Source organism: Marmota monax, unplaced genomic scaffold (assembly GCF_021218885.2).
Source record: "Marmota monax isolate L192 unplaced genomic scaffold, Marmota_monax_Labrador192_F-V1.1 WCK01_AAM20220418_F8-fsc00086, whole genome shotgun sequence".
In the NCBI taxonomy this organism is placed as follows: domain Eukaryota; kingdom Metazoa; phylum Chordata; class Mammalia; order Rodentia; family Sciuridae; genus Marmota; species Marmota monax.
In genome coordinates, this window is record NW_026693086.1 from 4,937,147 (window position 1) to 5,006,935 (window position 69,789).

General features: G+C 54.5%; 1 protein-coding gene across 2 annotated transcripts; it reads left to right on the forward strand.

The window, feature by feature from the left end:
* Positions 1–5,897: 5,897 nt before the first annotated feature.
* Sbk1 (SH3 domain binding kinase 1) lies at positions 5,898–56,605 on the forward strand. Of its 2 annotated transcripts, none has more exons than XM_058582643.1 (4): positions 5,898–6,699; positions 50,602–50,834; positions 52,078–52,280; positions 53,027–56,605. In XM_058582643.1, the coding sequence occupies exons 2-4, from the start codon at positions 50,609–50,611 to the stop codon at positions 53,870–53,872; spliced, it is 1,275 nt and encodes a 424-aa protein (XP_058438626.1). In that variant the 5' UTR covers positions 5,898–6,699; positions 50,602–50,608; the 3' UTR covers positions 53,873–56,605. The 2 variants fall into 2 exon arrangements, with proteins under 2 accessions (XP_058438626.1, XP_046310586.1); XM_046454630.1 differs by lacking the exon at positions 5,898–6,699 and adding an exon at positions 32,782–33,520.
* Positions 56,606–69,789: the final 13,184 nt, after the last annotated feature.

Below are 69,789 nucleotides of genomic sequence, written 5' to 3' on the forward strand. Positions count from 1 at the left end.
ACATTACACCTTTGTAAGTGACCCACAGCTTGGGCACATAGGAGTCTATGATTACACATTCCCTTTCTTGTGTGACTCTTTGTTTTTCCTAAAGTTCATGATTGCTTCGTTTTTTTTCCTTTGTCTGTTTACCTTCATTATGCAAAATGAAAGTCAAAACCGTAAGTCTCTTCTCAAGAGATTCAAATACATCACATAATCTGTGTTTTTGAGCTTTTATCCTCCTGGTCCAATATAAACTCTTGCCTTTGTATATTTTCTCAATGAAAAAGACCAAGAGCCGGGTGCGGTGGTGCAAGCCTGTAATCCCAGCTGAGGCAGGGGGATCACAAGTCCAAAGCCAGCCTCAGCAACTTAGCAAGGCCCTCAGCAACTGAGCGAGACCCTGTCTCAAAATAAAATATTTTTAAAAAGGACTAGGGATGTGGCGCAGCAGTTAAGCGTCCCTGGGTTCAATCCCCAGTACCAAATATGAAAAATAAAGTAAATAAAAAACAAGAAATGAGTTCATGGGCTGGGGATGTGGCTCAAGCGGTAGCGCGCTCGCCTGGCATACGCGCGGCCTGAGTTCAATCCTCAGCACCACATACAAAGATGTTGTGTCTGCCGAAAACTAAAAAATAAATATTAAAAAATTCTTTAAAACAAACAAACAAAAAAGACATTAAGAAAAAAAAAAGAAATGAGTTCATGGCAGGAGGCAGAAAGGGGCCCAGAGCCTCAGTTGTGAATTAGGCTCTCCTCACCACTGTCTCCTATCCTCCCCTCCTGCTTTTAGTGTTACCCCACCTCTGCCCCAGATTTAGCACTGCCTGTGGCTGTGCAGCAGAAATGGAACCTCCTTGTCACCAGGGACCAGCTCTTGGTGATAGGAATGAGTGGGCATGGGCTGGGGTTGTGGCTCGGCGGTAGAGCACTTGTCTCATATGCGTGGGGCACTGGGTTTGATCCTCAGCACCACATAAATAAATAAAATAAAGGTATTGTGTCCATCTTCAGCTAAAAGAAAAAAAAGACTTAAAAAAAAAAAGAAATGAGTGGACGTGAGGGTCAGCACTTGGGCATCACTCCATCTTGCCTCCTCGAGGGCTTAAAGGAGAACGGGATGCTCTTAGGGCAGCTTCAGCCAAGAGGAATAATCACCTCGGGCTACTACCTGAGAAACAGATCCCACCTGGGATCAGGAAAAACAGTATCAAACCTGGTTAAGGACATCACTTTTTTTTTTTTTTCAAGATGGTTTAATTTCCAAAAATGCTTTCTGGGAAGACATTGGCATTCTTGACAAGATGCTTCAGAAACACTCTGATGAACTTGAAGTCAGGCTTCTAAGGAAACTAGTTTCCCATCCACTTCGCTGTCAGGAGGGCACTCTAATAACCTGGAATCAGACTTTCTTTCTTCTTGAGCCTGGTCAAACAGGGACTATCACTCTCCTATAAGGGAGAAAGGGCTCTTGGCACCAGCCAGGTTACAAGCCTTTTTCCTCATGCCAAACCTGAAATAAAACTTTGCCACGTGCTTCTGATTACTTTGTTAGAAGACTTGTTTGAGTCTGGGATGTGGGGCTTCTTTGTTACAGCAGCTCAGCAGTACCTTAATTAACAGAAAGAGAAATGTCATCTCTTACTCACATGGCGCTGAGGGTTCCCTATACTTGGGACCCTTTCCTCTGTGGAAATCTGGGCCCCCACATGTAGTGCCCAGCATCTCATCCAGTCTGGGGTGAGCATCCCGTCAGCACTGGATTTGAATTTGAAATGAGAGCCAGGGGTTGTGGCTCAGTGGCAGAGCACTTGCATAGCATGTGCAAAAAAATAAATAGAAAAGGAAGCCAAATAAATGAGAGCTGGTCATCTCAGTATGTGCTTCTCCCTCTATGGATGAGCAAGCTGGATTCTGTCCCAGGTGATCAATCGGTTCTTTAGTGAAGAATTTTGAAAAATACCAGCCATACTTGGGTGTGTCAAAGGGGAAAGTGTTTGATCCAAGCCTCAGAGGTCCCAGGGGGAAAGAGCCATTAAAGGAATGGGACCTTTAAGTTGTCAGTGGCTCTGTGCTCCACGCCATCCTGCCAAGTATTCCAGGGGGAAAAGGGGAATGGAGACTTGGACAAAAATAAGGGGCAGCCAGGAGCCATGGCGCACGCCTGTCATCCCGGGGACTCGGGAGGCTGAGGGAGGAGGCTCGAGAGTTCAAAGCCAGCCTCAGCAAAAGCGAGGCCCTAAGCAACTCAGTGAGACCCTGCCTCTAAGTAAAGTACAAAATAGGGCTGGGGATGGGGCTCAGGGGTCAAGTGCCCCTGAGTTCAATCCCTGGCACCCCCCCAAAAAATGATAAATTAAAAAATGAGGGAGGGACCCTACATGGACCAAGAATAACAGTGTGCCAGGAATTGGGGAGAAGGACAAAGTCAGCCTCTGCATGCCTGAGTCTGAGAGGGAGAATCCAAGGGTGTAAGAAGGGAGCACTTAGCCTAAGTGTGGGAGGGACTCCAGCCAGGTCTGCACCCCCAGAGCCTCTGGGCCTGGTGTCTGCTGGGGCCTGGGTAGGAGGGGTAGGGACCATTAGGGCCTAGGTGGAGAGGACCCCTGTGGCCTGATAGTCATCATCCTCTCAGTCCAGACTCTGGTTCCAGAGGACCGTGGTAGTAGGGTTGGGCCCCCATGGACAGCCCTTCTAGGTGGTCAGAACAATTTCAGGCCACCAAGGTGGGCTCCAGGCTATCAGGAAAATCCTGGGCCATCAGGAAGCGGGCACAACCTCACCTTTTATTTATTTATCTTTTTATTGAGGTTATGTTTTGGAAACATTGAGAAAAAAAAAACACACCCACACAAATAGCATTATCAAGAGAACCATGCATGTTACATGTTTCCCCTTGCCTAATTAACACTTTGAAAACACACACACCTGTTGTCATGGCGCACACCTGTGATCCCAGAAGAAGGACGGCAAGTTCAAGGCCAACCTCAACAACTTAGTAAGATCCTGTCTCAAAAATAAAATAATTAAAAAGGGCTGAGGACGTGCAGCTCAATGGTAAAGCAACTCTTGATTCCCTCCCCAGGTACCAGAAAATGAATAAATAAATAAATAATAACATGCACATGCAGTACAATAGAGTTGTTCCGTTCACAAGATAATTACAGGAATCTTAAAGGACACCAGCTCAGGAAGAGGATGTGGTTTTGAGATGAGATGAGCTCCTGAGGATGGTACTGAACCTCTCAGCTCTCGGTCCTGCAGAGAAACAGCCATGCCCAAATATATATATAACCGCCCATAAATGTCACGTCAGAAATCTACGTTTAAAACTCTGGAAATGTAGGGGCTCAGACTCCTCCCCATACGCACCCTAGGAGGTAGACCATAGCTGACCCTGAGTGGTGGGGAGGGGAAAGCCCCCCAGGTTCCAAAACCCCAGGGCCAAGGGCTATGGCCTGACTCCTGCCCCCACCCAAAGCTGGTTAGCTACCCCTGCCAACTGCACATCTGGCCCATGGGTCTGGCACGGAGGCTGGGGAAGCCCCCATCCCTCTTGGAGGGCAGCAAGTGGCTGAGATTCAAGGGCTCAGTCTCTCCATCGTGTTTGGGGCAGAGTTTGAAGTGGCCTTGGGACTCCAATTCTCCTTTCCCAGATTGGCGGCAGAGGAGAGTGGGGGTGGGGGTGGGAGAAGGAAGGAGGACCCCAGCCTCCTGGAGAGCTAGGCCCCTGCCACCCAAACAGGAGACAGACAGAGCTTCACAGCCACAAAGAATTAAAACCTATCGATTTTCCCCATTAGCTAGAGAACGCCATCAGAGTGCATTAAAACCCGGGAAAGCACAACCTCCTGAATAATTAAGATCTGCAAATGACCGTCCCATGGGGCCTGGGGGAGCAGGGAAGGGACACCTAGAGGCCAGGGCCGCCCTGGCCCCTTCTGACCTCCACCCCAAGGAGCCATAGCACGGTGGCCTTTCCCTTCCCCCTCCCCCTCCCTTTTCTCCCCTCTCATTCTCTGGCCTCCCCATAAGAAATACCAAGTCCCCGGTGTCCCACGCTGACGCTGGAGCAGGGCAGGTGGAGCGGTGAGACGGGGTGCCAGCCCTGTGTCACTGCGGACCTCAGGGAGGCCCTGTTTGGGCTCATTCTCCTCCTCTGTGCTGGTCAGGGAGTCTGTGGTTCCAGAGAGACACAGGGACTGATCCAAAGCCACAGAGCAGGTCCCCAGCACTAGAATCGGTGGCCTCTGGGTCTTCTCCCTCAGCCCAATTTATGGGGCCCCCTTTGAACCTGGCAGGAAGAAATCACCCCCTTTGGGGAGAACAATTCAAAAAAAGGTGCCCCTCTAAGAGGACCAACTATATAAAAAGAGCTCCCTAAACAGACCAATTAGAAAGAGGCACCCCTCTTGGTGAACCAACAGGAAAAGGCACCCTTCAAACTTATGTGTAAGAAAAAGGTAACTTTGGGGTGGACTATTAGTACAAGGCAAACTTCTACGCTGTCGCCATACCAAAGTACAAGGCTTGGCAAAGCAGAAGGAGAAAGGACATCAGCCCCCGCCTGTCTGCCAGCCTGGGCTGTACAGTGCACAGCCTAAACAACTGTACGTGGTGGCTCTGATTCCATCTCCCAGCGTTTCTTGGCCAAGGAAGCGCAGGCCTGCTCACCCAGCCAGTAGAATCCAGGTCAACAAATACAGATGGCTCCTTCCTAGCCTCTGCCTGCCGGTCTCCATAGCCTCAACTCTGACCCGAGTTTCCATTTCCATTTTCCTCCATCACCCTTCCACCTCAGAGAGGCAACTCTGGGACAAGAATCTCCTAAATCTCTCTCCCATCACTTCCACCTTCTGTCTTCTTTCTACTTTGCCATGTGCCATCCACCTCATCTCGCTGCGGGCTTCACCTGCTCTATTCTCTCAGCTGGTGACCCCCCACCCCTTGGGCCCCAGGAAACCCCTGCTCCCTCTGCAAGGCGCACCCCCAAAGATCTTCTTGGCTTCTCACATTCTCCCTCAAGTGCCAACGCGTTCTTGCCTCTGGATTTCAGAGGTCCCTCCTTCTGGAATGTTCTCCCTCCAGATCTCTGCCTGATTCCTTCTCATTCTCCTGCTGGTGGAAACTCTCTTCCCCGCAGCAGCACTTTTCACGGTCTGAATATCTGTTTCCTTTGTTTCCGGGGCTCCCAGGCCACTGTGAATGATCCTGCGTGTTGTAAATTGCAGCCGAGGTGAGCGGGGCTGAAGCCCGGCCTGGACCCTCACTGCAGGCTGGGGCACCTGGTCAAGGGCACCGTCAACCTCCTGCAGTGACTTGCTGACCTGCCAAGGGAACAAGAACACCTGCCCTCTCCCTTGCCGAGTGCCTGGCACAAAGCAGGTGCTCAGTAAACATTCTTCAGGCAAACTCGGTTTTGGCTCTGAATCCTCCCTAGGCTCTCCAGGCACGGTATCAGCTTCATCTCTGGTTCCCACAGAAGCTAGTGATGGATCTGGACCCAGGGCTGCCAGAGATGATTTTTAGGGGAATATGGAGGGACTCTGTGATTTGGGGACCCCTGTTCATCCCAGGGGTGCCACCCTGAGCCCACCGTCCTGTGCAGCCTCCTGAAGGTGCACACGAAGGATCCAGGTAGCCTGGGATGCTGACCAAGATCCAGGTGCCCGGGGCTGCGCAAGGGCTCGCGGGCAGGAGGCGGTAGTGAGGGTCCCGCTGCGGCACCGGCTCAGGGCGGGTGCAGGACTGAGGCACCGTCCCTGTCGCCTCGCCGTGGCCGGCGTGGCCGCGCCCGCCCGCCCGCCCGCCTGCCTTCGGTGCTCTGGCAGGGAAGGAGTTAACCTCCCGGCTTCGCAGCGTGAATGTGGAGCTATTAATACCCACAGCCCAGCCGGCCGCGGAGCCGCCACTGGAGCGCAGGGAGCAGGAGCACCGCGCGCCCGGGGAGCCTCGGTCCGGGGAGCCGGCCGCGGACTGCGGGGGCCAGAACTTTTCCTGGGGCCCAGCGTGGACATCGCGCCAGCCTCCCCTGGTCCTCACCCACCTTTCGCTTTGGAGGTCTCAGCCCGATCTCCTGGAGGCCACTGGTGCCACCCACCCCAACACGGGAGAGCAAACTTTCTTAGGGAAACCATCCCTGCGTGGGCTGCCTGGACAGGGAGGAGCACAGCTGGACAGACAGATGGACAGAAGGGCAGGTCCTCTGCAGGCCTGTCCTCCCAGGGTTGCCTCCCATCGACAGCTGCAGGGTGGACGGCTGAGGGGCTGAGGGCTCCAGAGGGGCAGGGAGGGGACCTGTGGCCACCTGCCAGCCACCCCAGAGCCCAGGCAGTGACAAGCTGCTTTCCAAGGCCCAGCACTGTGTCTGGAACCCTGTCAGGGGTCAGGACAGGCGCTCCTGAGGGACAGAGCCACAGGCTCTTCACCCACCGAGGCGACGGGCAACCTGAGCGAGAAGGCGCAGGTGGCGGGCAGGCAGGTGCGGGGCCCCGAGGCCGACAGGCTGCTGACCCTGGAGCATGCTGGCTCGGGGACCCCTGCCCTGGCCAGGGACGATGCTGCCGAGGCTGCCACCAGCCGCCCCTGCCCTGTCCTGGAGCTGCCTCCAGCCTGGCCCCTGGGCTGCGGAGCCGATGATGTGCCCGCCTTCTGCTTGGTCTGCTTCCACAGGAAGGAGGAAGAGGAGCTGCTGGAGGAGGTCCCCCTGCAGAGGTCAGTGTCTGCTGTGGGCAGCAGGTGGGTGGGGTGGGGGCAGAGCCCAGGGCCTGGAGGGGCTGCCTGCGAGTCCGCCGTCCCCCTCCACCATCCCGCTCAGACTCAGCCCCGTTGTCACCAAAGCCTTCTCCCCATCTCTCCCACCCTAGCCCCAGAGGGACCTCCCTGTCCCTCCCAGGTGGCTGCTCTGCTCGGAGCCTTCCATGGCTCTCTCGCTCCCACAGGATCAAGTCCAGCCTCGGCTGGGTGTTCCAGGCCTCTGGGACCCGGGAAGACACTGCCCATCTCCTCCCACTCCCTGGGTCCCAGGGAAACCCTGCCCAGGCTTCCCTTCCCCACCTCCCTGCACCAGGCCCCGCGCAGTGCCTCCTCCTCCAGGAAGGCCTTCTGGGAGCCCCAGGTCCACCCTGCCTGAGAGCCTCCCTCCCTTCCTACAGCCACTGGCACCGACCAGATATTCAGTCTTTGTTGAATTAATAAGTGAAAGTGTGTGTGTGTGTGTGTGTGTGTGTGTGTGGAAGACACGGCAGGCGCCTGCAATGATAGAAGTATGTGCGGCTGTGTGACTGGTGTTTGGGGGTGCATGTGTGTGGTTGTGAGTGCGTGTGCAGGTTTGTGGGCGCAGGTGTGAGCTCGACATACCTAAGTGGGGAGAGGGGCAGTGCGGGGGCGGTGGGGCTTCACAGCCCGAGGACTATAATTATCCCTTTGCCAGCTCTCCCCACCCCCACCTGCAGGGAAGCCCAGCCTCCAGCTGAGTGTGTTCCCCAGGCTATGCCCACGGACTCTGGGCATGGCTGGACAATGTGACAGGGGTCACCTCTGCCCAGGGAGCCCAGCCTCCATCACCGCCTGAGTCAGCACTGGCTTGGGTGGGGAGAAGGGCAGGTGCGGGGACAAGTCCGGTGCACCCCCCCCCCCAGGCCCCCAGCAGGACAGGGAGGCCTGGTGCAGGCTCCTGCAGCCTGCACCAGTTTCCTCCTCAACTCCCTGTGCGGGGCCTGGGTCCATGAGTTCCCCTCTGTGGGCCTTGGTCTTCTTATCTGTGCAATGGGAAGATCCTCCCTGGCCTGGTTGTTCATTTACTCTGTGATGGTGACTGGGCACCCAGAGCCCTGGGAGACTCAGCAGAGGACCGGAGCTCTTCACGGGGTGACAGCCTATGCACAGAGACAGAGATAGGCAGATAGGTTGGGCACAGCGTGACAGGCTCCCTGGTGGGAGTGGGCTTGCAGAGACAAGGGGTTCAGGAGGAAAGGCCGGAGCCTCGAGCCCCCTCCAGCTCTATCTCAAAGTGCGGATCTTGCTGGCCCATGCCTGTGGCCCCAGCCACTGGGGAGGCCGAGGCAGGAGGATGGCAGTTTCCAGGCCAGCGTGGGCTACTTAGCAAGACCCTGAGGAGGCTCAGCCATACAGCACCCCTGCGCCCAATCCCCAGGACCAAAGAAAAGTGCCGATGCTCTCCCAGGGGGTGACTGACCCCCGAGAAGGGACATCCACCCAGGAAGGTGGGAACTGCAAGAGCAACGGCTCAGGGGTTTGAAAAAGAAATTAGGCGGGGATGGTGGTGACAAGGACAGGGTGGGGGCACAGACCTCAAAGGACCTTGACAGCTGAGCAGAGGACCTGACCCAGGGACAGCCGAGCAAGCAATGAGAGGACGTGAAGGCTCACGGGGCGTGTTAGGGGCCCGAGGGAGTCAGCCGTGCATGCAGATGCACCCCCTGAACCCCGGGCACGACACTCGCGACAGTAGTGTGCAGACAGAAGCGTGCAGCCGGGGCCCTCTGAACGCCCGGGGAATGAATGAATGAGTCTCTGGACCTCCCGGGGCAGACGGCTATCAACACACACCCAGGCCCTGCCCTGCGTCTGGTGCCTCGGGTCTTGGAGGGGATGGATGTGGCATGTGAACCCGTCCGTCTGGTGAGCAACTGGCATTTGGGAAGCTCCAGAAAGGGACAGGCACAGGCCTAAGGGCCAGGCAGCGGTGAGATCCTGCCCCCCCTCTATTTCCCGCCTCCCACTTTGGGGACCTCTGTACCAGAGGCGCCTCTGCCTCCTGCTCTGGGGGTTCGGCAGCCTGTTTTGAGACACCGGTCTCCCTCCTAGCTGGCCGACTCTGGCCCTTTAAGGCTTAAAGAGGGGATACCGCCAGGCCAGGCTGGGCAGAGTCAGTGACCACAGGTGCCAGGTGGTGAAGCTAAAAATACTGAGTGATGTGGACGCCCAGGCTGCCAGGCAGAGCAGGCGGAGGCTGGAGGGACGGCTCTGGGACACTTCTCTGCTGCTGGAGGAAGGGCACGGGGCAGTGAGGCTGGTAGAGGTCACCTTGGGGGCTCAGGGGCATCTGTGGCTGCCCCCAAAGACCCCTTTTACCACCTCTCCTAGCCTTTCTCCAAGCCCAGGAGGGCACTAGGATTCACTCCTGAGTGGCAGCTGCCCAGTGAGCAGCCCTGGGCAGGCTGAGCCTGCCACGTCCTGCCTCTGTGTGACCCTGGGGACGGACGTCATTTCTTCCCTCAGGGCCTGAAAGAGTTGGATTTTCTTGGCCAGTTTTAGGGACAGAGAGGCCGTGAGGGGTGCAGATGTCCACTCTCCCCTGGACGGAATGAACTTGCCCTGGGATCTCGTAGGGACTGGCTGCTGAGGCCACCAAGATGAGGGCGACACAGACCCCTCTCCCGAGGGACTCACAGCCTCGTGGGGACAAAGCACGAGCATGAGCATGCGGCATGGTGTGTCATCAGGGAGGTGTGAGCACAGCGCCTCGGCTCGGCTGTGGGTCGGTGCAGAGGACACATCTGCACTCAGTGAACACTTGTGAGCGAAAGTGTCACCCAGGTGCTGCTCAGCAGCCACCGACGCGTGGTGTTTGGGTGTAAGGTGAAGCCAGCCTAGATGTCCACAGGAGCTTGGCGGGAGGGAGACGGCTCTGCCCCATGCAATCCTTCAGGGACCCAGGCTCCTCCTGTCTGGTGACTCTGTTGTCACCCAGCTCCTCGGACCTCACTGCTGGATCCTCTGCCTGCAGTTGAATAAGAGAGTGAGGTTCACGCTGAAGGTTTTTATGAGCCAAATCTGAAACCAGCTGCTTTCACGACCAGCTGCAAGCATTGGCCATAAAGGCTCATTGCAAGGGAAGATGGGAAATGTAGTCCAGTTTGACAACCTCAAAGGGTCTTTGTGAAAATGAAATCAGACACTGGCGCAGGCTAGGTTAGGGCTCATTCATTCACTCACTCAACAGAGTTCACTGTATCCTATAGAAACTGGACGGTGGAACTAGACCAGAAACTAGAAACTAGATGGTGAAAAACACCCTCCCTGCACCCCTGGGGCTTATCTCTAATGAGAGAGTCCAAATAAAACACAAGTAAACAGACAAATAGGACTGTCAAGTTCAAAACCCGCTGCTGAGGAAATCAACTCTGCGTGTCGGAAACAGGGAAGATAGGACCTGGGGAGTGGGAGGAGCTAACCATGGAAAGACTGGGGGAAACGGCACCCAGGCAAAGAGAACTGGGGGTGCAAAGGCCCAGAGGCTGCTACAGTTTGGTGACTGCAAGGAATAAGAGATCAGTTGTGGCTAGGACAGGGCAAAGAATAGGGACAATGACATGGGGTGAGTCATGGGGTGAGACAGGAATGGATCAGATCACTTAAGCCTCGTCAGCCCCACGGAGGAGAATGGATTTTATCCTAGATGGGATTGGGAAATCTTTGGAAGCTTTTAGTGGGGGAAGTGATATAATCTGATTGACATTTTAAATGATCCCTTGGGCTGCTCTGGGGAGAATCGATAGCACTGGGCCAGCATGGACACAAAACACCAGAGGGAGGTCACAGTGATGATGTGGGGGGTGGGGGGGTGTAGGCAGGGCCTGGACCCAGGGAGAAGAGATATCTTCTGCTATGGCTAGAACACGGTGAATTAAACCCCCTGAATTCATGTAGGGGTTTAATCCTGAAGTCTTATTAATATTAAGAGGAAAATTAATCTGATGATGGTGTTTAGAGGTAAAACCACTGGGAAGTAATTAGATTAGGTCATTGGGGCGGAGTGCCTGTGATTGGATCTTGATGACTTTATAAGAAGGAGAGAGAGACCATACAGATCCAAGGAGGTACACACATGCACACCCACCATGATGTAGTGCAGCCAGAGGGACCCTAATCAGGGCCTATGCAATGCTATCTGAACTTTTAGCCTCCAAAACTGTGAGCTAAAAAAAAAACCTTCCTTCTTAATCAAATAGTTTGCCTCAAGTCTTTCATTATAGCAACGAAAAGCTGACGAATTACATCTTCTAAACACTTAGGAGGCAAAGTCTACAGAATGTGCTGATTGGTTAGGTGAAGAAGAGAATCAAGGTGAACCTGGAGCTTGGGGATTGGATACATACGTGGATGATGGGAAAACTCAAGGGAGGGAAGAGATTTGGTGACAAACTCGAGAATTCTGCTACACAGACTGAGGGTATGGCTCAATGGTAGAGTGCTTGCCTAGCATGTGTGGGCCCCAGGTTCCATTCATGCCCAGCACCACAGAAATTTTTTACTTGAGGAGCATTTTATTCAGCTTTCCCTTGCTGTGGCCACCCAGGATAATAAATCTGTAAGGAAGAAAGGTTGAGTTTGGCTCACAGATCCAAAGTTTTCAGTCCATAGTTTGCTCCATTGCTTTTGGGCCTGTGGCAAGACAGAGCATCAGGAGGGGAGTATGTGGCGGGGCAAAGCTACTCACCTCATGATGATCGGAAAGCAAAGAAAGAGAGAGGAAGGGGCGTGGTCCAACATCACCTTCAAGGGCACGCCCCCAATAGCCTAACTTCCTCCCGCTTGGCCCTGCCTCTTAAAGGATTCCACCACCTTTGGCTGGTGCCCAAGCCTTCAGCCTATGGGCCTTTGGGGGAAATTCCAGATTCAAGAAACATGTGACAGGTTTGAGTGAAGATGTCCAGTGAGGACTTGATCGTGAGAGGCGGGAGCTGAGGAGGAGACTTGGCTGGTGATAGGCTATCACACCATGTGCATAAAGATGGCTTTGAAAATCATGAGATCACACTGGAGAGAGAGAAGGGACAGGAGAGGCCGCAGGACTGAGGAACACAACACTTTTGAGATCATGTGGAAGAGAATCCAGCAAGGCAGCCTAGAAGAGCAACTGGTGAAGTTGGAGGACACCAGGGGCACATGTAGCCAAGGGAGCCAGAGAATGTCTCAAGACTGAGACAGGGCGCTGTCAATTGGCTTAAAAGATGAACAGTCAAGGAAAACAGGAATAGGTTTAGTGACACAAAATTCAAAAGTGACTTGCATGAGAACATGTCATGAAGGGCTAGAGATGACCGCAGGTTTGAGTGGTGACTTCTGGTTAAAGAGGGTCTAACATCTGGGTTCTTGAGCTATATGCAAAGAATAGTGAGTGAATTTTTTTAAGGTATGTGTGATAGTCAGCTTTCCATTACTGTAATGAAATACCTGAGGTAATCCATTTACAGAGTGAAAAGGTAGCTGGGCTTGGTGATGCATGCTTATAATCCCAGCTCCTCAGGAGTGTGAGGCAGGAGGATCTCAAGTTCAAGGCCAGCCTGGGCAGTTCAGTGAGACCCTTTCTCATTATAAAAAATGAAAAGTGTTGGGGGTATAGCCCAGTGGTCCTGCGCTTGCCTGGAATGCACAAGGCCCTGAGTTTGATCCTGAGCATTACAAAAAGAGTGAGAACGGAATGGGGAGGAAGGGTTTCCTTCTAGGGTGTACACCCCCAGTGACCTAAAGACCTGCCACTGGGCCCCATCTCATAAAGGTCTCTCTGGCTCTCCGTGGCATCAGCTGAGGACCAAGGCTTTAAACCCACGGGTCTCAGGACATTCAACCTCCCAACTGTAGCAGTATGTTCATCAGCCTTCAATCGCTTCCATGACAAATCACCACAAAATTAGTTTTCTAAAACCAAACAAATTAGTTTTCATGTTTTTTGTTTGTTTGTTTTGGTACTGGGGATTGAATTCAGGGGCACTCAACCACTAAGCCACATCCCCAGCCCTACTTTGTATTTTATTTAGAGACAGGGTCTCACTGAGTTGCTTAGCACCTCACTTTTGCTGAGGCTGGCTTTGAACTCATGATCCTCCTGCCTCAGCCTCCCAAGCCACTGCACAAGTCTGTTTTCTTACAATTCTACATACCAGATCAAAAGTACTGAGCTAAAATCAAAGTATCAATAGGATATTGATAGCATACTATCAATAGGATATGTCTGTCAGGGAAAACTTTCTTGACTTTCCCAGATTCCAAAAGGCACCTGCATCCCTCGGTCCTCGACTCCCTGTGGACCCCGCGACAGGTAGCATCTCTTTGGCCCCTCCCACTGCATCATTCTCCCTGACCACAGCCAGAGAAGGTTTTAATGATTCATGGGATTAGATTGGTGTCTTAGTCCATTTTCTACTGCAATAACAAAATACTGGAAACTGGCTAATTTATAAAGAAGAGAGGTTTTTGGGGGGTCATGGTTTTAGAGGCTGGGAAGAGCCTCAGCTTCTGTGAGGGTCTCATGCTACTTCAGCCCATGATGGACAGCAGAGCGGAAGTGGGCACATGTGAAAGAGGCAAAACTCAGGGTGATTCACTTCTAACCACATGATCTCATGGTGGTTGTCCACACAGAGCAATAACTCAATGCAGGAGAGAAAGGCGTTCATTTATTGGTGACCCTCACATTTCCTGCTAGGCCCCACCTCCCAGTGGAGGAATTCAGGTTCCAGCACATGAATTGGGGGACACATCAAAGCATAGCAATAATCCAGAATATTCTCCGAAGCTCAAAATCCATCATCTTAACCACATTTGCAAAGTCTCTTTGCCACGTAAGGTCACAGGGTCACAGGTTCTGCAGACTCTGACCTGGACCTCTGGGGGTCTCAGATGCTGCCTCCCAGGGCACATCAGGGAGGACTGAGGAGGGGGACCCAGCGGCCAGCCGCATTTTGGAAGCTGGAAGACAGATGTCCTGTGGGAGCTGATTGAACAGACAGAGGAGGCTGCTCTGTAAGGGAACTTGACACTGAGCGTGAACAGCCCAAGGAGCCCGGCAAATCCCCCGGAAGGCACCGGTGTTGACGGAAATGAGAGTAAAGCTGGTGCTAAAAGCAGGCGGATTGGTTTAAGAAGGGCTTTAATACTCAGATGTCCTCTAGCAGAGCCACTGGGCGCTCGCTGCCCCTCCTCTGCTCTACAAAGCCTGGAGATTTAGTCCCCAGAGAGGACACACTGGGGCCTGACCCTGGGTCCTCTGGGCAGCAATGAGGGGAGGTCTGTACCACCAGAGGTGTGGCTGTTCCATCCTGAATCATCACCCTGGCCTTCATTTTGGGCCTCCAGAACTGTGGGGCCTGCCCTTGACTTTCTGAGGTCTCAGGAGGACCTAAGGTGGGCCCCTTTCCTCCTCTGAATGTTGAGTGATGAGTATTTGGTTAGAGTTATTCTCCCTGAGAAGTTTCTATAATACTCCAAATTGCCTTTTGGGTTTTTTTTAGCCTGTTTGTATTAGCTCTTTATTTTATTATTTTTTTGGTGCTGGGGATGGAACACAAATCCTCACATAGAGCTGTACCTTGGAACTACACCCCAGCCTTAGTGCTGTCTTTCATCTTACTGTCTGAGTTAACAGGGATTTCCCAAGGAAACAGCCCAGCCCAAACTCCCCATATTGAAACCCGAGTCAACAGGCTACCAATCCGTTTCTCATCAGCTTGCTTTTATAAATTGCATAAATTGTATTTTTTTTAAAAATATTTTTTTAGTCATACATGGACACAATATCTTTATTTTGTTTGTTTTTATGTGATGCTGAGGATCGAACCCAGTGCCTCACAGGTGCAAGGCAAGCACTTTGCCACTGAGCCCCAGCCCCAGCCCGCATAAATTGTATTTTTAAAAATTGAGGCAATGTTGCCGAAAGCTCTGTCCTTGTCCCCAATGCCAACCCAATAACAAGGATGCAGTTTTGAGAAAAAAAGAAAAAGAAGGTTTATTGCTTTGCTAGCAAAGGAGAAACACAGGGGACTCATGTCCCAAAGGCTGTGATTCTGCCCATCAGCAGGAACAGAGGGCTGTTAAAGAGGTGACTCAAAGGCTACATTCCACGGGTTCTCTGTTGAGTGGTCATTCACTTGTTAATTTGAGAGACAGTCATTTCTGAGATCTTCTGGTGCCATCCCCAAGTCTGGATGACTTCATTTCTATGGTGGGTGGGTGTGTACTCAAGGATGGATAAGTCTGCCTAAGATGGGGAAGAAAGGTGATCCTGTTTCCCCTGAGATTAGGAAGGAAGAGGGAGGAGGAGAAAGAAACAGGTCCGTTTTAAAAGTAAGTCGCAGACGCAGAGCAGCCAGGGCTGCATCCAGAGCATAAATGGACCCTGTTACAGGAGGGTTTACTTGAAGTGGAATGCAAAGGTCTTAAGTGATTGGTTTGATGAGTTCTGAAGGTGGGCACACCTGTGTCACCCACACCTGGATCCAGGTAGAGAACATGTCCATCTCCCAGAAAGTGACATCATGACCTGCTCAGTCCTGCCCCCACCCTGCCCACAGAGGCAGCCCCTGCTGTGATTTCTATTGGATTTTGAAACTTCTTAAGTCTGAGCGGATAACCAGAGATGCCCCCTTGAGAAACGCTTGTCTTAGAAGAGGCAGAACCAAGAGGAACAGAATTAGGAGGAAATGGACTATGCAGGAGAAAGAACAGTGAAAAACAAAACTATTATTAATATGTTCAGAGATTTAAGAAGAAATGTTGCAACTGTGAAACTAAAACTAGATGCTATGGGGTGGGAGGGGCGGGGGCAGGCACCTCCCAGAATGAGCAGAAAAAAAGAAAAATTGGGGCTGAGATCATGCACGTGCTCAGTGAAAGAAAGAGGAAGAAAGAAAGAGTGGAAATTAAGACTATCATAGCAGAAATGGTAAAGTGTTAGAACAGCGATTGGTGATTATAGTCTGTGGGCCAAGTCCAGTATGTCTGCTGGGTTTTGTTTTTTTTTTTTCTTTTTTTTTGGCGAGGAGGGGTTACCAGGGATTGAACTCAGGGGCACTTGACCACTGAGCCACACCCCCAGCCCTATTTTGTGTTTCATTTAGAGACAGGGTCTCACTGAGTTGCTTAGCACCTCGCTTTGGCTGAGGCTGGCTTTGAAATCACGATCCTCCTGCCTCAGCCTCCTGAGCTGCTGGGATGATAGACATGCTCCTCCGCACCCGGCTATTGAAACACAGCTACAGGTATCTCTCTAGAGCTTATCCATATTGTTTGACTGAAACTTTAGGCCCATTAATTAGTAGTTTCCTGTGTTCCTCCCCATCAACCCTGGCAATTATACAACCAACATCTGAAAATCTGGCCACACTTGTCTTTCTGTGCTGGTTGACATCACTCAGCATAATGTCCTCAGAATTTCCTTCCTTTTTCAAATATATGAATACATATTTTAGTTGTAGATGGACACAACACCTTCATTTGTTTTGATTTATTTATTTTTAATGTGGTTCCAGGGATCGAACCCTGGTGCCTCATGCATACTAGGCAAGCACTCTACCGCTGAGCCACAACCCCAGCCCCAAATTTCCTTTGAAAAGGCTTGAAGTATTCCATTGTATATACACACCATGTTTCCTCTATGTATTCATCTGTTGATAGACATCTGGGCTGGGCCTGGTGGCGCATGCCTGTGATCCCAATGATTTGGGAGACTGAGGTCGGAGGATCACAATTTCAAAGCCAGCCTCAGCAGTTTAGCAAAGACCTAAGTAACTTAGTGAGACCCTTTCTTGGAGGGGGGTCTGAGGATGTAACTCATGGGTAAAGCACACCTGGGTTAGATCCCTAGTTCCAAAAAAAAAGACATGTGAGTCACTCCTACATCATAGTTATTGTGAATAGTGTTGCTGTGAACAGAGGACCTCTACTATCCCTTTGAGATCTTGATTTCAATTTTTTCAGATAAATGCCCATCAGGGGGATCTAGATCCTGTGGTAGTTCTACTTTTAGTTTAGTTTTTTTATTTTTCTACTTTTAGTTTTTGAGGAACCGCCACGCTGGTTTCCACAGTGGCTGTACCACTTTGAATTCCCATCAACAACATGCAAGAGTTCCAATTCCGCAGTCATTGCCAACACTTATTTTTTTTTAAATAATAGCCATTCCAAGAGGTGTGGTGTTGATGCACATTTCCCTGATGGTTAGTGACACTGAGCATTTAAAAAATACCTATTGGTCATTTATATGTCTTCCTCGGAGAAATATCTATTTACATCTTTAACCTTTTTTTTTTAAGTACTGGGACCTTAACCCATTTTTTTTAATATTTATTTTTTAGTTTTAGGTGGACACAATGTCTTTATTTTACATTTATGTGGTGCTGAGGATCAAACCCAGTGCCTCATGCATGCTGGGCAAGCAAGCTACCACTGAGCCACAACTCCAGCCCCCCTTAACCCGTTTTTAATTGGGTTATTACGTTGCTGTTTTGTTTGTTTGGTATTGGGGGTTGACCCAGGGATACTTTACCACTGAGCCACACCCCAGTCTATTTTTTTTTTTTTTTGAGAAAAAGGAAAAAGAAGTCCATTGCTTTGCTAGCAAAGGAGAAACACAGGAGACTCCTGTCCCAGAGGCTGATTGTCTCCATCAGCAGGAGTAGGGGTCTTTTAAAGAGGTGATTCAAAGGCTCCATTCCTTATGTGCTCTGTTGGGAGCTGTAATTCACTTGTTAGTTTGGGAGACAGTCATTTCTGAGGTCATCTGGTGCCATCCCCAAAGTCTGGATGACTTCCTTCCTATGGGCGGGTGTGTACCGAGGGACAGATAACTCTGCCTAGGAGGGGGAAGATAGGTAATCCTGTTTTCCCTGAGATTAGGAATGGCCCCGCCCTTCTTATTTTTTATTTTGAGGCAGGGTCTTGCTACGCTGCTGAGGGTCTTACTAAGTTGCCCAGCTGACTTTGAACTTGGGATCCTCCTGCCTCAGCCTCCCCAGTTGCTGGGTGCGCAACCATGCCCAGCTAAGTTGGGTTTTTTGTTCTTTTCTTTTTGCCATGGAGTTATGTTTTGGGGGGATCAACCTCTTCATTAGATGTACGGTTTGCAAATATTTTCTCTTATTCTGTAGGTGACCTTTGTGCTCTGTTGATGGTTTCCTTTGCTGCATAGAAGGTTTTAGTTTCAAGTTTTGCTTTTGTTTTCTAATTCCAGTACTGGGAATCAAACCTAGGACCTCACTCATGCTGTAAGGGCTCTGCCACTGACTTAAGTCTCCAGCTCTTTCTATTTTATTTTAAGACGGGCTCTCACTAAATTGCCCAGGCTGGCCTCAAACTTGCAATCTTCCTACCTCAGTCTCCCGAGTAGCTGAGTAGCTAACAGGCATGCGCCCCTGCGCCCCGAATTCTATTTCTTATTTTGTTACTTGTTTTTAGTGTTCTGTCTGTGCAAGAGCTTTACTCAGAATTGCCAAAACTTGGAAGCAAACACAATGTCCTTCAATAGGTATCTCCATGTAATGGAATATTATTGAGCAATCAAAGAAATGAGCCATCGGGCCGCAAAATGCCATAGAGGAGCTCTAAGTGCATATTGCTAAGTGAAAGAAAGCCAGTCTGAAAAGTACTGTGTGACTCTAACATTATGACATTGTGGAATAAGCCAAACCCATAAAGACAGAAAAGATCAATTCACCAAGGACTTGAGGGGAGCCAGGGAGGTAGTGCACCCTGAATTTTTGGATGGTGATGTTATTCTTTTTTTTTTCCAGTACCAGGGATTGAACCCAAGAGTTCTTAACCACTGAGCCACATGCCCAGCCCTTTTTATTTTATTTTTTTTATTTTGAGACAGAGTCTCGCTAAGTTGCTGAGGCTGGCTTTGAACTTGCAATTCTCCAGCTTCAGCCTCCAGAGCCACTGGGATGACAGGCGTGCGTCACCGCAAACACACGGCCGGGATACTATTCTGTACAATGCCGTCAAGGTGAATCCATGACCTTATGCATTGTCAAGTCCCATACGAACTTGAATTGATGACAGTGCATCACTATTCGTTCGTTAATGGTAACAGGTGTGCCACGCTAATGCAAGATGTTAATAATAGGAACTGTGGGGGAAGGACTATGTGACAAAGCTGAAGAATCTCTTGGTAGATTCCACCACTCTCTGCTCAGTTGTTCTGTGAACTTGAAACTTCACTAAAAAAGAATGTCAATTACCAAAAGGGAAAGAAATCAAAGGATTCTACCCAGAGCTATAAATAATGTTTCCGCAAGATGTAAACATTACGCATCTGGCCAATATTAGGAAACCACTGTATTGTGGGGTAGGGGACAGGAAGTGGAAGTGGGTGGGAGGTGGAGGGGACATAAAGGAGCTAAATTCTCATATCCCAAAGTGGGAAGTTGACAGGTAACCCTCACAACTGGCAGGGAGCAATGTAAATATGTTCTGGAGAAAACATGGAGGTAGAAAAGTACTGACGATCAGTTAAAGGAGTTGGAATGATTAGAAGTGGGGAATGGCTGAGCTTGGTGGCAAATGCCTGTAATCCCAGCAGCTCTGGAGGCTGAGGCAGGAGGATCTCAAGTTCAAAGCCAGCCTCAGCAATGTAGTGAGGTCCTAAGCAACTCAGTGAGACCCTGTCTGTAAATAAATCATAAAAAAGGGATGGGGATGTGGCTTAGTTGTTAAGCGCCCCTGAGTTCAATCCCCAGTACAAAAAAAAAAAAAGTCGGAGAATGGCGGGGTGTGGTGGTGCACGCCTGTAAGCGGAGCTTCTCAGGAGGCTGAGACAGGAAGATCCTAAGTTCGAATCCAGCCTGGGCAAATTCCCAGACTCTGTCTCAGAATAAAAAGGGCAAGGAGTGGCTCAGTGGCAGAGCACTTGCCTGGCACGTGCAGAGTCCTGGGTTCAATCCCCAGTAAGGCATGGGCAGGTAAGGGTGGGCAGAGGACCCAAGAAATGGGAAGAGAGGTGGGTCAAGGAGGAGACCCCAGGGCTCAGGGCGGAGGTTCTGGGAAGGGAACAGGGTGGTGACTCCAGGAGAAAACAAAGTCCCTGCACCAGTGTGCAGTGGGGTCGGCCTACAAGAACCCCTCCCCCAGGGGCTGGGAAGAAGCCAGGGGCTGGGAGGAGTCCGTCGCGCTTGGGCTGATGGAGGGAGACGGTGGAGGAGAATCTGATCCATTTGTTTTCCTACTGGAGCCGGAGCCAAAGCTGGAGGAGAGAGGAGGTGGGGAAAGGTAGCACAGAGCGGGGTCTGCAGACCCACACTGGCATCCCCCAGGGCTGGTGCAGAGCCCCTAGCCCCTCCAAGATCCCCAGGAGAGTTATTTACAGGAGGAGGAGAATCTGGGAAGCAGATTCAGAGAGAGAGACCAGGAAAAAGCAGCCGCTGGCAGAGTGGGGCTCCCCGTGCCCCTGAACGAGAAGGGAAGCCACCACCAGCCCGGCGTGGGGCTCGCTCAGGGCAGACAGAGAGTGGGCGGGGCTGGCTGAACCCAGCAGGTCCTCAGCAGCCGCGGGGGCGTGTCCCCGACAGCAGTTCCAGCGAGGAGGCGGAGCCCAGGAAGGACAGGCTGGACACGGGTGGCAGGGGAGGGTGCCGGGTCGGGTCGTGAGAAGGTGGACTGGCAGTCTCTGAGCTCGGTCCCAGGGCAAGCGATGGGGAGGACAGAGGGATAGAACAGAGACGGGCGCCACCGAGATGGAGATGTCAGAGGGGTGGGCGATGACGAGGTCAGGGGTTTGAGCTTGGGAATGGTGGGCCAAGGAGTAGAGAGGTTGAAAGGGGACGCCAGGATGCCAGGGCACACCCCAAGATCTCCCCTGCCTTCCCCCCTGAGCTCTGTACCCCACAAGTCTGAAGCTGCAGGGAGGGGACACGGAGTTTTCTGCCCTGGCGTGGATATGGCCATGTGCCGCAGTTTGAGAACCACAGCGAAGACACAGACCCAGGTTCTGATAGAGAATAAGAAAAACAGGGGTGACAAGAAGGGCCCTGGGGATGGCACAGATGAAGACCTTGAACCAGTAAAAGGGCCTTGGGTGGACCCTCTGGGTAGGGGCTGCAGGTCCTGCAGGGGCTGTCGAGAGCAGAAGCTGGAAATGTGGATAATGATGCGGACAGTGAAAGGGTCTTGCCCCACCAAGGTCCCTTAGTCTGCCCTGCACTGTGGCAGATTGGCCACTAGAGGGGGCGCTGCGCTCACACAAGCGGCCACTGGCACAGCAAGGAGCCGGTTCTGCGGCCTCCGCCTGTTTCTCTAACAACTTTTGTGTTCCAAGTTCGGATTTTGCAGCCTCACACCCTGGATCTAACCCCAGGCCCGCTACTTCCAGGTCGTGTGGACTTGGCTAGGTTACTCAAAGCCTCTAGCGCTTCATCAGCCATAAAATGGCCACAACAGCCAGGCGTGGTGGCTGTATGCTTGTAATCCCAGAGGCTTGGGAGGCTGAGGCAGGAGGATCGCGAGTTCAAAGTCAGCCTCAGCAACTTAGCAAGACTCTATGCAACTCGGCGAAACCTTGTCTCTAAATAAAAGCATTAAAAAAGGGCTGAAGATGTGGCTCAATGGGCCCCTGGATTTGATCTCTCCCTCCACCCCTACCCAAAAGGGGGGGGGGGCATGGCTCTGTCTCCTGCTTCTCTCCAGTCCCTCTGCCCAGCCTTGTCCAGGGCCCCACACAGGGAGAGAGATGGAGCTCCACTTCTGGGGTGTGGGAAAGCAGAGACGGATGTGGCCTCCAGGGCAGGGAAAGCCAGGAGCAGCCATTTCCCCTTCTTGCTCAGTCCTCCTGGTCCTCCTGCCTGGGAGCAGACCCCACCCTACTTCTTCCTAGACACAGGCTAAGCCACCTTCCCCCACCACATTCCCTCCCTGCTGCCCAAGGGGTCACTGGCTGCCCTTGCCTGGCAACCACACCATGCATGGAGAAATGTCACTGCCCCACCCAACCTGCTCCCTCCTAGCAATTCCAACTGGTCCTCACTCAGACCCCGAGTGGCATCTCTGTTCCCAGGTTTTGCAGCAGGCAGGAATCAAAGACCTGGACATGAAGGTCTCCTCCCCCTTGGGTCCCACAGAAGGGTGACTTTTTAAAATGACTTGCTGATATCTAAAAAGCCGGGCATGGAATTCTCAGATCCAGATTTCTGCCTCCTCTGGAAAAATCAGAAGCTCTGGGAATCTGAGTCCACATTCCCGTGTACAGCAGAGGACCCCCTTGGGCCAGGGCTCTCCAGTTGACCACTGTCCCTGCCCCAGCTATGCCCCTGTACCACCCTGGCCCCTGTGGGCATCTCAGCCTGTGACCTTGTGTCGGGACCGCCAAAGCAGGTCCACGGAGGCATCCCCACGTTGCAGCCGCTGGGCCAGGGCAGGCAGGAGTGCAGATGAGGGGAGGGCACCCCAGGAGGGGCAAGGAATCCGGGGAGCCAGGCTGGGACAGAGTGCCATGTCCTCAGATGCCCAAGGGACTCCATGGTCCAGGTGCCCAGTGCAGAGTCCTTGGGAGGTGACCTGACTCTCCCATCCTCCAACCCCGGCCTCCTGCCGTTGTGCACCTGCCATCACATTGGGGTGACTAAGCCTTCCTCTCTGGGTCTGACTGCTTCTCCCCCTCCACTCCTGCTGCCCTGGTCCCAGTCGCTGTCTTCTCTCATCATTCTGGGGCAGTCGCCTCCTCCGGGTTCCCGGCCTCGCTCCACAGTCTGTTCTCCCCACCACAGCCAGGGGGCGCCCGTTAACCCTGACATAGGCCATCCCGCCTCTGCTCAGGACCTTCCCACCTCAAAGTCAAAGACCTCACGGTGGCCCTAAAGGAGCTGTCGCCATCACCATCTCCCACGCTACTCCAGCCACATGGGCATCTTCGTGTTTCCAGGACATCCCAACACACTCTGGCCTCAGGGTCTCTGCACCGCCTGTTCCCTCCATCTGCCTCCCCCTATCTGCGAGGCTCCCTCCCTCACCTCCTTCAAGTCTCCGCTCAAGTGTCCCCTTCTCCATGAGGACGTCCCTGCCTATACCCCTTCTCTGCTTTATTTCTTCTTTCACGCTAATCCCTTGAAGCACAATCCTTTACTTATTTACCCTGTTTGTCGTCTTGAGGCCCCATGAGGGTAGAGATGTTCCTCTGTTTGGCTCATTGCAAAGTGTTTGGCATGCACCCAGTAAATATCGAGGGGCTCTAGGGGTAGCGTGTTGGCCTAGCATGTGTGAGGCCCTGGGTTCCATCCCCAGCACCACCACAGAGGAATAAATAGCTGGTAACTGAATGAGTGAATAATCAAATATCTACAATGAGGACAGTGGCTGTACCGAGCTCACAGGGTGGCCACAAGCCTTCAGTCGGGTCGCCTGGGTCCAGCAGGGTCAGCTTGGTGGGTCTGTGGCCAGCACAGTAGCGTGGGGTTTCATGCTCTCTGGTTGGCGTCTGGAAATTCTTTCTTTCTTGGTTTGGGGGACTGAACCCAGCATGTGCCACTGAGCTACACCCCCAGTCCTTTCTATTTATTTATTTATTTATTTTGTTTGTTTGTTTGTTTTGAGGCAAGGTCTTGCTGAGTTGCCGAGAGTCTTTCACTAAGTGGCTGAGGCTGACCTCGAACTTGCCATCCTCCAGCCTCAACCTCCCGAGCTGCGGAGGTGACAGGTGTGCACCACCCCACCTGGCTCCCTGTCTTGAGATCCTTAAATCAGTTCATCTTTGAATTTGTAAGGGACGCCGGATGGGACCACGGAGCATGCGCAGTCAGCTGCTACCCAACCCCACCCCACGGCCTCTGGGCCGACACCGCCCTGCTGGGGGCCTGGGTGGGGTGGATTAGTGCTGGGTGTTCAGCCAGGTGGCCCAGGCCCCTGTGAGGGTTTGCACCTGCTCTGCTAGAGTTTCCGTGCCCAAGGGAGGGTGACATTAAATAGGACATAAAACCACCACGACAGACTGGTGACCTCAGGAGAAAAGAAGGGGCTTTTTTTTTCTTCCTTCTGCTTTTTGAACAAGGGACAGCACCTTTTCATTCTGGGGGCCCTTGGTTCTGTAAGTGACCCTGGTAGCAAGGGCTGGCACCTCACAGGTGCTGAGTGCTGTGTCCCGAGGACCCGTCGTTGTTATTTGGGACTCCACAATTAGAACCAGGCCAGCCAAGAGAAAGTCCTCGGGCTCCTGGGACAGCTGGTGGCCTTCAAGGTGACTGGCACCAGGCCTGGGAGAGAACATTCCCTGCCCACCCCAGGGCTCCATGTCCTGGGTCCGAGCAGCAGGCTGGGGTCGAGCCAGGGCGAGCCTCTTCCCGCTTCCCTGGGCCTCAGCTGTCACCTCTGTGAATGGGAGGGGAACCTGCCGGTCCCTGTGCCCTGGCAACAGTAGGGGTGGGTATCTTTGCAAACTGAACCTGAGAGGGGTTCAAGGGCTGCCAAGGTCCCTGACAAGTCACAGGATCATCACTGTTGCTCGGTAGGGTCCCAAGGTGGGGACTCAAATTCTGCCCTCCTGCCCTGAAACTTTCAAAGGGGATCTAGCTTTAACCCTCGGGGGCTGTGTCTCGAGGGACTCACTGGTGACTTCAGGCCCAGGTGTCAAAACCACACACAGCTGGTGAGGGCTCCAGGCCCTGCTAGGGACTTAAAAAGAGACCCCGGGGTAGCTGCAGTCCTTGGTAGTGGCCTCAGACCCCAGTGGTGGCCACGGACCCCCGACGATGGCCTCAGACAAACCCTGGTGACACCAGGGAGCTGCAGGGCGTCTCGTCTCCCTCCCTCCATCCTGGCTAAGCCCCTGTCTCTCCCCAGCCACTAGAATTCAAGCCATTCTCGGGATCCACTTAATTAGCCAAGCTCATTAACTCCCACAGGCCTCTCCGCCCCTCCCCTCCTAATTAACTCACTTAATTAGGGCTTGCAGGCCGGCTCCACCCAGCCCCCTCCACCCTCCACCCCTGCCCGCCTCCTCTAGCCCCCGCTAGGCTGAGCCTCCACCAGCCTGGGAAGGAGCAGGGTGAGGCCGGAGCCCTCGGCACCCCGGGCCTCCACCGTCCTTCCTCCCAGGACTCCAGCACAGCCCACAGGCTGGAATGGAAATGGGGACAGGGAGGTGGAGGGGGAGAGAGACGACAGGGGATCCGATGGAATCGGGGCTGAGGAGGACAGGAGGCAGTGGGGCCGGGCATGGGCCCTGAGGTCCAGCCTGACCCAGGAGCCTGCATGGGGTCAAGTCCAGTGGATGCAGGAGCTTCACAAACTCCTCCACCTCCCGAGTCTCTGATCTAAGGTGGCAGCGCCACACCAAGGGGTCCTTTCGAGGTTTGAGGAGCCTGGCCCAGATCTGTGCTTGTTAAGTAAGTGGACGCGTGAACAGAGGCTCCCAGGGGTGAGGGGCTAGAGGAGGGACAGACTGGGCTGGAGGCTGCAGCCTGGGTAGGGCCCTTGGTCTGAGGAGGGTAGGGGTAGGGCATAAGTGACAAGAAGGGCTCAGGATGGAGTCCCATTCCACTCCAGGGGTGGAAGACACTGGCCTTGTTCGTGCAGGGCCTCGGCTGTCTGTGCCTCGGTTTCCTCATCTGGGGGAAGGCCCTCTCCTGGTGAAGGCCTGGAGCATCCTAGATGTCTACTCAGCCTGGAGACTCATGCCTGAGAAGTGACTCAAAAAACATTAGAAGAGAGGTGCTCAGCAGCCCATCATCTCCCTTGGGACCCAAGCAAAGAAAGTAGGCTGCACAGGCAGCAGGCAGGATGCGGGTTTGCCATCAGGCAGAACTTACTAGGGTTGAGGAGTGCAAGATCTCAAAGGCAGGAAGGAGAAAGAGCACGTTCACATTGCAGGGACTGGGCTCTGGGGAGAGAGGACCTCCAGCGCCCATCGTAGAGGAAGAGATGAGCGGGGCCTGAGCACTGGTCGGGTCTTGGCCTCAGATGCTCCTGCTCACCCTTCAGATCTCTGTGCAGCTTGGTCTGTCCTGACCCGGAGCCTGCATGGGGTCACTGCGTGCCACCACCTCTTCCAGGAAGCCCTGGCCTTCATCTCTCTTTGGAACCCTGGTCAAGGTCAATTTTATATTTACTGGCTTGATGAGGGTCGGGTCTCCCCCACACACACACTCAGCTGGAAGCTCTCGTAACCTGGGTACCTCTGAATGCAGAGATTCTTGGAGCTTCGAGGGAAAGGGGTCCCAGAGGCAGCCCCAGCAGCTGTCCAGCCTGCTGAGCCCTGACCAGACCCAGCTCCACCCTTAGGGACAGAGGCTGGACTCCAAGGACTCCAATCTCTTCCTGGCCAGGCTCAGCTTTCTCTGAAAACCCACTTACACAACCTGAGACTCTAAGAGAATATAGAATGAGGAAACAGTGAGTACACAGGGCAGAGGAGCCCTGTAAGTTCAACTCCTGCATTTTTAAATGCTTTAGAAACCCACATTTACACTCAGTGCAGGGAGCTTGGGGTGGTAAGCAACAGAGACCCAAGTGTCTCCCTTAAACACAAAAAGGAATTGATTGGGTCCGAGAAATAGAAAGTCTTCAGGTATGGCTAGATCAAGGGGCTCAAGCGCTGACGGGCTTGTGCCTGTATCCATCTCTTTGCTCTGCCATCTGCTGCGTTGGCGTCATTTTGGAGGTTCTCCTGCTGGTGGAAGCCCAGGCCTACACCCTGCCACAGTTCAGTGCAATGGAGAGAGAGCCCATCCTATCCGCCCGACCCCGGGGGCACAGACCCATCTCAGAAACTACTGCTCTGGCTAGGGGGTGTTATCCACTGATTGGTGGGAGCGGGGTCACAAGCCTTAGGAGTACAGAGGGGTGTGACAGGGAGTGTAAATTCCCAAAGGAAAACAGGGCTCTGTTCCCAGAGCCAGCAGGGAACGAGCTGAATAAGGGGTCTGCGCCACCAGGACGTCACAGGCGTCGTGGCAGGTCTAGGGCACTGTTCCAAGCCCCAGCGTTTGTGGCAGACCCACCCTCCGGAACATCCTGGCCCCCTTCCCAACTTCCACTCGCCAGCAACCTTGTCTCCGGAGCCTTCGGGCTTCAGCCTGCTCCGCCCACTTCTGCATGCCCCGCCCACTTCCTCGGCGCCCCGCCCAGCAGCTCCACCCAGTCCCTGCCCTCCGTTGGGGTATCTCGGAGGGTGGTCAGAACTGTCCCTCAGAGTTCTGCAGCACACAGGTGACCTGCTTGTGTTTCTCCCACAGTGCAGAAATGCTTGATGACACACCCCCACTTGTCATTCATTTCCTGTCCCCTCCCTGGGATCACCTACCAAACAGTCGTGCTCTTGACTCCTTATCTCAGGGTCTCCTTCTGAGAAACTCAAACTAGGACGGGATCAGAGCCAGACCCCGAGGGAGGGATGTGTGCTGGACAGCACTTGTTCCTGCCGTATGCCTGCAGCCCTCAGGGGTGACTTTGGTGACCCACCCCCATGGAAAGAGCTGGGACTGAACCAGCAACAAGAACCCCCCGCCTGGCCAGGCGCGCTCCTCAAATCCCAGCGGCTCCGGAAGCTGAGGCAGGAGGGTCGTGAGTTCAAAGCCAACCTCAGCAAAAGCTAGGTGCTAAGAAACTCTTCGAGACCCTGTCTCTAAGTACAATATTTAAAAAGGCTGGGGTGTGGCTTGGTGGTTAAGCACCCCGGATTTAATTCCTGGTACCAAAAAAAAACACAAACAAACAAAAAACCTGCTTGGGGTCCAGAGGCACAATAATTGTGGTTGGGGTCAAGACCTATCAGATCTCATTCCACGACTTCCCGACTTCCCCGGAGAAAGAACTGAACTCGCCATGGAGATGCAGGACCACCGTGAGCAGGAGGTCAGGGTGGGGCAGACTGGGGTGGCCAACCATACCCCATCACCAGCACTTCTCAGAGTGTGGTCTTCTTGGACCTGGCTATAGAAAACAGAGTCACATCCTGGGAAAACTCCTTCTTCTCTTTTCATTTCTTGTTAAGATCCCATTTAAGACTGGGGGTGTAGCTCCGTGGTACAGTGCTTGCCTAGCATGTGCGAGGCCCTGGGTTCCATCCCCAGCGCTGCAAAAATGTAAGGAAGAAGGCGAAGGAAAAGGAAAAGAAGAAGAAGAAAGAAGCCCTGCTTGGTGACACACACCTGTAATCTCAGTGACTCTGGAGGCTGAGGCAGGAGGATAGAAAGTTCGAGGCCAGTCTCGGCAACTCTCAAAATAAAAAAGGCTAGGGATATAACTCCATCACAGAGTACTCGCCTAGTATGTGTGAGGCCCTGGATTCCATCTCCAGTACAAAAAAAAAAAAAAGAAAGAAAGAAAAGAAAAAGAAAGAAGATTCCATTTTAAAATACTCCCACTGAATAATTTTTAATTGTTTGGGGGAAAAAAAGTGAAGGAAATTAAAGAAAAGTGTAAACCCGTGCACAGCCACTGCTAGAATCAATGTTAACATTTTATCCTATTCGCGTCAGATATTTTTACTAAAAAAAGACAAAACATGACAGAGAAAGATGAATTCCCATCACACCCCCTCCCATCCCATTTCCTGGATTCCGTCCCCAGAAACAGCCGCTGTCATGGTTCTGGAGAGATCCTTCTCCTCGTAGGACTTGGCACGCCTTCAGTGCAGGGAGCAGAATTCCCGACTGAAAGCTGCTTCAAGTTCAGCCCAGCAGGTCGGTGACACCAAAGAGAAGCAGGTCCTTTGCTCTTCCTGCCATCACAGTGGCAGCCAGCTGGCCACCCACCGTCCCGGAGTTGTATTTCCACGTGGGGTGGGGGTGGGGGGGGCTCGGTGGCAGTGTCTCTGGAACAGTGTGCCTCTCGCTTCAGAATGTATCCTCCAGAAAGAGACTGGAAGACGGGCCCCTCCAGCTGCTGCACATCCCGCCTGCCCAGCTGTCGCTCCCGATCCCCCTGGGGTTCTGGTGAACTTCCTGGCTTTGCTTATCAGCCATGACTACCTTCTAGAGGCCCCCCATGCTCCTGTGCCTGTCAACTGCTTCCAAACTATAGCCCCAAATGTCATCCTATCTGTCATCTTCAACCTGATCAGCTCTCGGACCTCCCCAGTCGGCAGTGCCACCAGGGTCCATCAGGCTGTGTGAGCTGGTCACCAGTACCAATGTCCTAGGCATACTGGTGGCCATTCTGGCGGGTGGGGGTTCTTCCTGGACAAGACTGCTGTCCTGCAGGTGACCAGGGGCCTCGCCTCTGTCATGCCTGGTAATTTACAGGGAGCAGTCGCTAACTGCGCAGGAGCATATAGATGTAGCATCACTGTAAAGGGCTGTGGACCCTGGGCAGAGGAAATCTAAATGGAGATGATCTCTGTTTTCCAACCTGTCTTCTACGTGGCTGTGGAAATCATGGCCAAGTTTTACCTTTGTGTTCTGCTATCCAAATTATGCCCATCAAGACCTCTGGGGGGGGGGGTCTTGCTGGGGAAAAAGCTTGGGGCTGGCAAGATGGTTTATCCCTCGGTGTCAGTGACCAAGACCCACAGCCTCCTAAACAGCTGCATTGGTTCCTCTCTCCAGATATGTCGTGTGGCTCAGTCCTCTGAGAAGCAGGCCAAGGTGGGGTCAGCAATTTATTGGAGAAAATGCTCTGGAGGAGATCGAAGAGCGGGAGCGAGAGGGGGCTGGGAGAAGCCGCAGGCTGCACCAGATCCAGCCCTTAGGAGAGAGAGAGAGACTCAGGCTGCAGTGCAGAGAATGTGTTGTCAATGCCAAGGGGCGACCTTGATCCAAGGTCGCCCTTAGAGGGCTTCTGTGTCTCCAAGGAACAGGTGTGCTGTTATTCCTTGGCTGGGACCAGTCCATGGGAAGCAAACTGGCGCCTCTTTTGTGCTCCAGAGATGGGTTTCACAGCTGCCCCCGTGGGTTGAATACTTTCCCTGACGTCAGAGGTCTGAGTGGCACAAGTTCGTGGCTGCCATCTTCCTCCCCTTGAGCTACATGGCAATTTCTCAGACCCCATGACCCCCTCCTTCTTTCCTTCCTTCCGGGGATTGAACCCAGGGCTTCGCGCATGCATGGCTATGCTCTACCCCTGAGCTACGCCCCAGCCCTCGCCATGTGCCTCTTTGAAGAGTTTCTAAGAGGAAACTTTGAAGACTTAGTGGAGCATACTACAGCCTCCTGTCCCCACTGCTGCAGTTATCTGGGGGCCTAACCAGGGACTCACTCCTTCCCCTTCCACTGTCCATTTCAAATGATCCACACTCACCTCCTAAAATTTCTACCATGTTCCAGTATCAGCTCTCATCTTGGCCAGGTGTGACCCCTTCAGTCCTCAGGGACCCAAACTGTTGGTTATCATAATCCATGCACCGTTGGATCCACACAGGTGTCTGTGGGCTTCCACTCTATAAAGCAGCCCGCCTTCCTCTGCAGGGACAGCGACTCCCCTCTTCTTGTCCATTGGTCCCAGGACACTAAAGCCCAAAGTTTCCCAGCAACAGCCATAGCTTAAATTTGGTGGGACCCTTGCCGTGTCTCTGGACTCAAAAGTCCCTCTCAGCTCCGACGTGGGGGAGGACAGGATCTTATTTCCCACAATGCGTCTTGGCAAACTTTTCCTAATTGCTTTGTGGGTAATCACAGCCCCCACTGAGGAATCAAGGAAGGTTTCTGCAGAAGGGGGCCTTAACCTGGCCAGCCCTCAGGAACTGGGTTAGCGTTCTGTTATTGTCAGATACCTGACAAAGTCAACTTAGGAAGAGGAAAGGTTTATTGTGGCTCACCATGCTGGAGGCTTCCGTCCAGGTTTTGTTGGTCTCATGGCTTTGGGGCCTGTGGTGAAGCAGTCCTCCGTGGCAGGAGCATGTGGCAGAGCAAGCTCCTTCACCACATGGACAGGAATGAAAAGAAGAGAGGAAAGACTCATGTCCCCCGAGCCCCATTCAAAGACACACCTCGAATGACCTAAAATCTCTCACTACGTCCCTCCGAAAAAAGTTTCCACCACCTTCCCATTGCACCAATCTTAGAACCAAGACTTTGATGGCTTTAGGGGGATGTTTTAGATCCCAACAAAGCAATAACCATGGCTGGGAGTGTGTCAAGGCCTGATTCAACCCCTTTCCTTTCTAGGCCTCGGTTTCCTCATCTGTATAAAAAAGGAAAGTCCTCGCTAAACTCCTGGGACTTGGTTGTTAGACCCAGGAGGGCATTCTTTCCCACTTCCTCCCTCTCCAGCCCCCCTCTACTGTGTACCCAGTAACTCAAACACCTTCATTAGTTTGGGGGCACTGCGCCTTCCTTGGACAGCCTTAGAATCAAGAGGGTAGAATTTGACATTGGTAGTTCAAGAAGAGGGAGGGGAGGAACAGCAGCCGCAGAGGAATTGGTTGGCAGGATAATTTGTTTGGAAAACAAAGAAGAGGAGAAAGATGTTCTAGATAAAGAAAAACAAATATATAAAAAAAGATGAGGAAGTAGATGTTCCAGAACAGGGAGACTGAGGTCAAAGCTGAATGGAGAGGGGAATGGTGAACAGGCTCCAAATGCTAAAGGCTTTGAATGCCACAATAAGGAGGGTAGACTTTATCCTGGAGGGAACAGGGAGTCCTTCAAATTTTCGTATATACGGGCGGCACTCGATTTGATTTGCATTTTACACAGTTGATGGCCACAAAGGACTTGCATTCAAGAAACATGCATGTAAGTAGAGATGGGAGAAAAGACAAGTTAGACACTGAGCAATATTCTCAACAGGAGAGGTTGCCAACCAACGACCTGTAGATCAGATCTGTCGCCAAAGCGTGTTTCATTTGGTCCATTCAATATTTCTGAACTTGGGGAACGCACTGAGAACATGGAAAAGCTGGAAGATTTTATGTTAGGATATGGATTTTCTGCTTTTCTTGAAACACCATCTGGCCACAGGGAGCCCAGGGTCCCTCCAGTTTGTAACATTTCCACCACTCCCTAGCCTTTCCCTGACCTCAGCTACTTTTTGCAGTTCTGGGTTGGGACCCAGGGCCTCCTGCATGCTAGACGCTGTTCTGCCACTGAGCTATATCCCCAGCCCCTATTCAGTCATTTATGTGACCTATGGTACTTGAGCTCTTAATCCCTGGATTTCAAAGTCCTAGAAACAGTCAGATGGTAGGACTGAGAAAAACGCCTAATCACAGAAGAAATAGGGGAGGTGCCTGGGGCGTTGGGGGGCTTTCTCATAAAGCAGAGTGTGCTGCAAGGACGAGAGGGAGAGAGACTAGGGCCTGGAAAGATGCGCTGTCCCCATCTCATCTCTGTCCTCATCCGCCCCACTTCCATTCAGGCCACCAATTTCCGGTTATCATACAAAGCTCCTTCACACCCGGGTGGCTTTACACATGCTGCACCTCTATCTCTGCCAGGAATCCCCTTTCTTCCCTTCTGTCCAAGCCCCGTTGACCCCCACTGCATTTCCTTGACTAGTCACCTCCCGTTTACAGCACGGGTCGCAGATGCCACCCGAGTGGTCCACAGCCCAAGATCCCAGTTTAAGACCTCATCCCTGAGCAGATTGTTCTCTGGGGTCTCGCTCGAAATCGGATGGATAGATGGATGATGAATGGATGGATGGCTAGATAGATGGGCCGACAGGCAGACGGACAGAGGGACGATGGAGTGAATGCATATCGAATAGGAGAACTCGGATTTGTTTTCCCTTCTTGAAACAGACCCAGGCTCCGCCCCACAAGCACTGACTGGGACAGTCTGGGGCAGTGTGGTCCCTCGGGGGCCAGGCAGCTGGACCAGGTGACCCTCTGAGACTCCCCCGAGTCCTCTGTAACCTCGTTCTCGCCCCCTCGTGGGCTCTGACCTACAAAAGGCGGGGGTGGGAGGAGGGGGAAGGAGTCTGCGGGCGCTAGGACCCAGCGCGGCCGGAAGGCGGGTGGGGGCGCCGCGCCGCGCCCCGCGCGCGGGGAGACTCTGCGTCCCGCAGCGCGCGGCGGGCGGGCGGGAGCGCGCGCGCGCTAAGCGGGACTGACAAAGGGGCGGGCGGCGGCGCGCGAGCCGGAGGGCGGAGCCGCGGGCTGGGCGGGCAGGTGCGCGCCGGCGGGAGGGCGGAGCCGCGATGCCGCGATGGAGCGCAGCCCGGGCGGGCACCGGCGCTGGGGCCCGAGCGCCAGGCGGAGCGCGAGCCGGATCCGCAGCCGGAGCCCGGGCCAGGTCGGGGTTCGGGACCGCAGGGCCGGGCTGCTCGTAGCGGCGGCGACGGAGCCCCCCAGCGGCTGAGGGGCGTCCTCCCAGCGCCCGCCGGTGGCCGGGACCCTGCAGCCCCGCAGCCGCGGAGCGCGGGGATCCCCCCGGCATCCAGCGTCCAGCGAGCCCCGGGCAGCGGAGGCCCCCGAGCCAACACCGAGCGGCTTCCCGCGGGGGACAGCGGAGCCAGCTTTCGGATTCCGAAGACAGAGCTCCCTGCGGCTCCGCGGAGACTCCCCCTCTTCGGTCTGGGCCCCCCAAGACCCAGAACGCAGAGCTCCCGAACGGGATTGCTGGAACCCCTCCCAAGACCCCGGTCGCTGCAACTCCACACCTCAAGACACCAAGACCCAGCTCGGAACTCCGCAGATCAGGGATCCTAAGCCCCAGCCCCGGCACACGGAAACCCCAGGTCTGGGAACCCTCACCAGCAAGAAGCCTCGGGACCCCCCTCGAACCTCCGGGACCCGGGCGACCGAGCCCCTGACGGCACCCTTCGGATCCCGGCCCGTGACTGTGGCGCCCTGAGCCCCCGGGGCCGGGCTGATCCAAACCGAGACGGCGCCCAGGCCCCCTGCCGCGGCGTCCCCGCGGCCCCAGCCCAGGTAAGCCGGGCCCAGGTGTAGGGCGGCAGGTGAGTGGCCTCCGGGGTCCCTGCATCCCTGCAGGTGGGGAAGGGAGTATTGTGAGCGCGCTCCCCCTCCCCAGCGTCGCCATGGAGCCCAGGCTGAAGGACGTCTCTTTGTGTCTCGCTTGGAGGAGCCGCCCCCTCCTCCTCTCCCTTCCCCCACCCCACACCCTAACCCTGAGGTTTGGGCGCTGCTCGGGGCCCCAGGAGGGAGTGATGAGGGAGCCCCCTGTGCGTGGAGAGGAGGGCAGAGGGTGCAGAGGCTCCTCAAAATCTGAGCCCCGAGCGCTGGACGCTAGGTCCTCGGAGTATATACACCCCTCCCCCATGGCCAGCCTCAGTTCTCAAGTAGAGTCCCCTGGGAAAATATGGGGGTGTCCACAGGTGAGGGGCCTGCAGCATGTGGCTCTGTGCACTGACCGGGGCTTTGGGTGGTGTCTTTGTCTGAGAGCAGGGAAGGGGTGTGTTTGAGAGAAGGAGTGGGGATCCCTTGTTTTCTCTGTCTCCACTGCCCACCACTCAGGCCACAGCAGTGGTCTTCACCCAGACCACTGCCCTGCAGGACCCGGAGGGGGCAAGCCCTCCTCAAAGTGAGGCGCTTGTCTCTGGGGAGGAGAGGTAGTCTAGATGAAGAAGCCCTTTCAGGTCAGAGCACTTTTCTATCCCCATGTGTCCCAGGGACAGTAAACCCAAGTTCCTCCTTTCTCCTGACCTCCAAAACACCCAGGGCCAAATCTAGGATTGGGTCAGTGTGTCCCGGACAGCCCAGGGGCCATTCCAGGTTCTTGCTTTAGATTTCCAGTCTGCAAAGCATCCACGGTCCCCGCCCTCAGTGTGGTCCTGAACCCCAGGCCCTGCAACTCCTGGGGAAGTGAGGTGTCCCCGGAGGTTGTACCCTGAAATTCTGAATGGGAGATCTTCAGCAGGGGCTGGCCGATGCCAGAGAACACTCTGGGCTGCTGGGATCCCCCCAGTCTCCTCGCTGGGAGCCCTCTGCAGGCAGGCATTGGCTCCAAACCCAGTCGATAGGTGAGCACACTGAGTCTCAGGATGCAGGACCCTGGGTACCTGGGCCCCCCCCCCCCCCCAGTAGCTCCTTTGTTTACTGATTCATTTGAACCTTTAGCTGGTGTGTGTGCACTGAGTCGGGCCCTTTGTCACTTCTCCTGAGCTCTCCTGAGCTGTTCCTGTTCTTGATCAGACCCCCAAGATGTTGACAGCTTGCCCCAGCCATACTTAGTTGGACCGTTAAGGTGGCCCTGGTCATTGCCAGCTGATCAGTTCCTGACCCCAAACCTGAGGCACCTGACCCCCAGCTTCTGCAGACTTGGAGACCCTGAGCCTGAGCCGTTGATGCCTCTTCTCCCCCTTCACCACACCAGGTCCCTGCCTCCCCGCCCCACACACCTGCTGCTGGCATGGCCCCGGGGGTAAAGGTGAGACCTGGAGGAGGGGAGGACAGGGACTGCTTCAGGCCCAACTTCTTGTAGCCCCATCCTGAAAGTTCAAGGACAACTGAGGGGACAGCTGAGGCAGCCACCCTCAGCACAGGCTGGGGAGTGGCAGCTGCCCTAAAGACTATGTGACCTTGGGCAAGCATGTGGCATTACCCAGAGAGGGTGACAGAGGGCAAGCCACTCTCTGCAGCCAGCAGGGCAGCTATAGATAGGATTTGGATCTGAGAAGCGTCCAGGTGTGTCCTAACCATCCGGGAAGGAGTTCACGTGCCCAGGTGGGTTGGGACCACATACTCACAGAAAAGGGAGTGGACCCAGAGTGGAGAGTGGAGTCATTGACCAGGGGGAGACATTAGGCCAGAGGAGGACCGTGTCTAATCTGCAGTGACCCCCCACTGAGTCCAGGCCTCTGCAGTCTGGCCCTAAACCACCTCACTCCCCAGCCTGCTCTCTCCTGGCCCATCTGCTCTGGGTTTTCTAATCATCTTCCGCTGTCCCATGCTGCCCCCCCCCCACCCGGCCTAGAGCCCCACTCTAGAATGGCCTGAGAGCAGCTTCTGCCTCCACTTCCCCTTTTGACCTGACCTGGCCTAGCGCATCCTGTAGGGATGAATGTGATTGCTTGGTGGCTTGGAGACCGTGGTGTGTGTCTGCGTGTGCTGTGGAAGTTCCTCAGCATATCTGGGCTGTGACCTCCCGGGGACAGGGCTGTCTGATCCCCATCACATTGGCCTTGTCAAACCCAGAGCCCAGCATATGACCCACCACGTGTTGTCAAATACAGCTTAAGAACGGGGCGGGGTGGTGGCCCAGTGGCAGAGCACTTGCCTAGCAAGTGGGAGCCCTGGGTTCCATCTTCAGCACCTCATAGAAATAAATAAAGTAAAGGTCCACTGACAACTAAAAAAAAAAAAAAATACAGCTTATAGAAGCGTTTTGTCGATCTGGTGTATTTACATGTTTACATTTGCTGTCGGTGCAAAAAAAAACAATTGGAAGGTCTCATATTCAAATACTGATTCAGATCCTCTAGAAGAATCAGGTGAGGTGGCAACCCTATGCTGAGCTGAGGAATGGCCACCTTGTTTGGACAGGGCACATGCCCCTGCAGCTTGCCCTAGGACCCCCCTGGCCTGTTCACTCATTGGTGTGACCTCCTGGCCACTGCTACTGGCGTCCAGGTCTGAAGGCCCAGGGAAGAGGCTAGAAAAATGTTTGCTCAGCAGGGGACCTTCTGTGAGTCTCTGCACGTGTGTGTTCCCAGCCTCCCCTGCGCAGGCCGCAAGATGCAGAGAACAGTGTCCATCCGGGGTCTTTAGGGCTCAGAGGTGAAGTGGGCACGAGCCTGGACACTCTGGTCCCATCTCTGTCACACACTGCCACCCTGTGCTAGAGGCATCCAGTCATCTAAATCTGTTTTTACTCTGCCACTTGCCCAGGAGCAAAAGTCCAAGGTTCTAGACCCAGGACCTGCCAAAGATTCTCAGAGGAAGGCTTCCTGCCAGGCCTCAGTTTACCCATCGGTCCAGAGAACATGAGACTGAAGTTTCCTTGCCTGTAAGCCTCCTCCTTGCTCTCACTTTGTAAGACTGAGGTCTGGGTTTCGTCAGGCAGAAGGGTGCGTGGATGCAGCAGTCACTCAGAAACCCAACATTCCCTAAACGTTAATGAAACTGATGGGTGTTGCCAAGTAGATGGGCCAGGGGCCAGCACTGGGCCCCAGCCACTGGGCATGACCCTGGAAGGAAGTGTGCCATCTTTCTGGACACAGGTCTACAGCAGCCTGTGGTCAAAGTAGATGGCAGAGCACCATGGTTGAGGGTGCGGACTCTGGACTCTGCCTAGGTTTGTACCTCATTTGGTTGCTGTGGGACCTTCAGCAAGTCACTTAACCTCTCTGGGCCTCAGTTTACTTATGTGTAAGACAGGGATAACACTAATCATATAGGGTCATCTGGGGGATTAAGTGAATGAAATCATGAAAAGGGCCTAGGACAGGAACTGTTGGCAGTTTTTCAAAGGGGCATTGGTGAGAGGGTGGGTAAGCCTTGGTGGTTATGCTTCCCTGGGCTGGTCCCAGGAAGTGAAAGGCTCTTGGTGCTGTCCTAAGACAGGACAGGCATCTTTGGAAGGTAGTAATTCGTAGTGCTTAAGAACACCTCACCCCTGCTCCGAGGTGCATGGGGTAGGGTGGGGCTCAGGGCTGAGGGTCTGGGGGGCTCTCTGAACTTTGCCTTGGAGCTTAGCCTGAGGAGCAGGGTCCTGGGTAAGGCTCTCTGCACCCCAGCCTCTGCTGTCCAGGCAAGGCCTGCTGGGCGGCCACTGACTGCCGGAGGCCTCTGCCCCAGGCGGGTGGCTCAGGGCCAGAGCCAGGACCAGCACCTCCTGCAGGCCCCAGGCATCCCTCGCCTGCTCCATCTGGGTCTCAGGAAATGGCAGCAGCTGGACCTGGAAGCCACCTCTCCTGCCCGCCCCGCGCCCCATCCACACCATGGCTTGGCCACACCTGAGAGAGGACTCTCCAGACCCCTCTCAGCCCCGCCTGGGGACCATGTCACCCTTGGACTGGAAGGAGGCATTGAAGAGTTTACCCCGCCAAGTGCACCCGGCCAGGCACGGGACGTCATCTTCTCGTTTGGCCCCGGGTGCTGCACTCCTGGCCCTGAGCAGGACTCTGAGGCCAGCTCCGCCACTGCAATCCAAGCCAGGCACCGTGGGCACGCCTGTCATCCCAGCAGCTTGGGAGGCTGAGGCAGGAGATCATGAGTTCAAAGCCAGCCTCAGCAACTTAGGCCCTAAGCAAATCAGTCTCTGAATGAAACACAAAATCAGGCTGAGGATGTGTTTCAGTGGCCTAGTGCCTCTGAGTACAATCCCCTGTGCTTCCCCTCCCCACACACACACACAAAAAAAAAAAGCAATCCAGACCTAGCAGTGTGGCTTTGGGCAAGGTACCTAACCTCTCTGTGCCTCATACCCCTGTCTATAAAATAGGGGCGATCCTAGTACCTGCCTGTAGGGCCATCATGAGGCTTAAGTGAATGAATATTTGTAAAGGGCTGTGAATGGCACCTAGTGTCTGCTGAAGTCTTGCTCTTAGTCCTCAGAAGCCCTGAGCAGAAAGACGGAAACAGAGGCTTCAGGAGGGGACAGGGCTTTGTTCACGTCCCCGTGTCTGCAGTTCAGGGAAGAGTCCCCCACCACTCATACACAGCCCACAAGGCATGGACGTGAAAAGGACCCAGGGGGCCTGGCCTGGGCTTGGCCACGTTCCTGATGTATTGCCGGGCAGGGAAGGGTCTCCGCTCTGGCTGGATCCTGGGGAGTCTCTGAGTTCGAGGGCTCGAGGCCCAGGTGGGTGTGGTGTGTCTGCCTCCACCATTCAGGGGTGGCACATGGCTGGCTTCAGGAAGGGCTTGCTCCGGCCTGGGATTTAGCGTGCTTCTCACCGAGAGTGAAAACCAGATCTGTGTCGTGGTCTCCAGAGCCCTACATGACAACGGCCTCCCCCTCCCCCTCTGCCCTCCTGCTCCCCCATCGTCCCTGGCCACCCCTCTGCAGTCCTGCCCCTGAGCACGCCTGCACAGCCCACCGCCGGCCTCCCTGGCTCCCTCTGGGAAAGCTCTCCAGCTCTGTGTCCATGGGCGACAGGCTTCTCAGTGAGGCCCTGTGGCCACCCACTCATGGGGTCCTTCCCTTCTTGCCTGTATTTCCCTCTAGAATGTCTCGCCACTGACATTCATCCCTTACCTCCCCTGTGGCCCTGGGGGTTGAACCCAGGGGTGCTCTACCACTGAGCTACGTCACCAGCCTTTTTTATTATTTTGAGACAGAGTCTCGCCAAGTTGCTGAGGCTGACCTTGAACTGGAGACCCTCCTGCCTCAGCCTTCCGAGTTGCTGGGATTACAGGCCTGTGCCACTGTGCCCAGCTCTTCCTCGTCTGCCACCAATCAGAACACAGGCTCCTTGAGGGCATGGCCGTTCCCGTGGCTCACTGCTGTCCTCCAGGTCCAAGAACAGTGCCGAGCGCTCCGAAGGCGCTCCACGAATACTTACTGAATGATCTGGAGCCAGCAGATGATCTCTGAGGCCCCTCCTAGCTTTCTGACCCGGGATGCTTACTTAATCTTTCCTTCTCTTGTCTCGGGGATAATAAATAGCTTCTCCTAAGTTTGTTGTAGGGTTTAAATGAGTCAATATGCATATGAAGCTCCCCTCCCCTAAGTGGCTCAGGAGCACTGGCTGTTATTACCTCTATCTGAACCTGCGTCCTCACTGTGCTCATTAACAGACGAGGAAACCAGGGCTCAGGGAGTAAGTGATTTGCCCAAAGCCTCATGACCTGGATGGTGGTGTCCCAGCCTGGGCCCCAGCCTGCTGAGCGACAGCACATCCTTCCCTCCTGTAGGAGCAGGGGGAGGGGCCGAGCCTCCCAGGAATCCCTGCTCACCCAGCCAAGGCCCCTGCCTCGCCAGGCAGTGGTGAGGGACCCCAGCCCCCTGTGCCCTAGTCTGTCCCCTCCCAAGGGCCGGCTGCCCGCCTCCCCCAGGTAATGAGGCTGGGAAAACGCGCCCCACAGCCCCAGGGCTGCCTCTGCCCCAGGCCCTGGAGCAGGGGAGGATGAGGCCCAGGGCTCCCGCCTCCCCTGGGGCCAGAAGAGGTTCTGTAGCCTGTTCAGCTCTGGGTACCAGCTGCAGGCTGGCAGAGTCACAGACTATTAATAGCCACCAAGGCTGTGCCCCAGGGAAGGGGCAGACTGCGCGCCAGCTGGGAGGGGAGTGGAAGGAGAGGCTGAGGCTGGAGCCAGACCTGGAGCCTCACCCAGCACAGGGAACCCTGCGGCCCCTGGAGGGAGGGCAGAGAGGAGGAGCAGGCGCTGTCCCGCCGCGGTGACTGGGTCTTGGTACAGTCCCCACTCTGCCTCAGTTTCCTCATCTGGGAAATGGGAGAGGTGGGTCCACTGACCGTCGTTCCTTACGGCTTGAGTGGGTTCAGGGTGAGGTTTAGGGAGCCCATATGGCCTCTGTGGACAGGATAGAAAACGAGGCTCACCTGCAGCATCAGCCACAGAACCAGCTCCCCAGCCCCTCCGGGCGTCTGCTCAGAACCAGGCCCACCAGGCTCACTGGGCATGGTCAGCTCCGTCTCACTGCGGGGCAAGCTGGGGCTTAGGCAGGTAGCACAGCCGCCCAAGGTCACACTGCCAAGAAGGGACAGAGCACGGTTTTCACCTCAGTGGATGACCAGGACGAGACCGGAGAACACCATCTTCTTCCTTTGAAGCAGAACAGGGTGCGTGACAGGGTCTGTACTGTGTCAAAGGACCATGGGGAAGCAGAGTCCCATTTAGAGTCTGGGGGCTCCCCAGGGCCCTGTCCTCTGGTGTCGTATATAGAAGGGGACACTGCTGCATGGGGACATTTCTCAGGGAACAGGGTCCTGAGCTTGTAAAGATCCCTGAAAGATAAGAAGCACTAAATCAGTTCGTTTCATAGGTTGGAAAATGGAAGAGATGGCCAGGGCTCCCAGGGGACCAGTGGCCGAGGCCAGAGCCTGGCTAAGTACCTCATAAGCCTCCTTCAGGGCCCAGAGGGCCTGGCTCTGGGTCCCCTGTCCCTAGCAGTGACAGGAGAGTCCACGTGCGGACAGCTGTCTGAACTGCAGTAAACTAACGTGAGGGGCAGGGACATCTTTCAGGGAAAGTGTTAAAGTCAGGTGGCCCGGGAAACCTGGCTTGGGGACCCAGAGAAGGGGCTTCCCCTCCCGAGCTCCACTTGGCCCACTGTGGGGACTTAGGCGGCCGCTGGGCAGGTCACTGTCCTCTGGACCCTCTTGGGAACCTGGCTCTGTGCCTGGGTGTGACAGCAAATACGACCTCTCCTGTCACTGTCCCCTGGTCTCCCTGCTCCCCAGCCACACCTGGCTCCTTTTACCCCCCAGGCCCTACAGGACTGTCCCTCAGGAAGCGCCTTCCTACAGCACTTCCCTTCACTCCCCGAGATTCGGTTGCCTTGTGGCAGCCCTGGGGCCCAGCAGCCAATGCACCAGGCACCACGGTTCTTGCCATCCAGGTGCTTGAGACCTGGTGGGACAAAGAGAAGTCACAGTGGATGCTGCAAGGTGGTGAATTGTGTCATACATCTACCAGGGGAAAGAGAGCAGGGTGCAGGGTCAGAGGGCAGGAGGGCAGCCCTCGCTGGCAAGGTATCCCCTGAGCGGGTCCTGGGGGAAGGAGCCAAGCCACATGCTGTCAAGGAAGAGCTTTCTAGGTGAAGGGACCGCCCCACGCAGGACTGGCCGACTCGGGAACAGCAGGAAGACCCGAGTGTCAAGCACAGGGCCCAGGAGAGACCGCCCGGGGGCCAACAGGGGCATCGGGAGGACCTTGGAATGGGGCGGGAGCCAGTGGAGGTGCTGAGCTGGCAGTGATGGGGTGCCCCCTGGCTGCTGTGACAAGGGCAGGCTCTGGGGGCAGGGGCGGCTGAGAGGCTGGTGGCTCGGACCAGTGGGAGTGAGGAGTAGTGACAGGGTGGGTGCCGCAGGGGCTGAGTGGCTTGGTGAACCCTTGCAAGCGAGAACCCTTCCCCCACGTCAAGGTAGCACTAACCATCTGGAACTGCTTGACCTCAGTGACAGTGACATGGAGGCCCAGAGAGGGTGAAGGGGCTGGTGGCCGCCGCTGTGTTCCTCCAAGAAGCAGCCCTTCCCTATCGGGGGGTCAGGGGTGCAGGGCACAGCTCCCAGCAGGGGGTCAGGCACCTGAGGGGATCCCAAACACACTTGCCCTTCAACCCACAACCCTGTTTCTAGAACTTACCATAGAGAGACACCTGTGCACTCTGCAAAACCACTTGTGTGCAGGCCACTCGTTGTGTGTAGTGAGTAGCAAAGCGTCGGGTGTGACTGGGTGTCTTTCAGTAAAGGTCTGGTTAACTAAATGGCAGTGTGCCCACACGTGGCTTTCCAGCCACCGTCCTGACTTCCAGTTCTCCAACAGTCCCTCTGCCTGGTCCTCATCCTCTAGGGCCTCTTGCACTTGGAGGCTGGGCCTGCCCGGGCGCTGTCCATGCCTGTGGTGCTGAACGCAGTGGGGCGGGAGGGGGGACCTGGGGCTGGGAACCAGAGACCAAGAGCTAAGAGGGGGAGTCGGAGCTCTGCTGCTCATGCACGGATTGATTTGGGGCGAGTTGCCTAACCCCTCTGAGCCTCAGTGTCCTTGTCTGTAAAATGGGGTTGCAGTGAATATGAAATTGGCAACATAAATGGTGACATTCACGCTGTCATTTTAGAGACAGCAGCCTAGAGGTTAAGCTGCTGGGTGTGAGTGATGGGCCTGGGTGTGAACCTTGGCTCTGTGGCTCCCTGGATGGGATGATCTCAGTCAAGGGATGCCTCAGTTTCCTCATCTGTAATTTGGGGATAATATGTCACTAATGTCACAGGATGGTGTAAGGATGAGTTCATTTACCTGAGGCGCTTGGCACTCAGCAGGGCTTCTGTCACTGTCTTCTCTCTGGCTGTCACCATCTGTCTCAGCCCTGCCAGGCTTTCTGTGCACAGTGGCCGGTGCCACTCACAGCTGCTCCTGTCTGTGCTGTGCAGGGGGCTGGGCTGGGCTGCCAGAGGGGACAGCGCCTTGCCCTGTGGCGCCCTGGCTTCTCGCTCAGCCCTGCCACTGACTTTCTGAGTGACTGTGAGCAAAGCATGTTCCCTCTGGCCCTCAGTCTCTGTGCCTGTGAAATGGACCTAACGGTCCTTCCCGCCACCCCTGGAGAAATAATTATGTGCCCGCAGGGTCACATTCTGAAAAGCCAAGATGTAAAAAGTTACAGCTTCCCAAACACGCACGGAATTATTCAGCCTGCGTTTGTCCCATCCTGGCCCAGTGCTGGGAATGGCGGGCTGATGGCGGCAGGGGCTTGCTCTCCAGCAGCTCCTGGGCCTCTTGCTGGACTGTATGGACACTTTTCTGGGCTCTTTAGGTTGGGGGTTCTCAAACCAACTCCAACAGGCTTCATTAAGCCAAAAAGGAAATAGACCTATTCATGAAAGAAATGTTCAGGGTGTGACTGGCTCAAAGTCACCAGGAGTCCCTGCATCTTTCATCTCCTCGTATCTCTTTGCCGCCTCGTGGTCAGGCAGACTCACCCGCTCATGGTGGCAGACAGTCCCCAGCAGCTGCAGACCCTACCCTCCAGCTTTACAGCTCAGGCTGAGAGGGCACCTCTGTGCTGAGACCTGTAGCCAAAGTCCTAGCGCTTGACCCTGGTGGGTCGCCTTTGGTCACACGTCCATCTCTGGCCGACAGGATGGATCTTTGGGTTGGCGAGGCCTAGGTCAGCCCCACACCTAAAGCCAGAGTGGAGACCACCCTCCTGAACCACAGGGGCAGAGAGAGGGGCATCCAAAGAAAGGGGGGCTCTGGCTGAGCGGAAGAAGACAGACCGTGCTCACTCAAGAAGCCACTGAAGCCGCACGTGGTGCACTCCTGTCATCCCAGCTGCTCCAGAGGCTGAGGCAGGAGGATCGCGAGTTCAAAGCCAGCCTCAGCAAAAGGGAGAAGCACTAAGCAACTCAATGAGACCCTGTCTCTAAATAAAATAGCACTGGGGATGTGGCTCAGGGGTCAAGTGCCCCAGAGTTCAATCCCTGGTGCCCAAAAAGAAACCATTGAAAATGCGTGTTGAGGCCAGGACTGGGCCAGATCTGCTCTTAAGACAAGTTATTTGAGGAGCAGGATCAGAGCCAGGAACCTGGAGGCAGGTGAGAGAGGAGGACGGAGGTGTGGAGCGCTCAGGCTGAGGGCGCAGCTCCTGCCCCTCGCGGTACAGGGACGCAGGCGAAATCACGGGCTCCTCGGTGCCGGAAGTTCCAGCACACGGCTGCTTCTTCAGGACCTTTTAATAATAATACTAACCCACAGAAGGGAGGTGACCACCCGGGACAAGGGTCCAGCCCATGGCATCCTCCCCACCTGGTCCCTATTAGGGTGCCCTCAGCATCTGCCCATTCCAGGCCCCTAGGGGAGGGGACCTGGGCATGGAACAGGGGATCGTAGGATCCTAGTGTGAGAATCAGCAGGACCTGGCTGGATCACTCGGTCCAGCCAACCCCCCAACCGAGTCCCCAGCAGATGGGCTCCCAGCCTCTGCTTCTCCACCCCCGTGATGGGTAACGCACATCCTTCCTGTAGCTCTTATTTTGAGTCACTCTGCCCGGGTCTGCCTTCAGGAGCCTCACAGGACACGGAGCGTGACAGCCTGGGATCAGCAGCCTGAGTTCAAATCACAGCTCTGCTAACTACAAACTCTTGGGCGAACTACTTAGCCCCTCTGGGCCTCAGTAGCGGTCCTAGGCCACTTAGGGCCACTGCAACAGTACCACAGACAGGGTAATTAATAATGAGCAGCAGTTTATCTCTCACAATGCTGGAGGCTCAGAAGACCAAGGTCAAGGTGCTGGCGTCTGACAAGGGCCTTCTTGCTCAGCCATCCCATGGTGGAAGGCAGCAGGACAAGAGAGAGAGGCCAAGTGGGGGCTGGACTCAGCGTTCATAAGGAACCCATCCCCACAGTAATGGCATTAGCCCATTCATGAGGACACAGCCATTGTGTCCTAGCCAGTTCTTGCAATCCCACCCCTTAATTAAATATCAACATGGATTCTAGAGGGGATGGTGAAGCCACAGCAGAACCAAACATAGTAACAGCCAGCTTCTACCTCCCAGGACAGTGATCATGAAGTGACGTGGCCCAGCGTGGTGAGCACAGCACCCAGCACATGGTAAACGCTCAGTAAATATGTGGCCAGTGTTATTCTCCCACAAAGCGGGGGAATGGCAGGCTCTCTTCTCGACAGATTCGTCACCCCCACTCACTCCTACAGTTGGATTCTTGTCACTTGGCCGCAGTGTTGTCACTATCCGGGGTAACCTCTGGCTAGGTTCCAGGCATCTGAACACATGGAGATTCAGATCTTAGCTCTGCGTCCTGGCTACACAGCCCTTGAACCGGAGCAGCACCAGTTGCTGTGATAAGTCAGCCCAGGTCGCAGCCTGACAGCAGAAGTTCGCTTCTCGTGCTCAGAATAAAGCAGACAGGGAACCCTGGCCCGCAGGTGAAGTCACAGGGGCTCCTTGGTGCCTGAGACCCCAGCACATGGCTGCCTTCCACAGGGTCTTGGAAGAGTGATACTAACCCAGGGAAGTGAGGTGCCCCGTCCAGGAACAAGGGTCCTCCTGATGCCTGGGCCCCTCATTCCTGGGGCCCCATCACCCTTTAGAGTCCTCTGCACCAGGCCAGGAGACTAGAGGAGCCTTTGAATCTGGACAAGCCCCAGATTAGAGGTGACACACCTCACTTTGGTTCACATTCCCAGGGGGAAACTGACCTCACAGCCACACCTGGATGCAAAGGAGGCTGAGGATGTGGCTTCCTGTGGGACAGCCACTTTCCAACAGTGACTTTGTACTGCAGGAGGGGAAACAAGTTTGGCGGCCAGGTGGCTGTCCTCCATGGCAAATCCTCAACCTTCATCTGTAAAACAGAGCCACACTCCATGTGGCCGGGTTGCCGGCCTCTGCAGTGGCTGAAGTCATTGAACTGCATGCTCTTGATGGACGGCTTTGTCATGTAGAGTTTGTCCCCCCATGAAGCTTTTTTTCAGAAAACATAGGGCGCTTCCTGTCCCCTTCCCACTGTTCTTGTGAGGACTCAATGAGGGGAATTCTGCTGAGCTGGCAGCGCTCCCTACATGCGCACGCGTGTTCCAGAGTCTGCGCACATGTGTATTTGCGCGGGTCTGTGTGTCCGTGTGTGCCTAGGGACATGCCTGTGTGTCCATGTGTGTCCGTGTGTGCCTAGGGACATGCGTGTGTGTCCGTGTGTGCCTGGGGACATGCCTGTGTGTCCACGCGTGGTGGGGGCAGGGCTTCAAGGCAGGCCTGAGTCGGGTGTAGCTTCGCAGGGTGACACCAGCCCCAGCTGCCTGCCAACAGGAAGTGGTGGGCGGTTCAGTCTCGCTTCTCTCCTGGGAAACCCTCCCCCACCACGGTGGCCCTCCCAGCATATGGCAGAGCCACCCTTGCTGCGTTAAAGAGGGGCCCCACCTGCTCTCGGCCACTCAGAAGGGAGATGGAGGGCCTCCCTTGGGGCCACGGAGGACACACCCTTGAGGTGCATGGCCCAAGGAGGTCCCCAGGGGCTGCAGAGTGAGCCTGAGTGTGGGTGATGTGGCAGCTACTACCCGGAGGGGACTGAGGTCAGCAGAGGCCACAGATGCCCTTCTAGTTGCTGCAGCGACAATGCGTACTTGAGGATCTAGTCCCCCCAGCGCCGGCGAAACGCCCCGCGGCCTTCCCGCCCGCTGCCACTCAGATGTCCCTGCTTCACTCGGGGCCTGGGGTTCTCATCTGGAAAAGGAGCAGAGCAGCTGGCGCCTGCGCAGCCCGAGCCCCGTGCCCAATGCCAGGCAGGTTCAGCAGGGCTGCCCGGGGGGCGGGGCTTCCCTGGCTGAGACCCCGCCCCCCTCTGCTCCCAAGGGATCTGGGGGAGCTGAGCCCAGCATTCTGGCTCTAGAAGATATGGTGGGTGAAGTGCCCGCCTGGAGCCAGGCTCAGGACTGCTGTGTGACCTTGGTGCAGGACTTAGTCTCTCTGCACCTCATTGGTGTATCAATAATACTCACCCTACCCCTGCACGGTGGCCCAGGCCTGTAATCCCAGTGACTCTGGAGGCTGAGGCAGGAGGATGCCTCAGCAACTTAGCAAGACCCTGTCTCAAAATTAAACATAAAAAAGGGCTGGGGATGTGGTTCAGTGGTAGAGCACCCCTAGGTTCAATCCCCAGTACCACAAAGATAAATTAATTAATTAAATTAAAAAAAAAAAAAAAAAAAAAAAAAACCTACCCTGGAGGATATTGGGAATCAGGCAAGGTGGCCCCTGGCCCTGTAGCAAGAGGGACAGTTAGTGCTGGTGGCATTCTTGTTTTCTTCACTGTATGGATATGTGAACTGAGGACCAGAGGAGTAGTGGGACCCACTGAAGGTCACCCAGCCAAAGTGTGGCACACGTTGGGATCAAGGCTGCGGAGCCTTGAGGCCCGTGCTGTTTCTGTCACTGCCACTGTGCCTCCTAAGTCACATGCGTGGTAACTGGGTCAGAGGCAGCGATTACCTGGGCAATGACGTGGTGGCCGTGGCGGCCGGGACAGGCGTGTGGATCGATTCCTTGTGGAAAACAGACCTGAGGGACAGGCAGGAGGGGGCAATGTGGGGACCCCCAAAACTGGGCCCTCTGGGGAGTTCCTGGCCTGATGGACAGGAGCGCTGTCCAGACACACCCCCTCCCCACAGGGTCAGCAGAGCCCATGAGAAAGGGACAGGGTGCAGGATCCTGGTGCTCACAGAAGTGGGAACTGGCACCTGCCAGGCATCAGGGAAGCTTCCCAGAGGAACGAGGCCTGAGTGGCCGGGGAAGTGACACAAGTGACAGAGGTGGCTGGGCAGTGCTGGCGGAGACTGGCTGGGGCCACAGAGGCTATAGGCGAAGAGCAAGGGCTGAACCCAGGTCAGCTTGGAGGATAAAGGGGCAGGGGCAAGCCAGGTACCCAGCAGTCCCTGGTGTGAGCAGGGAAGGCGTGTGCCCACTTGCAGCTGCCAGTCAAGCTCCCAGGGGATGCAGAAGCAGTCCAAAGCCACCGGGCTGAAACCTGGAGGGGAGGGGGCATTGCACACTTGTGTACACATGTGCCTGCACCCACAGGGACTGTCCACCTCGGCCCTGGGGAGTCTACACATGTCGGGACCAGGTCAGGAGAGCAGCCCAGCGTTTCCCCGACACCATCCACAGAAAGGGCCAAGAGAGCAGGGCACAGTGGCACACACCTACAATCCTAGCAACTTGGGAGGCTGAGGCAGGAGGATGACAAATTTGAGGCCAGCCTCAGCAACTAGGGAGATCCCTAGACTGGGGATGTAGCTCCGTGGCAGAGCCCTTGCCTAGCATGCAGGAGCCACTGGGTTCAATCCCCAGTACCACACACACACAGAGGCCGGGGGCTTGGGACACACTGGCCTGAGGACACCCACACAAAAGTAACCACAGCATTCCCTGCTGGCACCAAGCCAGCCCAGGCAGTTTCTCAACTCGGTCCTCATCACCGGGTAGTGGATGTTTGCTGGGGCTTGGAAGAAGTGATCTCTGGCAGCCCAGACACCAAGGAGAGAGCAGCATGGGGAAACAGCACCCCCTACAGCCCAGTTGTGGCTGCTGCAAAGAGACCCAGAGCCGGGCAGCCTAGAGCTGGGACCACCTCGGCGCCTGGTTCCATCAAGATCTGAGGGCAGAGGAAGGGGAGGCAGGACTTGGTTTCCGGAGGTCTGTGCCATTCCTCCCTCCAGGGGTCTCTAAAAGGAGCTCACCGGACTGCTGACTAGACCCTGAGGGCGACCATGTGGCATTTCAGATGAAGTCCCCAGCACGCATTCTGATCAAAATAAACTAGGAGAGAAACGGCCCTAGCTGGGGAGGGAAGGGGCTGTTAGAGCCCGGTCCCCGAGCAGAGCTGGCTCATGAATGGAGGGAGCGAATCCTGAAGGGTGGAAGTCAGGCTGGGGGAGGGCTCCCTGCGCCCCAGCCAACCAGGAGGTGGTGCAGATGGAGCTCCGCTTGGGGCTGGTGGGAGGCCAGGAAGCTCCGTCCTGATGTTCCTCCTCCTTGCGAAGTGGGAGGCTGGGTCGTGAGAGGGAAGAGGAAGAGGCTTTGGGCCTGGGAGGGAGCTGCTGTGCCCGGGGGGGGGGGGGGGGGGGGGGGGGGGGGCGGGGGGGAATGCTGGGCTCCCGAAGAGCAGCCCCTCCCTGCAAATGCTGCTCATGATCATATGGGCATCATGCCAGGCACTTATGGAGCACTTACTGTATACTAGGTACCAGGTGCTTCATGTCTACCATTTTACTTGATCCTAACAGCTTAGCTAATAGGTGCCGTGGTCACATCCTTTTTGTAGAGGAGGAAATCAAAGCCCAGAGATGTGAACTAACCTGCCCATCACATCCAGCAAGCAAGCGACAGATTTAGGACTCAACCCAGACTGTCTGACTCCAAATCTGTGCTTTCTCTCAGATGGAGCGATGGTGCTTGTCCTTCAGGGAGCAGAGGACTGGGGGGCTGGGAGTGCTGGGTGAGGCCTCTGGGATTAGAAGTAACAGGGAATGAGGCCAGGGCAGAGGGAGGTGCGCCAGGAGGGCAGCTGATAGAGGGCGGGTACTGGCCCCCACGGCTGATGCGTGCATGCGTGCACACCTTCACGCATGCACCGGGAAAAGGCCCAGCCCTCCCTCCCTTTGCACGCAAGAAATGAAGGTCCCAGAGTGGACACCTAGAAGACAAGGATGTGGAGGGTCAGGAGCTTATAAGGGGCAAAAGCAAACTCTTGGGGTGACGGGCATATGGTGGTTTCATGAATATGGATCTGTCACGACTCATCAGCTCCTGGGGTTTGGATATGTGTAGTGATGTGCCTCTGTCCGACACGCCTCAACAGACTGCAGGAAAACTAAGTGAAGTAAATAACAGGGAAAAATAAAGTCCAGGATCGGGCATGAGCTCCCTGTCACCCACTTGGAGCCTTTCAGTCAGGTCTCCCGTCCCCAGCCCTGGACTCACCCCCTGTGACACCCTGCTCCCTCCCACCTCAGTACGCACAGTTAGATTCAAGGACACTGGTCTACTTGGGGACAAACGCAGTGGCCTTGAGGGGTGAGTCCAGGAGGACCACCCCAGCTTGTGTGGACAACAAAGGAGTCTCAGGCAGTGACTGGAAGGAAGCCTTGGGACCACAACTGTGTTGTGCCCGAGCAGGGTTGTGTTGTCATCTGTTGGGGGAGGTCTAGGCAGTGCTGTGTGTGGCCGTGTCTGCACTGTCCTGCCAGAGCCGAGGCAAGGCCACGTGGTGGAGGCACTGGATGCCACAGTCCCCCTCAGGCCTGCCCTTCATCCATCCCAGCCTTGTCCCCCCCACAGCCCACGTCCCCTCTGATCATCATATATAATTTGTGTTTTTTCTGTTTATTGTCCCTTCTCCCTGGGACGTAAGCACGGAAGAGCAGGGATTTGTGTGTGTCGGGTGAGTGCTGCATCCTAGGGTTTTGATGCCCGCCTGACGGCACTTGCTTCGTATTCAGGGCTGGGGCCGGGATGTGGTTCAGTGAGAGCTGAGCTTGCACACAGTCCTCGTTTCATCTCCTGAGAAAGCAAAGCACAAGGCAAACTTATGAATGAGAAAAAGCACCTGAGGTTGACATATGGCTGTGTCTGTGACATAAACGAGTGCCTTGCCTGGCGCTAGGTAGATGACAGCAGCAGACCAATGGGCCAGGGGTGCACAAGTGCTAATGAGCCACAGAGATTGGCTCCAGCCTGACCAGGAAGCTTCTGGAAAGTGATGTGACAGAGATGCTTGTCGCCCCCTTGTGGTCATATTGGGCCTAGCATGGGGCCCAGGAGTGTTTCCTGGGTGCAGGGGAGGCAGCAGCAGGTAGGTGGAGAAGGGGGACCTGGTCTGATGTCACTCTTCACACTGAACCCCCCACACACAACAGGGAGAAGATGAGCGTGGGCTGCCCAGAGCCCGACCCGCCGCACTCCCTGCCCTGCTGTGGGCCAGGGACCACCCCAGGCCCGGGCACAGGTGTGCCCCTCCTGACCGAAGACATGCAGGCACTGACCCTCCGCACACTGGCTGCCAGCGATGTCACCAAGCACTATGAACTTGTCCGGGAGCTGGGCAAAGGCACCTATGGGAAGGTCGACCTGGTGGCCTACAAGGGCACAGGTGAGTGTCCACAGGGTGGCCGTTATTAAGGTTGATGGGGAGCTAGGAGGCAGAGACCGTGGTCCTGGTGGAGGGGACAGAAACTGAAGCAACCCAGAGAAGAGACCGAGCAGATGGGACAAGGAGGACTCAGGGCAGAGTTCCAGGCTGGAGGGCAGGCCATTTGGGGGCCATCTGGGGGCCATTTGGTACAGCCAAGGGGATGCACCCAGGGACCTCAGGAGTTCGGGGGAGAGAACGGGGGTACAGTTGTACTTGGGGAGTTGGTGATGTGGTGATGGCTAGCCCTAGGGAGGTGGACAGAGTGAGGGGTCCTTGGGAGTAGGGTCCCATGGTCAGAAGGTGAGGTCAGGGTGACCATCGCCATTTCTCCAGGGGGACACTGAGACCCACACCTAGCCAAGGTCGTGCAGCTAGAGGTCTCAAACCTGGATGGCACCCAGTTGCTAGTTCCAGAGCCATCTCGCTTAGCCCCCACCTCACAGCAGTGCCCACTCAGAGGGCACACAGTCAGGGCCGGGTCTCTGTGTCCACTGAGGGCAGCAGGAGTAGTACTGGACATGGGTCCCTGACCACTGCTTGCTTGCTGTGTGACAAGTGACCACCTTCCTGTGCCTCCATTCCCTCATTTAGAAAACAGGGCTAGCGCTCCCCTCCTAGGGTCAGTATGAAGCATGAGTTGTGAATGTGAGGTGATGGAGGTGGTCCTGTCACAGGTAAGTGCTCTGTGGACACACATGTGTGCATCCGGGAGGGCACACGTGTCTATCCAGGCACAGTGTCAGGGACCTTTGTCTTTCAGTGTCGTATCTTCTTTGTTCACCCATTTAACAAATCTTTGCTGAGCAACTACTCTGTGCTAGACTCAGGGACATAGCAGCTGACAAGACAGTTTCCTGTGCTCGAGGAGCCATGCTCTGGCTGGGAAAAGAGATGCCACAAATAAGTATACAGCATGGCCACAAAACAGGAGAGCAGGGGTGGAGGCAGCAGCCTCCTGAGCACCTCCTGTGGAGGGCTGCAGACAGGGCAGCAGACGCACCTGAGCAAGGCCTGCTGTGTGGCCTCAGGCAAGTCCATTCCCCTCTCTGGGCCTGTTTCCCATCTACAGGACAGGGACCGTCATGCCTGCTAGAGCCCTGGTGGGCCTTGTTGCTGGACAGGCCGTGCAGACAGGTATGGGAATGTGGCAGGTGCAAGGTACAGGGAGAGGCCTCACCATTGTCACCATGGCCCCCACCAGGCACAAAAATGGCACTGAAGTTTGTGAACAAGAGCAAAACGAAGCTAAAGAACTTCCTGCGGGAGGTGAGCATCACCAACAGCCTCTCATCCAGCCCCTTCATCATCAAGGCCTTCGACGTGGTCTTCGAGACTGAGGACTGCTACGTCTTCGCCCAGGAGTACGCGCCTGCTGGGGACCTGTTTGACATCATCCCTCCCCAGGTACCTGGGGTGGTGGCATAGAGAGGGGAAATGGTCTTCAGGGTCCCCAGAGTGTGAGACTAGGAGTCAGACGGTTGAATCAACAAGCATTTCTTGAGTGCCTACTGTATGTCCTTCCCTATTTGGAGAGCTGCGGAAGAGAAAGGTCCTGCCCCTGTCCTAGTGAAACCTGCCCCTGGTAGGCCAGATGACGACAGAGACGATCACCCGGGAGGAGACAGCAGGGCCATGGGCTCAAGTCCAGTGGCACCTTGCTCAGGAGCTGCTCAAAGTGGGAGGTGTCAGGTCCACCTGGAAAGGAGGTGACCCTGGGGCAGAGAGAGTGAGGAAGACCCCAGGATAGACTCTGCTGTGCCAAGTGCTGGCGGAGGAGGCTTCCTGGAGCCTCAGTGTCCTTTAGGGGAAGTGGACATAAGACCCATCTGAAAAGGGGCTTATGGCAGCACCTGGTCTGCACCTGGGGCTCAGTCTGGGATTGCCACCGTTATTGAGTAGAGTGGGGGATGACAGCCACCACCCCCCCCAGAGATGGGATGGAAAAGTGCCTGCTAGGATGGGGGAGGGTGGCTGGCACCAGGACCTGGGGCAGCCACAGGAGAGGGGCAATGTCCACTTAGAGGCAGCCAGAGGGCGCAGCGCCCGGGGCAGGGCCTGAGGACGGAGGAGGAGGTGGGGTGGAGGAGGAGGTGGGGTGGGGCAGGCGTGCCTGGTCACCACTTAGCTTGGCTCTCCTGCCTGGCTGGCAGGTTGGGCTCCCGGAGGACACCGTGAAGCGCTGCGTGCAGCAGCTGGGCCTGGCGCTGGACTTCATGCACGGGCGGCAGCTGGTGCACCGCGACATCAAGCCTGAGAACGTGCTGCTGTTCGATCGTGAGTGTCGCCGGGTGAAGCTGGCCGACTTCGGGATGACGCGCCGCGTGGGCTGCCGCGTGAAGCGCGTGAGCGGCACGATCCCCTACACGGCGCCCGAGGTGTGCCAGGCGGGCCGCGCCGACGGCTTCGCGGTGGACACGGGCGTGGACGTGTGGGCCTTCGGCGTGCTCATCTTCTGCGTGCTCACCGGCAACTTCCCGTGGGAGGCGGCGTCGGGCGCCGACGCCTTCTTCGAGGAGTTCGTGCGTTGGCAGCGCGGCCGCCTGCCCGGGCTGCCGTCGCAGTGGCGCCGCTTCACGGAGCCGGCGCTGCGCATGTTCCAGCGCCTGCTGGCCCTGGAGCCCGAGCGCCGCGGGCCGGCCAAGGAGGTCTTCCGCTTCCTCAAGCACGAGCTCACGTCCGAGCTGCGGCGGCGGCCCTCGCACCGCGCGCGCAAGCCGCCGGGCCCCGGGGACCGCCTGCCTGCCGCGGGGCCGCTGCGCCTCGAGGCGCCCGGGCCGCTCAAGCGCACGGTGCTGACCGAGAGCGGCAGCGGCTCGCGGCCCGCGCCCCCCGCTGTCGGTCCAGTGCCGGTGCCGGTGCCCGTGCCCGTTCCGGTGCCAGTTCCGGTGCCTGAGGCTGGCCTGGCGCCCCCGGGGCCCCCTGGCAGGACCGATGGCCGCCCGGACAAGAGCAAAGGGCAGGTGGTGTTGGCCACGGCCATCGAGATCTGCGTCTGAGCCGGCCCCGCCGCCCTCGGGCCAGGGCGCCGAGCACGCAGCCGGGCGGCTGGGGAGCAGCCCTCGGTCCGCGCTGAGCCGGTTCTGCCAGGCGGCGGGATATGGAGCAGCCGCTCGGCGGCGGGAGGGAGTAGCAGTAGAGTAGGCGGCCCAGGCACCCGGCCAGTCCGGCGGGCGGGTGATAGAGCCACCAGGAGACCTTGCGCGGCCCTGCCGGTGGGCCTCGGCCCAGGGAGCCAAACCCCGCAGACTCGAGGATTCAGAGGCCCCGACACCAGAGCCAGGGAGCTTGCGGGCCAGACGCCCCCACACCTCCCTGAGCCCTGGGACCCCTACAAGTTGCTCCTGGCCCTTTGCACACCCTGGTAGATTATCCCACAGTCCCCGCCCTTCTGGCCACTCCACTCTGTCCCCATTGCACCCTGGGCACAGAAAGGGACTGAAGCTTAGGGCTGAGATAGGGCGCGAGTCCTGGTGCGAAGGAGGAGGGCATCCAGCAGAGGGCAGGCATATCCTGCCCCTTTCCTGGGAGGCTGGAGGGAGAGGCCAAGCCCCTGGACAATGTAGCACAAGTCTGGATGTCACATATGTGCGGGCACAGGCCCCAAGAATCTAGTGGTGTCCCTACACCCCCATTCTGCTGATAAGAACCCTGAGCCCAGGAGGGGAGACATTGCCCTGGCCACACAGCCACTGAGGTGGTGCTCTGGTAGTCCTTCCACTCTCCCTATCCCCAAAACTACTGTCCTTACACCTCTGGGGGTCAGAAGGGCTCCAGGGCAGGGGTCTCAGGGGCCACCGCATCCTCTAGGGCAGGGGAGCCCAGGGCAGGTCCAGCTCCCTCTGCAGAGGCACCTGCCGCCTGCCCCGGGAGATCCTCCCAGTCCTCGGGCTCCACCTGGACACTCAGTGGGGACCCCAGGGGCAGCGAGTTAGTTTGGAACAGTCATTTCTCCTGGGCTGCTGCTGGGGTCAGACATTCCATTTTCACGTTGCCCCGTCAGGCTGACCCCACCCCCACCTCTGTAGTCCCTGGAGAAGGCAGGGGTAGGAGGGCATCTGTGGGCATGAGGGAGGGCGTGGAAGCCCGCGAGGGCAAGTGACTGGTGTGTGCGGGTGTGTAGAGCACATGTGTGGGATGCCCTGTGCTTCCCGGTGACTGTGCAGCCAGACGCCTCTGCACCCCTGCCTGGGCCTCCTCACCAGGCAGCTGTCAAGAGGGCGGCCAGGCCTGCATTTTGACCACACCCCTCAGGGAATCCAGCAAGGAGGCACCTGCGGCCTGGTCCTGGCCCCTGGGCGGCAAAACCAAGAGGAAAGGAGCCAGCCTCAGCCAGCTCCCCGCGACCCGCCTCTGTGGAGGCTGGGCCTGCAATAACCTCAACATGGGTGAGGCTGCTCCCGCTGCCTGGCAGTGCCCTGCCCACCAGCCCCGGCTGCCTCTACCAGGGTTCCTCCTGGGGTTCTGGAGCGTTTGAGGGGACTCCTTGATAGGCCAGGCCTGCGACAGGGGACACCAACCACCCTCTGGCCTGGAGCCCCCACATCTCCACCCACCCCTCAGTCCCACCACGCAAAAGGGCTATCGGTCCCCTGCCCTGCCCAGTTTACAATCAGCGTGTGGTCATCCAGGGCCTGGCCCGCTCCCCAATGCGCCCGATCCTCGAGACCCCTCTCCCAGAGGGCATGGGGCCCACCTACGCCAGGTAAGTAGCAAACCCCCTCCCGCCGAGGCCACATCTCAGAGAAGGCCCCGTCACTGCCCGGCCACCTGGGCCGTCCAGGCCCTCTGTCCAGCAGCCACTTCTCCTTTTGCCTTAGGCCTCTCGACAGCCTGATCTCCTGCAATAACAAGGAAGCGAGACTCCAGTCCTCGTCCCCGCCAGACTCCCTCTCCCTCTCTGTTGAGATCCTGTTGGGAGTGTCCTCCCTTGTCGTACTAGTACCTAGGATGTTAGAGCTCGGGGGACCATAGCTATGTAGCCCACTCCCCTCTGTTTTCAGCGGCAGCAACCAGCCTGACCCTGAGCAGGACTGGAACTGGGCCAGGACTCTGTTCCTGTTGCCGCCGCCGCTGCTGCTGCTATTGTCTCTGTTGGTCGGGTTGGGACCCTTTGCCCCTTAGGAGAGGTGTTGGTCACAGATGTTTACCTCAGTTTATGTCATTGTTGAAGAAACAAAAAAATAGCAAAAAATTAATAACACCGTAGACATGGAGACTTAGAAGACAAAAAAAAAAAAATCACAAAAAACCCTCCCCCTTGCGGTTCCTCTGTGAAGGTACAATGTGTACGTGTGTGTGCGCACCTGTGGGGGTCTCTGACCCACCCCGGGGCAGGCCAGGGCGTCCCGGGCCTCTGTCCAAGCCCCTGTGTCTCCCACACTGCCCCCGTCCTTCGGTGCTTCCCAGAGGCCCCTCTGAGCTGGCCTGTGGGGTGTGGGGAGCCCCATGGATGGGAGGTGGGGCCACGGGCCAGCTGGAGGGTCCCCCACCAGGTCCACTGAACAGAGCCCCCAGGCTGGTAGCATTCAAGCCTGGCTTGGGACCTGGGGCAGGGTCCTGGGTGGAACCCCAGCCCCAGAGCCCCAGACTCATGTCTTGCCCCCGCGACCCCCCAATATGTGTTTGTAAATACTCTGGCACCCTTTGGCCCTGAGAAAGTTTTTAAATGTGTTATCTACTTCTCTTATCATGACAATTGCTATAAAATAAACAAAAGTTTAGAAAAATTATCCCTGGGTGGCTGTGTTGTCTCGACTGCAGGGTGGCAAGGGACACATAGGGCCTCTCAAGGTGGCATTTCCAGACTGGGGGCTGCTACCCCAGGCCAGGGCTCAAGGGTGGGGGCACTGAAGACCTGACTCTGGGGAGGGGCAGGGAATCGTCCCTAGCCTGGTGTCCAGCTTCAACCTGGAACCTTCAGACGGGGCAGGAAACAGGCCAAAGTCCTGAAGAACAGAGCCGGCCAGTTCATCTGGCCACCACTCAGCGATCATTTATTGAGCACCTTTGGAAAACTGGCTCCAGACGGACCAGTGAGCAGGACAGACAGGGCCCCTGGGCTTGGGCAGCAGCCATCTAAAGATGGAGATGGACGTTACCCAATCACAAGGCCAGGCCCTGAAGCTCATCCGGTTTGGAACCGTCAGGAATACTGGCTAAAGACAGGGCCGAAGACTAGTTCTCTGGACCTTAGGTCACACGGGGTGTGGGAAGCTCAATGGGCAGCAGACGTGGCCAAAGGCTTAAGGAGGTTCTGAAGCCGGGGAAGTGGGTGGCTACGGGGAGTTACATAATTCAACGTCCACTCAAGGGAGCTCGGGCTAATTATCTACTCATGTCAACAGAACAGCTCTGGATGCAGCCCCACCATGCGAGCCTGTCACAGTGGCCTCTTTGGCTCACAGTTCCCTCTCTGGAGTCCCATGAGCTCTTCATGGGACAGCAGCCAGAGTGGTTCTTACTTATTAAAAGACCCGTCGCTCGGTCAGAACCCTCCGCTAGCTCTCCACATCAAAGCCCAGGTCTTCTCAGTGATCCCCAGGATCCCACAGGGTAGCAGGTCAGGCCCTGCTGCCTTCCAGCCTCATCCGGGCTCCTTTCCCAGTACCACCTGCCTCCAGGTTGGCCTTTCGCTGTTCCCAGGACAGCCAAGCATGGTCTCACCTGAGGGCCTTGACCTTCACCTTGGATTCTCCCACCCTCCCTCCCTCCAGGTCCCTACCCAAAGGTCAAAGGATCTGGGGCTGCGGGTCCTTATTGACTTCATCACACACCGTGCAGCCCACACCACCGCCAAGCCACATATTGTCATCCCTATCTCCTTGCTAGGACGCAAGCTACGTAAGAGCAGAGACAGGATTTGGCAAATGGCTACTCCCCACCGCCCCATCCATGCCTGGTACAGGGCCTGGCGCATGATGGGCACTTTGCCACAAGTAATCAAATCAATGAACGAATACCCAACACTGTTTTCAGAGAGCAACAGACAGAGGCAATCCACGCCTGTCATCCCAGCAGCTCAGGAGGCTGAGGCAGGAGGATGGTGAGTTCAAAGCCAGCCTCAGCAGCTTAGCAAGACCCTAAGCAACTCAGCAAGACCCTGTCTCTAATAAAATATCTAAAATAAAAGGGCTGGGGATGTGGCTCACTGGTGAAGTGCACCTGGGTTCAAACCTCTGTACCAAAAAATAAAAAATAAAATGAAGTTTCCTTTTAAAGAAGAAAACAGACATTAAATCAGTTACATAATGATCTATGGAATGGGGGGAGGAGAGAGAAAAAGAAAAAGAGAAGAAAAAGGAAAAAAAGAAAAAATACCACTCAGACCAGATCAGAAGCTGGAGGACTGCTACCCAAGAATTGGATCTACAATATGTTAAAGGAAACTCCTTCATTCCAAAATGTCTGCCACTGTCCTGCAGTAGTAAGGACAGACACCTGCAGACAATTGTCCCTTTACAACAGATTGGAGGGTGGAGGGGAAATCTACAAATGCAAACAGTATAGCAGGTTCCCCAGCTTGGTGTACAAATCATCACCTCTTTGGGACACCCAATGTGTCCAAAAACATGAGAATTAACCACTAGAGGGCCTGGGTTTCCTGTTGAACAGCTTCTGTCTCTGCCACTCTGGTATCATCACCTCAGAACAAAAAACTTTTACCCTCCCACCCCATGTTAATGGCTTGACAGGAGGAGTTTCCAGCTCTATCCACACACTGCAAGAGACCAGACGGATTTCCTGTGTGCTCCTGGAACCTTTCATTTAGGCTGGGTCCCCTCCTGTAGATCATGGCCAGTTCCCTCTTGCATGAGTTCAGTGTCCTTTTTCTGTCTGTGATCTCCAGTCTGGACTAAGTCAGTCCATCAAAACTCCCAATAACATTGAACTTCAGGGGGGCTGGGGATGTGGCTCAAGCGGTAGCGCGCTCGCCTGGCATGCGTGTGGCCTGGGTTCGATCCTCAGCACCACATACAAAGATGTTGTGTCCGCTGAAAACTAGAAAATAAATATTAAAATTCTTTAAAAAAAAAAAACATTGAACTTCAGAAGGAAAAAGAATTGTGGTCCGGATTCCTTTTCTTCCCAAGATGCTCCTTGAGCTCTATGCAAATTTTCCCCAAAAGCAATCCAAGACAAGGGATATTGGAAGAAGCAACCTGGAAGGTCCCATTCTGCCTTTTGCTCACACAATATATACCTCCTCAACTTAGATTTACATCAGTGAGGGGGAGTCCCCGAACGGCACCTCCCTCTCTCAGAAATGCCAAGACTATATACCATCTAGTGCCTGGTTTAGGATGGAAATGTGGGCGGAAGAAAAGTAATTTAGAGGTATGTACTGGCAGCTGAGGGAAGGAGATTGTTCGTCACCCAACCTTGAGTTAGCGGAGCTTCGGAGCAATCAGGAATCCGGGGGCTTCCATTTAGAGCCAAAAAAGGGCAAAAAGAGGAGAGTGACTTCCGAAGCCAAGCACATTAGTGACAGTCAAGAAAAAGACTAGGCACTGCCTGAGCCAGGAGAGGGAGACCCCACCTCGGGGATCCTCAGAGACCATGAAGGACTTGATTTTCCTTGGTATGTAGTAAGGGCAGACTCCAGGCATTTTATTCTGACCTTAAAGGAAAAGGGAGGGGGGGGCGCTTCTGGAAGTGGCAGATTTGGGATTATAGTTCATTACAATTATGGTATGGACCATGAGATGCCATGAATACTATAAGATGTGGCTAGGTGTGTGACTTGGTGGTGCAGCACTAGCTTACCATGTTCAAGACCCTGAGTTCAATTCCCAGCACCTAATTATAATAATAAAAAAAGATGTAGTGGATATCCACTAATTTTGTCAATTTAGCATTTAAAAATGCATGAAAAATGAATGAATCACACGAGCTGGGCGCTATGGTACCCTCCTGTCATCCCAGCAGCTTGGGAGGCTGAGGCAGGAGGATCGTGAGTTCAAAGCCAGCCTCAGCAAAAGTGAGGCACTAAGCAACTCAGTGAGACCCTGTCTCTAAGTAAAATACAAAATAGGGCTGGGGATGGGCTCAGTGGTCGAGTGCCCCTGAGTTCAAGCCTCAGTACCGCCCCCCCCCCAAAAAAAAAAAGAAAAGAAAAAAGAATGATATGAAACCTCTGGGTAATAAGGGACACCAGAAAACTGAAAGGAGGTCTAGGCTCTTGGAATGTGACGGGGTCACAAGTCTGTCCCTGGATTCTGCTGCCCGGGAAGGAATAGGACACGGCCTCTTTGCCGGCTGCAGACTGACATCCTGCAGCCATGCCCCCTCTGGGGTTCCCAGGTACCTCGTGTCACCCCCGTCTCAGAAGATGCTCGGCTTCCTCTGTCCTCCATCTGCGTCCCCTGTGAGCCCAGGTCTTGCTGTAGTTCCCTAAATTCCTAGTCTGTGCTGACAGGGAGAGATGAGGTGACTTCGCTGGGACAGCAATGGGATCCAGCCCACGGAGCTCCCTGGATGCCTGAGGCCCCAAGGACCCAAAGGGTCTCAGAGCTCTGCTGGCTCAGCCAAAAGCTGTCACAGCAGTCCTTAACCTGGCTGCTTATTAGTGTCACCCACCAAGTAGCTGAGGACCGAGGAACATGAGGCTGGCAAGTTCAGAACACGGGGTGTGCTCCAGACAGCGAGCGAGGCTGGTCTCTTTGTAAGTAAATGTCGCAGAGGCAAGAAAAGATGAGGGGCTGTTTCTTAAGGGTTTCTTAAGCCTGGGCAGGAAGAAGAAGGCCCTGGCTGGTTGGAACAGATATCTGGGCACCTCCCCCAGAGTCCTCTGGGGTGAGGCCTGTGAAGTTACACATCTAACAAGTCCCCAAACCCACTGCAAGTACCCGTACCAGACCAGAAGAGTCTAAGCAGACGCAAGACTGTGTGGCTTCAGCTTAACTGAGTGTGTCAACTGAGTGTCTTAACTGCCGTGTGTAAACCTTCTTGGGTCCTGGTTCAGAAACCAAACATCTAGCCGGTGGCCCTTGAAAGAAAAGTGACCACAACACTCAGAGCGACCAAGAGAGCTTTATTGCAGCAGTGCAACAGAGGAGAAAAGAGAGAAAGAGAAAAAGAGAGAGAGAGAGAGAGAGAGAGAGAGAGAGAGAGAGAGAGAGAGAGAGAGACAGAGAGAGGGGCCCGGCAGGAGGGAGTTTTTATAGCCCAAATCTAATGGGGTCTCTGGGTCTGCAAACTGCCTTGTTGGCACACAAGGGGGTTAAGTGCTCGGCTTTGAGCAGGGGGTTGAGTGTTCAGTCTTGAGTGGGGGCTTGGGCGTTTGGGCTTGAAGCAAATAGTTGATAAAGAACCAGACAGAGGGTTGAGTGGCCAGGTCATCCTGCAGTTAACTTTGTTTGGCATGCCCTGCAGACAGCTGACTCAGCCTGTCCTGCACCTAACAGCCCTCACCTGTAATCCCAGGAGCTCGGCAGGCCAAGGCAGGAGGATCACAAGTTCGAGGCCAGCCTCAGCAATTTAGCGAGTCCCTAAGCAACTTAGCAAGACTCTCTCTCTAAATAAAATATTTTTTAAAAGGGCTTTGGATGTAGTTCAGTGGTTAAGCATCCCTGGGCTCAATCCCCACTACAAAAAAAAAAAAATCTATAAAATGCAATTTGGGAATAATTGGTTTTATTTGAATATCGATTCAATGTGAGCAGATTCCTCTTAATTTTCTTGGGTATATGATAACATGTGACTAGAGGAGAAAGCATTTTTATTTTTTAGAAGATAGATGCTGAAGTATTTCGGGGTTAAGCGTCATGGTATCTACAATTAAATTTTCAATGTTTTAGCAGAATACACGGCAACAAAACACATATGACTGAATCTCAGTTGTGGCTGTGCAAGTGACCATTACACCATCCTTTCAACTCTTCTGTGTTTAAATGTCTTTTTAATTTTTTTTTAAAGTTGCAGGTGGACACAATACCTTTATTTTATTTATTTGTTTTTTATGTGGTGCTGAGGATCGGACCCAGTGCCTCACACATGCTAGGCAAGTGCTCTACCACTGAGCACGACCCCAGCCCCTGTGTTTGAATATTTTGAAGATGAGAAGCCAGGAGGGGATTGAGAGAAGGACTGTGTGGCTTCAGCTTAACTGAGTGAGTGGGGGGCTGCTGGGAGCCCAGGCTGGACCCCACGACGTCAGCCCCACTGGGTCCCACTGAGGACTCTGGATTCTATCCTGAGAGTATGAGGAAGCCCTTGGAGGTGTTAAGCAGAGCGTGACATCATCTGATTTTTTTTTTTTTAAGTATAGCTTTTTGATAAAGGTTCTCCTCTTGAAGCTTGGCAAAAATGGATGACATAGAAAATGGTCCCTGGCCAACCCCTAAAGAGCCGCTAATGGCTGCACCAGAAAAGGATAATTATCCAATTATAAACCAGAAGCGGCTTCTTGTGTGAATAGCTGACTGTCTGAATAAGCCAAGATGCACTGGTTCCCAAAAGCTTTGTGAAAATAAAAACTTATAATCATTTATAAATAATCATCATAATAGAGATTCCAAGGCACCGAACAGAACAATTAAACGCTATTCCTGGGCACCAGGACCTGACCCTAGACCCCCAGGTGATCTTTCCCTGCAGCCTGCAGTCCTGGGGTGATGAGAGCCAGCAGGTCTGTGATGGATCAGCCCCTGGAGCCCCAGAGCACGAGGCTGCCCTCCTGAACCCCAAAGCACTCAGCTGCAAGGCCATGTCACTGGGGTGCTCTGAGCCACACCCACAGACAGACAGACGCTCTTTCCGGAGGACCCAGGCCAGAGAAACTTGCTACCTGGGAATTTCAGAATCTTTTGCTTTCTTTACTTTTGCACTAAAATTCAGCCAGGAACAGCGGTGCAGGCTGTAATCCCAGCAGCTCCGGAGGCTGAGGCAAGAGGATCACAAGTTTGAGGCCAGCCTCAGCAATTTAGCTAGACCGTGACTCAAAATAAAACTAAAATGGCTGGGGGTGTGGCTCAGTGGTAGAGCACTTAGGTGCCTGGCATGCCTGAGGCCCTGGGTTCTCACCTCCGAACTGCAAAAATAAAAAATAAAAATAAAAGGTAAAAAGGGCTGGGGAATGTAGTAAATAAATAAATATGAGTATTAGCATTTAAATAAATATGTTCAGTTGAATTAAGTGGTTTACAGATTTTTATCTTCTTGGAAGAAATCGCTATAACTCTGTTGAAGACTTATTCTCTGCTCCAAGATGAGCCGACTGCTCCCAGGATGGTTGACCAGTGTTATTTTGGGGTCTCTCTCCTCTGATCCTTCCTCCAAGTAGTCCCTGGCCCCTTCCCTGTGTTGAATCTCTGGTGGAACCGGCCTGTAATCCCAGCAGCTGGGGAGGCGAGTTCAAAGGCTGAGGCCGGAGGATCCTGAGTTCCAAGCCAGCCTCAGCACAAATGAGGCACTAAGCAACTCAGTGGGACCCTGTCTCTAAATCAAATACAAAGTAGGGCTGGGGACGTGACTCAGTGGTCGAGTGCTCCTGAGTTCAATCTCAATACCAAAAAAAAATTAATAAAAAAATACAGGGCTGAGGTTGTGGCTCAGCGTACGTAGAGCACTCCCTTAGCATGTGTGAAGCCCTGGGTTTTGCACCACATAAAAAATGAATAAATAAAATAAAGGTGTTGTGTCCAGCTACAACTAAAAAAATAAATAAATATTTTTTTTAAAAAAAGAAATATATTTCTTGGGACTTTGCAAAAATATTTTACTGGCTATTGCCAGATTGATTTCCAAAATGCCTTAGTTTGCTTTTGCTCTTGACTCCCTCCGCCTGTATCCATCTTCTTTCTAGTTGGCCACAGTCTGCTTACCCACCAGCAATCCATGAGAGTGTGCTTCGTGAGGAAGCCACCACGGTGCATTGTCTCTTACCTGAGAGGTGTAAAGTACTAGCTCATTGTACTTTAATTTGTGTTTCTTGGTGACCAGCGAAAGCAACATGTTTTATTTACTTGTAATTCGGATCTGCTTCTGCGTGGACTGTCTTTATATACCCTTAACCATTTTTCTTTTGGGCTATTTGACTTACTGCTATAGGGACTGAACCCAGAGGTGCTTTACCACTGACTCACATTCCCAGACCTTTTTTGTTGTTGTTGTTGTTTTGAGACAGGGTCTCACTAAGCGGTTTAGGCCCTTGCTAAGTTGCTGAGGCTGACCTCGAAACTGCAATCCTCCTGCCTCGGCCTCCCAAGTCACTTGGATTACAGGCATGTGGCATAATGCCCAGATTATTCTTCTAAGACTTTTATTAAGCCTTTAGTTGGTCTGTGATTTACCTTTGCATATGTGTGAGATATTGATCCAATTTTATTTCTTTGTTGTGTATTTCCGGCTGTGGTACTGCGGATCGAACTCAGGGCCTCGTACATGACAGGCAAATGCTCTGCTATTAAGCTACCTCACCATCTGGAATCCAATTTTATTTCTTTACTTTTTTTCCAAACAGATAGCCAGTTCTGCTAGAACCTGATATTAGGTACACTGCCCTCTTCTGACTGAATCGAAGTTCTAACTTTGGTTATGATTTAAATTCCTATTGATATCAAGATCCATTTCTGAGCTTTCTCCTCCATTCCGTGGCTTGTCGGTTTTTGACATTTTCTATGTGAAATTTTATATAATGTTAGTTAAGGTTTCAAAGGCCGCTGTTATGGGCCTCACACATGGTAGGCAAGCACTGTACCTCTGAGCTATGTCCCAGCATTTTCTGTCTATTTTGAGACAGAATCTCCCTAAATTGCCGAGGCTGGCCTCAAACTTGTGATTCTCCTGCCTCGGCTCCCAAATACCTGTGACTACAGGACATAGGCCTCACACCTGATCTATTTGTGTTTTTCCACCTCTAGCCAATGGTTTCTAACAATATCAGATCATCTCTTCTTTTTCAATAGTGAATATTTCATTTTTTCCATTCTGATGTATTGGATGGAAGCTTCAAGACACTGTTTTGTTTTGATTTTACAGGAAATGGCGTTAGTGTTTAGAATGATGTTTACCGTTAGATATTGGGGAAGAAGACTTCTCATATTTAAGTTTACTTTTATTTCCTTTTTAAATTTTTTTTAAGAACTTTTAGTTCTCCACTGACTTCTCAACATCTACTGATATCATATTGTTATTCTCCTTTAGTGTGAAATATACAATTATGTTGATCAATTACTTGATCATTCTTGAAATAAACCCTGTTTGCTCCAGATATGTTATTCTTTGGATTTACAATTGTAGTTTTTTTGTGCACTGGGGATTGAACCCAGGGGCACTTAACCACTGAGCCACATCCCCAGACCTTTTTTTTTTATTTTTTTAGTTGTAGATGGACACCTTTATTTTATTTATTTACTTTTTTATGTGGTGTTGAGGATCGAACCCGGTGCCTCACACATGCCAGGCAAGCGCTCTACCACTGAGCCACAATCCCAAGCGCCCTGCCCATTCTTTGACATTTTATTTAGAGACAGGGTCTCACTGAGTTGCTTAGCACCTCACTTTTCCAGAGGCTTGCTTTGTACTCGTGATCCTCCTGCCTCAGCCTCCTGAGCTGCTGGGATTACAAGTGTGCACCACCACACCCAGTTTACATTTGTATTTTATTTAGAAAGTTTACATCCAAATCATAGGGAAATTAATCTGCAATTCCTTTGCTTCTTTTTTTTTTTACTTTTTTTAAAATTTTATTCATCAAAATTCTTATGTGGTGCCAAGGATTGAACCCAGAGCCTCACGTGTGCTAGGCAAGCGCTCCACCACTGAGCCACAGCCCCAGCCCTGTCCTTTGGGGTTTTTTTCCCCTTGTAGTTTGTTCCTTGGTTTGCTGTGAATCAGATTGTCACATAAGTTCACGTAGCCTTCATAAAATAAATCAGAGAGTTACCATTTTTTTCTGGTGGCCCAGAAGAGTTTAAGTAACATTGGAATCACCTTTATTTATTTTTTTAAATTTCTTCTCTCTCTTTTTTTTCATTGGTCTAATTAGTTATACGTGACAGTAGTGGAATCACCATTATTTTTACCACTTTATCTGATGGTACTTAAGTTCCTCTTTGAAATTAATCATCAGGAACTGGTGTCCTTACAAATCATGTTATATGTACAAAAATAGCCTGCAACATAAAACCAGGTTAAGAGACACAGAAGGAACCCAGGAGCCAAGTCAAGGTACGTCTCTAACTTACTCGTCCAAGTCACCAAGGCTGAAGGGCAAGGGACAGGGGCCTTCTCCTCGGGACTGATTCCTGGCACAATAGCAGATCAGACTCCATCACTGGAACCTGCAAGGAGAGGAGACCCTGGAGCTAATTCATGTCTCTTCTCTCCTTCGCTCTTCTTTTTTCTCTTTGCAAGAAAAACAAGACCCATTTCATTCAATGCCTGCCATTCTATTGACCAGGTAAAGCTGTGTGGACTCACACACAGGCTCTGGGGGCAAAATCTCAGGTTAGTGTTGGAGACCAGCTTTGCCCTGGGCGTGGCCCTCAGGGACTTGGGTACCTGCAGGGAATTGGATTTCTCAGTTGCAAAATAGGTTTGTGTGAGGTTGAAATAAGCAAAAGGCCTCAGAACAGATATTCCACAAATGTCTCCTCCTGGCTCTCTCCCTACCCCACAGATAGAGTCTTGCTAAGTTGCTGAGGGTTTCACTAAGTTGTCCAGGCGGGCTACAAAATGGAGATCTTCCTGCCTCAGCCTCCTGAGTTGCTAGAATCACAGGCCGTACCCCTGCACCCATCACCTTAGGTCTCTGAGGTGGGGAGTCCTCCAAATACAGCACAAGAGGACAGGTTTAGTGCTGGGATATGAATGTGGGATTAGCCTGATACAGGCAGAGAAAATGAAGCACAGAGAGAGGCAGTGACTTGCCCAGGGTCACACAGCTAGGAAGCAACCCTGCTGGAATTCCAACCCAGCTCCTCTTGACCCTCGTCCCCGACCTTCAGAATCCAGAGGACCCGACTGGCCCTCCATGGCCCACAGTGCCAGCAGCTTCCTGAGAGGGATGTGCATCACCCCAGTGTCCCGGCACCTTCCATACCTGCCCCCGCATGAGTCACCCACCAGAGCCAGAGTGAAAGAACCCACCTCTCTGGGGGAGGCCTCCAGGAAAGTGCGTTTTAGGTTCCCGTCTTAGTCACGCTGCTCTTAGTTCCCACCCCTCCCCCAGCTGCTGGGAGACGCCTGTGACACCTGTGGTGGGCTGGAGCTGAAAAGCGGTGACATGGTGACATTGACAGTGGGCTGGTGAGGGAGGGTCACACCCCTGATCTGAAGTGACAGCAGGTGGCCAGGCGGACACTAGCCCCTATGGCCACCACCAGCTTCTCACTCACCTTAAGAGAAAGCAGAGAACTTGCCAGATAACGCTGCCTCGAGGTCTGGCAGGGGACACTTCGAGGTCCCTACCTCCGGGTCTCTGTGTCTAGGAAGACAGCCAATCCTGATCAAAGCCCCAGAGGCACCCTTGTCCCTATTTTGCAAATGTGGGGACTGAGGCTCAGAGAGGCAAGTCATTCTCCCAAGGTCACACAGCCAGCCAAGGGGAAGACAGAGTGCTGCGCTTGGGCGGTCAGTGCCCAGACTGACAGGATCCTGCCCGGGGCTCCCTGTCCACCAGGATCTTGTCTCTCCCTGTCCCTGTTGGGACTAGTGTTCCAGCACAACACAGCTGGGCGGGGCCAGGCCCTGTGCTGGGTCTTGTCCTGCTTCTTGAGCCCAAGCCAGACAGCCCCCCGAGAATGGCGAGCAGGGCCACCTCTGGGGACGAGGTGGGGACACCAACTCTGCCCCCACATGAGCTCCAGGCCACGGCGCAGCTGCCTGCAGCCACCAGCCACATGCCGGCCTGGGGCCCTCCAGACCTTCATAGGCCGCAACACCCTCCTCCTCCTCCTCCAGACCCCTCCCTGCTGGACAACTCAGAGGGGTGTCACCTCCTCTGGGGAGCCCCCTGGGATGGGGCCTAAAGCCCAAGTGGCCGTCCTGGATTTGAATCCCAAGGTTGCTACTTCCTGTAACCACAGGCAAGTCGTGGACCCGTCTGAGCTTGGCTTCTCACCCACAGACGGGCAGTGACATCTCAGGGGTCCTGGGAGGGAGGGAGAAACCAGCGGCCACGTGCTTGTAACGCATTGCTTCCCCCAGGCCCCCCGGGGGACCCTGAGGACGCCCGGCCCCTAGAGCCAGTGCACCCGGGCTGGAGAGCTCCTGCCTCTCTCCCCTCTGGACCGAGCGCTCTGCCAGGGAAGAGGAAACGTCCATGTTCCCAGGTTTGTTCCTGGGGCCCAGCACAGGGCCTCCCCAGAGGACGTCTCAGAACGTCCTTTCTGGTTTTTCTTGAATGAAAGTCCCGGGATCCGCAGACCTGGGACCTAACAGCTGGGCGAGGAAATAACAGGGACCAACAGAGAGGACGTTGGGGACAAGGCCAAGGATGGTCACCGTGGCAACCAGACCACTCCCTCTCTGAATGGTCAGGCCATGGAGCCTCCCCTGTGTGACCTTGGGGAACTCACGCAACCTCCACGACTTGGTGCTCTTGTTGGTCAAACCAGGAAAACAACACTAAGGGCCTCCAAAGACCTCCAAGGGCCTCCAAGAGCCTCCAAGGGCCTCCAAGGGCCTCCAAAGACCTCCAAGAGCCTCCAAGGGCCTCCAAGGGCTTCCAAAGACCTCTAAGGGCCCTCAGGGGGATTATCTGGGTTAATATGTCTAAGCACTTAGCTGGGCCTGTCCACGGTTGGTTAAATAAGAACAGAAGGTCTGTCCCCCCCGTGGGTCAGCCTTTCTCTCCACATCTGGGCTGGGTCACAAGGAGCTCTTCTCAGGGTCCCTCCTGCTCATGCCAGGTCCTTGAGGACCTGCTGGCAGCCGAGCCAGTCCCCTGTCCCTAAGCCGTGCCCAGCGCTGGACATAAAGCAAGGTGATACTCCATGGGACCCAGGAGGGGAGGGAACGTAGAACCTATTTTTTCAACCAAACATTTTTTTTTTTTAACTTTGACCCGCCCCCCCATCTGAACATAATCAAGTCGTGTTCTGGTAAATTCAGTCCAAACTGGTGATTTTCAGGCACACTCAAGATTCTGAGACCCGGTCTCTTTGCAGCCATCACCTGTGTTCCTTGGTCCCCATGGCTTGTCTTGGGGTGGCCCTGGGACCCAGGCTGCAGGCTGGAGCCAGCCTAGGGTGGGGGAGGGAGGGAGCAGGCCTGGCTGAGGCTGCTCCCTCCCCTCCCACCTGCCTCTGCGCCGTGCAGAGGTGGAGGGCAGGCGGGAGCTGTGGTTTCTCTTGCAGCTTGATGATTTTCTCTTCTGGTTTTTTTTTTTTTTTTTTTGCTGTTGCTAAGGCTCCTCAGGTCTCCTGCATGATGCTGGATTAGGTGCCAGCCCTCAGCTTCAAGGTCAAGTCCTCCCAGCTACTTTCTGCATCCCCACTGGAGCCTGCAGAAACTTCTAGAAGGCCTCCCCTCCAGGCACAGGCCATGAGCTATCCCATCCCCAGCCAGAAATGCCCTCCCGCCAACTCTTGGCTTTGTCAGATAAAACTTTAGGAGACCACATTAAATTTGCACGTCAAATAACCAACCAGTAAGGCTTTCTGGTAAAGTATGTTGTTCCAAATATTTTTATTTGCCAAACCTGGCAATCCACCTATGGGGTTGGATTTGTCCATAAAGATGTGATCCAAGCTGGGTACAGGGGTGCACACCTGTAATTCAAGTCACTCAGGAGGCTGAGGCAGGAGGATCGCAGTTTTGAGGCCAGCCTCAGCAACTTAGCAAGTCCCTGTCTCAAAATAAAAAATGAAAATAAAAAGGGCTGGGGATGTGGCTCAGTGATGAAGCAGCCCTGGGTTCAATCCCGAGTACCAAACAGTAAAGTAAGATTTGACCCAGCAAACCCCTTCTA

What these genes read in the sequence shown, in the direction of transcription:
- Sbk1 (XM_058582643.1), top strand. Translation starts at nt 50,609, where the DNA reads ATGAGCGTGGGCTGCCCAGAGCCCGACCCGCCGCACTCCCTGCCCTGC. An exon ending in GGTGGCCTACAAGGGCACAG is followed by an intron (nt 50,835 to 52,077) that starts GTGAGTGTCCAC and finishes GGCCCCCACCAG; the next exon opens with GCACAAAAATGGCACTGAAG. An exon ending in TTGACATCATCCCTCCCCAG is followed by an intron (nt 52,281 to 53,026) that starts GTACCTGGGGTG and finishes CCTGGCTGGCAG; the next exon opens with GTTGGGCTCCCGGAGGACAC.